The sequence below is a fragment of the Rana temporaria genome, chromosome 2 (assembly GCF_905171775.1).
Source record: "Rana temporaria chromosome 2, aRanTem1.1, whole genome shotgun sequence".
NCBI lineage: Eukaryota > Metazoa > Chordata > Amphibia > Anura > Ranidae > Rana > Rana temporaria.
The window spans coordinates 177,993,402-178,065,490 of record NC_053490.1 but is presented as its reverse complement, the minus strand read 5'-3'; the positions used below and the strand labels follow the sequence as shown (position 1 = coordinate 178,065,490).

General features: G+C 42.6%; 1 protein-coding gene across 2 annotated transcripts; it reads right to left on the bottom strand.

The window, feature by feature from the left end:
* Window positions 1-40,324: 40,324 nt before the first annotated feature.
* SLITRK5 (SLIT and NTRK like family member 5) lies at window positions 40,325-49,296 on the bottom strand. Of its 2 annotated transcripts, none has more exons than XM_040336091.1 (2): window positions 48,992-49,296; window positions 40,325-44,034 (listed from the first exon to the last, which is right to left on the bottom strand). In XM_040336091.1, exons 1-2 carry the CDS (start codon window positions 49,041-49,043, stop codon window positions 41,375-41,377), a joined length of 2,712 nt encoding a protein of 903 aa, XP_040192025.1. In that variant the 5' UTR covers window positions 49,044-49,296; the 3' UTR covers window positions 40,325-41,374. The 2 variants fall into 2 exon arrangements, with proteins under 2 accessions (XP_040192025.1, XP_040192026.1); XM_040336092.1 differs by lacking the exon at window positions 48,992-49,296 and adding an exon at window positions 48,522-48,943.
* Between the last annotated feature and the right edge of the window lie 22,793 nt (window positions 49,297-72,089).

The window sequence follows — 72,089 nt, the reverse complement described above, 5'->3', positions numbered from 1 at the left end:
GATTCCTAAAACCTCATGCAATATGCCAAAGAACTTTTTCACTCACTTGCACCTGAATTAAGACCTTTGGATCTAACAATTGATCATATACACCATATACTCAAACCCTCTTTTCTACCCAATTAAGTTCCCAGGTATGTGCTTATGAGGTTGTACTTCTTCTCTACCAAAGAAAAAATACTGAAGAAGTCACGCTCCTTGGGGAAACTCTCTGATCCGTACGCAAACATACAAATATATGATGACCTTTCCAAATATACCCTGGACTTACGCAAGCAGCTAAATACAGTTATCAAAACACTCCGCAACAACAACATTGCATATAAGTGGAAGCATCTCACCAAACTCATTGTGCAACGCAATGGCACGTTATTCAATATTGCATCTCTAGAGAAGGGCCTCTCACTGCTTGGAGAATGGGGCATCATCCCCACTCAAACCCCTCAATCTGGAGCTTGCATCCAGCCAGATAACATCCACCCTGGTTCTAAGCACAATTTGGGCCCCTGCACTAGAAATCGCAGACACTAGTGTAGCACTACCCCCGGATGAGCTGCTGGATTTTTTGGGCGGAACATTACCTCATGGCTCCTCCGAGAATGATGAGTATTGCATATAGTAGAAGTAAAGGAATGTCCACGACAGGTGCTCTTTAATGTGGTCTTTATTACCCAGCCGGGTAAAAACAGTAACTTGTGGTGAGGAAAGTAAAGTTGAAGAAGAAAGGAGAATAGCAGATTCAGGCATAATAATAGGAAACAGTCCTTCTCCCAAGTGTAACACTTCTCTGCGCCACTCCACCTGGAGTGGGCCCAGCGCACCAGGACAGGCCCCTCTCACTGACCTGGCAGCTGGAGTATCACCCGGACAATTGTAGGACAAAATCTCTGCCACAGACCCTCCTTGGTGAACTTGAACTTGAGGAAATAGTCTCTGCCACAGACCTCCCTCAGTGAGCCTCAGAAAGACACCTCTGCCACAGGCCCTCTCTGGATTGAATTCTTGTAGATATCCCTCCTTGGATAAGTTACGCCCGGATCTCCTTCAACTTGTCACCCAGGTGCCGACTGACAGGTGATCAATCCCTCCCTACCTTGATCCCCAGTGGTTTGTCCAGGCCCTTTTGGACCGCCAGCCTCTCAATGACGCTCCTCAGACTGACTCCCCACCGAACAGCAGTACAGCTTGGGATCTTCAGAAGTGGGAACCCAGTCATTCACTGGGTCCCCGTCGCTGTTCAGATGCTCCGGGCCAGCACGGTCCCGGAACACCGCATGGAACACACGCCCCAGCCAGGTAGGCCATATGGCCGTGGCGCCGTTATGTGGTCACCCTAAAGGTGCCACACTGGATGAAGAAGACCCAGAACCAATGGCGTATGCCTCATAAATACCCCTCCCCAGCATGCACAGTGAGGAAAAACCCTCCTGATTGGCTGCTGGGAAAGAGCACCCAAACCTTGACTCCACTGCTGCCACTTGCAGGACCGGGGCTGGAAGAACACCCCAGTACAATGGAATAAGCCCACAGCACAGCCAAGCTGAGACAGAGACCCTGTTTTGCACTTAACAATCTGGATCAGAGTTTAACTACACTCTGATCTACCCTTAAATTTAACTAGCACCAGTACCATAAAGTACACAGGCGCTACACTAGCTACTGCTATTACTCCCAACTACCTAAAGTCTCTATCTGTGGTCCCTTAACGGGCTTGCTAGTTACATTTGAATGGTTTCCTCCCCATTCTGGTTATAGCAGTCCATTTGGATCTATATAAAGCTGAACAGCTATGAATGTTTTATTCCTGACATCTGTTCATACCCTTTTCATTTCATTTTTTCATTCTTTCATTTTAATTTTCATTTTGCCCCACATGCATGAAACATCCGAAAAAGTGATCACCTTGTAGAACTACCTACCAATACACCCAGCAACCATCCTGCGATCCACCACTACCTACTGAGTTTCACTGATGGAATAACTACCTCCAGCTCCAATTTATATGTGTGTACAATGTCTTACTTATGACACCACACCCAAAACGACAATTAAAATCCTATTGCTAAATGTGAAAGGACTAAACCATCCTGTGAAAAGGACATCTCTATGGCAGACAGTGCAACAGTCGTACTGCGATATAATCTAATTTAAGAAACCCATTTTAGTGAATCCTATCACCACAAAAACTTTCCACATGCCTTTTTAGCATCCAACCAAGATTAAAAGAAAATAGGAATACTAGTGGCCATAAACAAAAATACAGACTTTCCTCTTCATGAGAAAATATTTGACTCCAATGGAAGATATTTAATCCTGATCTGCACCATTGCAGGGTCCAAATATACCCTAGCATGCATCTACGCTCCAAACTCAAATCTAACTATTAGCCATTTGCCTAGAATTAAGAGCTCTCCTCTTAAACTCTTTTGAAAAAGCCCACTGCAGGCTTAAGGCCACATCCTTCTCTACATCTAATAAAGCAGGGAAGGTCATGGCTCAGCGTATCCACAGTCAATCCATCAAGGCCTTAATCCCCCATATCTTTCACCCTTTTACCAAAGAAAAATCTATCAATCCACAAGACATAGCCAACGCCTTTAGTTGATATTATGATTCCCTCTACAACCTCAAAAATTACCAGACTACTCCCCAACCCACCCTGGACCTAATCCAGACATTTTTGTCACAGATAAATCTCCCTGCCCTTAGGACCAATTAAAAGATTTAAATTCCCCCTTTTCAGAAATTGCATTGAACAACTGTCAGAATGTATCTGAAGCTCCAAACTAATTTCTGGTTTCCAAATGGGTGACTACAACTACAGGATTAGCCTATTGTTCGATGACATCATATTAATGTTGACCAATCCACATTTGTCTCTACCAGCGGTCAAATCCTTACTACTTCACTTTGAAGCTATGTCTTACTATAAAGCCAAAGCTACTAAATCACACATCTTAGATATGGTTGTAGATGGCACAACTAGAAACCGCTTATTCTTAAAATTTCCATGTCAATGGGCAGAAACAGGCATAGACGACCTAGGAATTACCCTAACTAGAAACCCAAAAAACTTCTAGACTCCAGAAATACCTTCCTCAAACCATTATATACAGTCAGAGCATGGCACAAATTTACTGCCACAACTTGGAGTAGCACTATATCCATGAAATTACCCATATATGTACTCAATTTACTTATTCCTGACTTTCATATACACAAATGGCCAAATTATGACTCCTTATTCTTGTATGATCTAGTTCAAAAAGGTCAGATCAAACCTTTCCCTAACCTCAAAACAACCTTGAAACTTGGCCAAGATTCCTACTACCAGTACCTACAAATAGTCCACTATATTAAAAACAACCAGCAACTTTGGGTCTCTATTCTCATAAAGGCAATAACATACTATTTACCCCACTCTCGAGGGGGTAAAGGAATCTCCCTTTCACACTGAAGTGCTGCACTGGCAGGACGTCCAAAAAAGTCCTGCAAGCTGTTTCTTTGAGGTGTTTTAGAAGCGGTGTATACATCGGGCCAAATCCACAAAGCAGATGCGACGACTTAACTCGAGATTTCTAATTTTACTCCGCACGTATCTTTGCGCCCGATCCTCAAAACGAGTTACGCATTAAAATCCGGATTTTCCATCCTACCTAAAATGATTACACCGGCGCATCCTCGGACGCAAATTACGCTAGTCACGCCGCTGTTTTTGATAGGCAAAAAGATGCAAATGAGGGAGATAGGGCGATCAACATAATTAAGTGTGTGCGCCGTAGATTACGCCCTGTGCGCACCTGTTAGTTTCCCTGCGCAAATTTACACGTTATAAAAGCAGCCCTAATTTTACACATGCTGTGTAAAGGTCTGCTGAAGCAACAGCATTGAGGAAAAGCTGAGCACACATATTTGCTGGACTTCAAACTGTCTGCCAACATGCCCGGGCCATCCATGATCCTAACGGCACTCGCTACTTTAGAGGCGCAAAGAAGGAGGAGGGCACAGAGGAGGAGGAGGAGGGCACAGGAGAGGGTATACTGCCCATGCCGAGATCTCTTTGGCATGCCTGCTTCTGAGGTCTATGGCAACTTCCGTTTTAACCGGGAAGCCATCCTGGAATTAACCAGAATCCTGCAGGATGATCTCACCACCCCAACCCAACGATCCCATGCCCTGCCACCTCTCATCAAAGTAATGGCAACACTCCATCTCCTTGCCACTGGGTCTTTCCAACGCACATGTGGAGGTCTGTCTGGGATGGCACAATCCTCCATGAGCAGGTGTGTCCATCAAGTAGTCCCTGCAATACTGAGACGCATGGCCAATCAATTTAAAAAACCCACCCAGGAGGACCAGCGATTGCAAACCATGACGGACTTTTACAACATTGCCCGATTCCCACGGACCATCGGGGCCATTGATTGTACCCATGTGGCACTACAGCCCCCCCATGAGACAGAGCACCTGTTCCGGAATGGGAAGCACTGGCATTCCATAAATGTCCAGGTAATCGTAGATGCCCATGGCCTCATCTGGCACGTCTGTGCAAAATTCCCTGGATCCTGCCATAACAGCTATATATTCCGGCAGACCAAAATCTCCAGAGATTTGGAACTGAACATGTATGGAGACAGCTGGCTGATTGGTGAGTGACATGGGTGTCAGGTATGTCCCCCCCCATGATGCAGACATCACGAGGGGCACATGCATGACTAACATCCTCCTGTCTTTTCCCTTCCAGGTGACTCTGGATATGCCCTGGGACCACATATGATGACCCCATTCAGGAACCCCCAAACCCCAGGAGAGCAACGCTACAACGAGGCTCACATACGCACCCGGGCAGTTGTAGAACGCACATTTGGGCTGCTGAAGTTCCGCTTCAGATGCCTGGATAAGTATGGGGGTACATTGTTGTATTCCCCAGACTTTGTGTGCCAGATCATCGGTGCATGTTGCGTGCTGCACAACTTTGCCATGAGAAGGGGACTGGAGATTGACATACGTGCTGACCTGACCCCCCACCCAGGCAATCCCCCCCTAACCCACTCTACCCGGTCTGCTGAGGGCACAGCAGCCAGGAGACGCCTCGCAGAAGGCATATTTTCAGAGTAAACGCACATGAATAATGTCACAATGAGAATATTTTTTTTCACAGTAAACGCACATGAAAAATGTCACAATGAGAATTTTTTTATTCATAGTAAACGCAGATTAATTATGTCACAATGAGAATGCATGAATGCACACCACTGTGGTCCCTAGCACAGACACATCACATGCACATCGAATTGGATTAGATCCAAGTACCCCCCCCCCCCTTTGGTACTTGGGAGCAGTAACGCCACGCCACGGCTCCAATTATGTCACTGTGCATTCATACACCATTCAGGAACCTGGGATCACTTCTCCCTGGTCCTGGGGATCCCTTCTCCACCAAAACCCTTATTTTATCAGGAATGCCACCCCCCCACACATTCACACATCATTCACACACATAAAACAAATCATAAGTACAGTATAATAAACAAAAAAAAACAAAAAAAAAAAAAATACCCCTGCTAATTAATTCCTGCGGCGAGTGCTCCGTCTGGGCTGCCGAAGGGCACGGGCCCGGCCACGGCCAACTGGAGGATCTTCATGGGGGGGTGTGTGAGCAGGGGAGGGAGTATCTTTATGGGGGGGTGAGTGAGCAGGGGAAGAAGGAGCCTCCCCTGGTGTCTGTCCTCCTGCTGGCCTGCCCTCCAAGGCCACTGCTATCCTGTTCAGACAGCCAGTGATGGCAGCCGTATTGGCCTGGCCAGCCCGGGTATTGTCCTGCACAGCCCGGGTATTGTCCTGCACAGCCTGGGTCAGGGCAGTCACCTCCTGGGCCACGCCTGTTGTGGCGGTCTTCAGGTCCCACAAACATGTGATGACCCCCAAAGAGTTTGTGGCCACATCGCCGAGTGACTCCCTCATTGCACCCAGGCTGTGCTCCATCTTGGTAATCGTTTTTTGTATCTCACCCAGAGTGCGGGTCTGACGGGCATTGTCCTTCTGCAGACTGGCCGGCAGACGCTCAAACACCCCCCTGGTCTCCCGGGTCGCCATCCTGCCTCCCCTGAGGCTTGTGGCTCTGGAGGGGGGGAGAGAGTGACCCTTGTGGGTTGCAGCCTGTTGGGGGAGGAGTGGGAGGGGCTACCCCTGATGGTGGCCTGACTGCTGCCAGCCTCTGGGGTAGCCTCTGGGGTAGCCTCAAGGGTATCCTCAAATGTCATTAGCTCAGAGGCCAGAAGGATTTCCCTGCCAAGCTGCAGGTTTTCTTCTTCCTCCCCCTCATCCTCCTCCCCCTCCCCCTCATCCTCCTCCCCTCATCCTCCTCATGAGGGGAGGTTTGGCCACTCCCCTCCCCTGTGGAATCCTCAGCAGCCTCCTGTCCTTGGGGTGGTGCAGCAGCCTGGCCTGATGGCCCAGCATCCTCCTGGGCTGATGGGCCAGCATCCTCCTGGCCTGATGGGCCAGCAATCTCCTGGTCATCTGTGGAGGACACCAAACAATCACAGGTTTGAGTATCCACACACTTGGCACATCTTCCCTTCCCCCACCCACACATACTAATCACCAGATAGAAAAAACAAAACTCACCTGGCCCCACAGGAACATCAGAGTCAAAGCCACGCAGGCCCACCACCTGCTCTGGCTGGAAACACCGGGCCACTGCCCATTCCTCCTCAGTCAGCCGGATGGGGCATGGTCCCCCTCCTCCAGTGCCCCTCCTATGGGCAGTGAGCTTGGCCACCTTATTGCGGACCACGCTCCTCAGATCATTGATCTTTTTCTGGATGCCAGCGGGGGTCCTCGTCTCCCCCCCCCGCCGCATTTATCTGATCTGTAATTTTTTGATAGATCTTCTTCCTTTGGGCCGGGGAGGTGTTCCGGCTCTCAGGCCCATGTAAATAGCGCCCATATCGGACGATGGACCTGGCAAGGATTTGCTTCTCCACATGGGTAAAATTAAGCTTCCTGCGCTTGGGTGCCATCACAGACACCACTCAGCAACAAGAAAACTCACAGGACAAACAAACAAAAATTCACACACAACAAACAAAAAAAAATACACACACAACAAACAAACAAAAATCAAAACACACAAGCAGACAGCTACTACAAAGTCAAAAACAAACACCCAAAAAACAAACACAAAATCCAAGCAGAAAAAAAAAAAACACTTAGCAGAAACAATCAAACAAAAAATACACTTATCAGAAACAACTACAATCTAATACTCCTCCAAAACTTCTCTATCACACACAACTCACCATCAAACACTGACAAACGTTCAGAGCAGAAGCAACTTGCTCTAGGAAGGGAACACAGGGAAATACTTTTGCAAGGGAAGTGTGTTTGACTGGGGCTATTTACACACAGGGCGATCCTCAAATTAAGTATGCTTGGCCTTTTACCTATCTCACTGATTGCGCCGAGCAAAGTTCTGCACATGCCCAGTGAGAAGCAGATTAGTGAGCGCATGCGCAGTACGGCCGGCCCTTCATTTGCATGGGGTCACGGCTCATTACAATGAAGCACGCCCACTTCCTTCCCACTTGCAATAACCCCGCCTTACGCCTCGGAATTTAAGTTACGTAAGCGCTATTTTGTGCTCAAATGCGCTGTGGATACGGCACTTACGAGACCAACTTAGGGCGCCGTAACTTAAATGACATAAGTTTTGAAAAACTTAATTTCCGCCGCTGGCTGTGGATTTGGCCCATCGCTCCTAAAGTGCCCCTGCCCATTAGAGCAGAGGCTGCATCCAGGCCTTCTTGCCCACATCAGTGCCTGCTCTATCAAATGCACTTCTGGAAGAATGGTCAAACATTCCCATAGACACACTCCTAAACCCTGTGGACTGCCTTTCCAAAAGAGTTGAAGCTGTTATAATTGCAAAGCGTGGGCCAATTCAATATTGAACCCTGCAGACTAAGATTGAGATACCATTAACGTTCATGTGCGTGTAAAGGCAAGCGTCCCAATACTTTGGTAATATCTATCTATCTATCTATCTATCTATCTATCTATCTATCTATCTATCTATCTATCTATCTATCTATCTATCTATCTATCTATCTATCTATCTATACACATATATATATATATATATATATATATACACACACACACATATATATATATATATATATATATATATATATATATATATATATATATATACTGTATATATATATATATATATATATATATATATACATACACAGTATATAGCACCCTCCTAGTTTAGGTGCTAGGATGTAAATAATTAGATTAGCGTGATTTTCTCCGGTGGGGATAGAGGCAAATCTATCTTCAGCCTAATAGAATGCTTGCTATAATTCACTAGGACTGCTCATGATGTTCTGGTGCTGGGAGCTAGAAAAATAGACAGCATGAATATATATGCAGCTCTGGCCAATGACAGGGGAGGTGCCCCTAAGCATGCTGGAACTGGCTTATATATTCAGAGAACACCTGAGCTCTGGATCCTTCCCAGATAGCGAATTGCACCAGCAAGGGGTAAGACAGGCTTGCCTCCCCTGGCACCTGCTTGCTGTGCAGCCTCAGGTGGGTGACCTGAGAGCCTGAAGCTCAGATGCAAGAGTGGCCCTGGTTCTACTGAAAATCTGACTGAAGGGGAGCTGTGCCTTAGAGGAATTCCTTGAGACTCCTGTGAGTACAGACTATAGATCTAAGGGCCTGGTTCTTTAGGCTATCCCCTTGTGCTAGGAAAGTCAGCTAAATGGTCCAGGTAAAAAAATCAATGGCTAGTGATCTGAAGAGCTCTATCTACCGGTCACTTATTGCAAAAGACATTGCTCATTTTCTCCTCAAGTTGTGAATGGCTTTGTTCTGGAGTATCCTACTTCAAATTGCTCTACCATATCCAAGTTCCTCTAAAATAAAACTACAAAACCACACATCTAGACTGTTTTTTTGACTGCAGCAAGCTGAAGTGTGTGTGTGCCTGGCTGCGGAAAATATTTGATGACTTGTTTACTTGTATGTATGACTTTATTTGGTAAACCAAAAAAATATATAAACCAATGCCTAAAGAGCTTGTTACAGCCATTTTGGTCTTGGTTCTGAAATCAGGCAAGGGCCCAGATGATGCATCTTCATCCTCATCCTACCATCCCATTTCATTATTAAATGTTAATTTTAAAATTATGATCATTGTTATGGCAAAACATTTGAAGTATGTGATCGGAGGTCTGATTCATGAAAGCCAGTCAAGATTAATGCCAAGACATTTATCATTAAGAAATATAAGACAGCTTTTGGCAGTAACAGATTATTATTCTAGTATATAAAAAAAAAATAGAAATACATGCAATATGGATATACTAGTTATATATTTATACACACAAAGTATATATATATATATATATATATATATATATATATATATATATATATATATGTATATACTGTGTATATATATATATATATATATATATATATATATATAAAAGCAAGAGAGGTGTGTGCACCTTCACATGTAACTTTAACCTAGCAGTGGAAGCTTTAGCAGTTTAACCTTTTACAACTGTAGATCATCTTTTGGGAGTATCAGTGAAAGCAAAAACAGAATATCTGATTTTATGCAGATGATTTATTACTGTATGTTTCTGTGTGTACGTGTGTATTTACCCAAAACTATGGAAATAATTGACAAATTTGGGGCCAGATTCTCGTACCTTTGCGGCGGCGCAACGTAACCCGTTTACGTTACACCGCCGCAAGTTTTCAGTGTAAGTGCCTGATCCACAAAGCACTTACGGTGTATCGTAAACACGTCCGGCGCAAGCCTGCCCAATTCAAATGGGGCGTGTACCATTTAAATTAGGCGCGCTCCCACGCCGGACGTACTGTGCATGCTCAGTTTGGAAATTCCCACCGTGCTTTGCGCGATGTGACGTATTTTTTTAGAACGGCGATGTGCGTAGCGTCCATTCATATTCCCGGACGTCTTACGACAAAACGAAAACCGTCGTGGATCGCCGTAAATGCTCATTAGCATTCCCGACGCAGGAAAACTACACGAACTCAACCCAGCAGAGGCCAAGGTACTGCATCCTAAGATCCGACGGTGTAAGTCAATTACACCTGTCAGATCTTAGGGCTATCTATGCGGAACTGATTCTATGAATCAGCCGCATAGATACTCTCAGATATATGACGGCATATCTCTTATGTGAATCTGGCCCTTGGTTTCTAGGCTTAACCCAGGTAAATCAAAATGCCGGTAGTGATTATTTCTGCCTGGACAGGGAATGTACTTATGGGTTCTGATATTTAGGTCTGTGCTTTGCTTAAGACTAGAAAAAAATGAATATTTGTAAGCCTAGAATAAAGTAAGTTCTTAAAATATTGGAGTAGAATTGCAATAAACTTGTGCTATATAATGTGTGATCTTAAAAAAAAAAAAAAAAAAAACTGTATGTCAAAACCATAATGTATAACTAGAGACAAAACTTTTTTAGTTTTGTACAAAGTGGAGATAGATTAGAACACCTGTCAGTTTTTATTGCTTTAGGTTCTCCTGTTAGGAAGATTCACCCTCTCTATTTGTCATGTTTACCATTATTATTAAAAGTGAAAGTAAAAGAAAATCCCAAAATTTGGGTTGTCCCCAGAAAAGTAATAGAGGGGAAATCTTCCAATGTGGATAGATACTAGTTCTGGTGACTTTGCGGGCCACAATGGAATCTATTAATTTGCAGGGATTTCCTTTCATGTTGTATTTTACCTATGGAACAGTAATTAAAGGTACTTTTTCCCAATGGGACACAGATGGCAAAAAAAAAAATGACAGGGGTTATAACCCTCGCTTACTCCCTCCAAAATTAGTAAAAAAAAGTTGTGACTATATTTTTACTTTAAGCTCTCCTATATTCACTCTGTGTAAAACTTCTGTGACATTATGTGCAATATAAATATACATAAATCAATAATTATTATGTGGTCTTTCATAATCCCACATGCGCAATACAGTGCAAAAACTCAATTTAAAATTCCTAATTCATCAAAACATGAAAGTGTTGCATGCTACTACTGAAAAAATCCACCTCTGTTTGCAAACCAATATTCAAATTGAACCCTCAAAATACATGTATGACACTTTAATACTAAGCCGGTACTTTAATAGAGTAAAACCTTGGTTTGAGAGTAACTTGGTTTGAGAGCGTTTTGCAAGACAAGCAAAATGTTTTAATACATTTTGCCTTGATATACAAGCGATGTCTTGATATAAGAGTAGCGTCATGTCACAACTGAGTATAAAAAAGAAGAGAGGAGCCTCTAAGTGTAGCAATGTGGTTACATTTAATGATGGTATAACATTTAGCAACATATTTCTACACTAATGCTGCGTATACACGGTCATTTTTCAGCATGAAAAAAAACGTTGTTTTTCAGTATGTCCAAAAAACAAACAAAAAAACAACTTTATCATTAAAACGACGTTGCCTACACACCATCGTTTTTAAAAAATGATCTAGCAAAGCGCGGTGACGTACAACACGTACGACAGCACTATAAAGGGGAAGTTCCATTCGCCTTTGGGCTGCTTTAGCTGATTCCGTGTTAGTAAAAGACGATTTGCGCTTTTCTGTCTGTTACAGCGTGATGAATGTGCTTACTCCATTATAAATGGTAGTTTTACCAGAACGAGCGCTCCCGTCTCATAACTTGCTTCTGAGCATGCCCGGGTTTTTTACATTGTTTTAGCCCACACACGATCATTTTTTACAACCCGAAAAACGACATAGTTTAAAAAGACGTTTAAAATGATTAGGCATATCAATATGTTTATCATATATTTAGAAGAAGGCAAAACTTGGTGGTAATTACAACCAGTGCAACTTGATCACATCATAAAACACAGCTTTATAGCAACACTAATAGTGGGAAAGTCAAACATAAGAATGATATTAAAGCGGGAGTTCACCCATACAATTTTTTTTCCCCCTAGATTGATGCTCATTTTGTCTAGGGGAATCGGCTAGTTGTTTTAAAATCTGAGCAGTACTTACCGTTGTAGAGAGCGATCTTCTCCGTCGCTTCCCGGGTATGGGTCTTCGGGACTGGGCGTTCCTTCTTGATTGACAGTCTTCCGTCAGGCTTCCGAAAGGCTTCCGATGGTCGCATCCATCGCGTCACGAGTAGCCGTATGAAGTGCGCACCGACGTTCGGCTACTTTTGGAAAATCGTGACGCGATGGATGCGACCATCGGAAGCCTTTCGGAAGACTGTCAATCAAAATAGGAACGCCCAGTCCCGCAGCCCATACCCGGAAGCGGCGGAGAAGATCGCTCTCTAAAAAGGTAAGTACAGCTTTGATTTTAAAAAAACTAGCCGATTCCCCTAGACTAAATGAGCATCAATCTAAGGTTAAAAATTGTCATTTCCAGGTGAACCTCCACTTTAAGTAAAATGGACTGACAAGGTAAAAGCCCAACTCCAGTCAGATTTTTTTTGAAAGGAGAACACTTATGCCCTGTACACACGATCGGTCAATCCGATGAGAATGGTCTGATGGATTTTTCCATCAGTTAACCGATGAAGCTGACTGCTGGTCAGTCGTGCCTACACACCATCAGTTAAAAAAACCATTATGTCAGAACGTGGTGATGTAAAACACAACGATGTGTTGAAAAAAACAAAGTTCAATGCTTCCAAGCATGCGTCGACTTGATTCTGAGCATGCGTGGATTTTTAACCGATTAACGTGCCTACAAACGATCGTTTTTTTTTTCGGTTAGGTATCCATCGGTTAATTTTAAAACAAGTTTCAATTTTTTTAACCGATGGATAAATAACCGATGGGGCCCACACGCGATCGGTTTGGTCTCATGAAAACGGTCCATCAGACCGCTCTCATCGGATTGACCGATCGTGTGTACGCGGCATTAGAACCTCTGTTGGATTGTAATTCTTCTCCATCTCTATCATATGTTTTTTTTCCAGACTTTCTGCTCTCTCCAGCACCAATCAAACTGTCAGGAAACAAGAAGTCAAATTATTCTCTGCACACACCTGATAGTAGAACTTGACCTCTGTTCATCTGTTGCTGCCCACACAGCTGTCTGTTTCCCCCAGCAATATAAAATAAATAAAATATGAAAAGTGTCGCACAACTCCCCTGTGTCTCCTAGTGTATCTTCTTACAAAATAAACTATTGTTCAACCTCAATATTTCAGTACAATTATACAAAGTTTAACTCTCAATTAAATATCACTACAATTAACAAAAAAAAAAAAACAATCAAACAAAAAATTCATTGGTTGCATACATGAACACACACTTTTTGTGTAATAGGTAACAATAACTCTTATTATCCTCAAAACCAAAAATGTATTCTGCAAATCAAATATAAATGTCTATCAAATGAGTAATATCAGAGTGTCTTCTCCAAAGTGGTGAAAGAAGAAATCTCAGGCCCTGTACACACGACTGAGTTTCTCGGCAGAATTCAGCCAGAAACTCGATCGGAGCCGTATTCTGCCGAGAAACCGTGTGTACACTTTCGGCCGAGCAAACCGACGAGGATCTCGTCGGGCCAAATAGAGAACATGTTCTCTATTACCTCGTTAGTCAATGGGGAACTTGGCTCGCCGAGATCCTCGGCGGCTTCACAAGGAACTCGACGAGCAAAACGATGTGTTTTGCTCGTCGAGTATCTCGGACGTGTGTACGGGGCCATCGTTTTGCTCGTCGAGTTCCTTGTGAAGCCGTCGAGAAACTTGACAAGCCAATTTTCTCCATTCCCGTCAAGGAAATAGAGAACATGCTCTCTTTTTGGCTCGTCGAGTTTCTCGACAGTTTCCTCAACGAAAGTGTACACACGACTGGTTTCCTCGGCAAAAAATATCTCCCAGCAAGTTTCTTGCTGTTTTTTGCCGAGGAACTCGGTCGTGTGTACGAGGCCTAACTCAATCCTTCACATGCTTAACCATCATAAGTGAGTCCCACCACCATGCCTCATGTGCTCTCACCGAAACATGTCGACTAGGGATAAGCTTTCGGCATGTTCACACACACCACGTGCAGAGCCCGCCAGGAAGTCGGCACTGCGCTGCGCTAATCACAGGCAGGGAGACATTTCCTGATGCTCGGCTGCAGAGATCGGGAAATGTCTCCATGCCTTGTTATTAGCGTAGCGCTGTGCTGACTTCCTGGCGGGCTCTGCATGTGGAATGTCCGAACACGCCGGAGTTCATCCCTAATGTCGACCTATAATTGCAAACAATAGGTCAACTGCACCTTCCCCTTAAACGGGCTACCCCATGGATTCTTTATTCTCTCCCTCTTAGGAATCTCTCCACTGGTTTCTGTATAAATCACTTCAATCGCAAACTCGACTGGTTCCATTGTTCAAAAATGAAGAACTTGCATAGCGCTTTACTGTAATAACACAAATCCCTTTATTAAAAACTTGTACACAAGATAATCGCACTCAAACAACAGTGCACTAGTTTTTACAGTATCTGGGTACAATGGGCCAGATCCACAGCCAGCCGCCGTAACTTAAATATTCCCATTTAAGTTACACTGCCGCAAAATTTCTACCTAAGTGCCCGATCCACAAAGCACTTACCTAGAAATTTTCGGCTGTGTAACTTAAATCCGGCCGGCGCAAGGCGTTCCTATTCAAATGGGGCGAGTCCCATCTAAATTAGGCGCGCTCCCGCGCCGGACGTACTGCGCATGCTCACGACGTCATTTTCCCGACGTGCTTTGCGCGGTTTTACGTTGCGCTGGGTTTTGAGAATTGCGACGAGCGTAAAAAAAAAATACGAGTTGTGGCGGAAAAAAAAAAATTGGAAAAAAAAAAGACGGCGACGCGGGATAGAAGGGTCTACTTTTACAAGGCCTAAACAGTTTAGGCCTTGTAAAAGCAGCCAAAATTTTGCGTTTGCAAACTAATACTTACGGAGAAAAAACGAAGCGTAAAAGCTTTGTGGATCTCCGTAAGCGCTAATTTGCATACCCGAAGCGGCATTTCGACGAGAAATGCCCCCAGCGGCGGCCGAGGTACTGCATCCTAAGATCCGACAGTGTAAGTCCCTTACACATGTCGGATCTTCTCCCTATCTATTGGAAACTGATTCTGTGGATCAGTTCCAAAGATAGAAACAGGGATACGACGGTGTATCAGTAGATACGGCGTTGTATCCCTTTTGTGGATCTGGCCCATTGTTCCTTAAAATCTAAACCTCAGCATCACCTATTTCTAGCAATCCAATGGCATTTTCTGGTTGACGTAATAATGTCATAGGCCCCATTCTGATGCATTTCATAATGCCTGTGTGACTTTATCAAAAGGTTATTACAGAGCCCAGCATCCCTGAGTATTTATATAGATGCTATATATCCTATTTCCTTTGTGTTAGGTAGTGGTTGTCATATTGGAGACCAATAGGTGCCATTTTTGCTTAGCCCAATACTATACATGGCAAACTGGTGCCATTTCGGAGACCAAACAACCGACATTATCCCTTGGACCACCACTTTCAATGTCAGGAAACAATAAAAAGTCTTCCTAGCAGAAACACAGAAAGAAGTACAAATGTAACAGAGGTTTAAACAATGTTTTAGTTATCCAAAACAAAGGTATTACCTAGCTCTGAACTTTAAGCCACAAAGAGGCAGTCTCACATTCTAAAGAAGCAGTTTTAAAGGTCACTTCAAAAACTATTTAATGGCATCTAATAATTGATGTATCAGACACAAGACAAAATGATACAATCCATCTTGCTTTTTTTGTCACATTTCATGTCCTACTTTGATAAGCTGAATACACATAAACTGTCAAATCAATTTAAATCAAATTAGAGGAAAATGCACTACTGTTTTGAATTAATTTTATTGCTGGATAATATCTGAAATTGGTATTGCAAACTTTTCTTTTTGTATCTTGTTTCCTTTAAGCCCATCTCACCATAAGCTCATTGGCTGTTACACACAGTATAAAACATATAAAATTGTAGCGCTGGATGATGATTAGGGTTAAAAAACTGTGGACCAGATTCACAGAGAGTGGGCGTGAGCCATGCAAATGAGGCGTGACCCCATGCAAATGATGGGCTGAGTGCCAGACAGATACGTATCACGAACTACGCATGCACCAAGACGTGGACGCATCCCCATGCGCATGCTCACAACCACGTCGGAGCAAATGCCTAAACTACGCCGGATCACTGCATACGGCGTGAACGTAACCTACGCCCAGCCAGACACATCCAACGTAAAATACACCGGCTTGTGTTCCCTGGTGCAGACCTTTGCATGTCTGCTGCTGGGTTACACCTCCTGACTGCGTCGGGCGCACGTATGTTCGTGAATCGCCGTATTTCATTCATTTGCATATTTGAATGGCTAATCAATGGGAGCGCCACCATGCGTCCAGCCTAAATGTGCACCCACCCTACGCCGGTGTAGGCAAGTTACGTCGGCGGGATGAAGCCTGTTTTAGGCGCATCTTAGTTTGTGGGTCCGGCGCACAGATACGACGGCGCACATTTGCACTTACGTCGACGTATCTTGTTATACGTCGGCGTATCTTGTTATACGTCGGCGTAAGTGCTTTGTGAATCTGGGCCTATATGTCTAACAAAAAACAGATTAAAGATTATAAACCATATATAGATCACCAAGTGAATGATGTGTTGGCTAAATCAATGACAAAAGTCCAAACATATGTGAAGACTGGAAGAAACTTGGTTGCTGTGTACGACTAGGTTGATCATTCCTAGATTAGAAAAACATGCAATATTTTCACACTTGAACGTGATGCACACTTGTGAAGGAAACCGCCACCAATTGTACAGAGGCGTACCAAAAATGTTGAACCCAAATAAGCCTACGCTTAAAGGGTCAACAAGGCTGAATATGCTTGATGGGTATATCAATGCAGGACCAGATCTTCTCAAGGCACACAATAGCAAATCCACCAATGAAATGGAGAAGACTGCTTGAAGGTAATGACCCACAGACGGTCAAACCGTAAACCCGATGAGATGAAAAAGAGTGGAACAAAAGAAGCACATAGCGTAATACTGTAGGCAATGAGCGTTTAATAATGTTTGGAAACACTTACATGAAAGTGGAAAGAAAACACTTTGATCAAATGTGCATGGCAGCAGTGGAGTCTCCCGAAGCGTTTCGCAAAATCTTGCTTCGTCTAGGGTCGAAGCCAGACGAAGCAAGATTTTGCAAAACGCGTCGGGAGACTCCACTGCTGCCATGCACATTTGATCAAAGTGTTTTCTTTCCACTTTCATGTAAGTGTTTCCAACCGAATTTACCTTGTTTTGTATGTTACACACAGTATGGTTTAAAGCCCTGAACTGGGGAAACAAGTGCTCTGTATCCTTACTTATTTGCGTAATGAGTTATAAACAGATGTATGCAAGTTTTATATACATATGTGGCTTTATCTATGCCGTAACCTTCATATTTGAAACTCACTGTATACCCAACCACAGTGGCTTAAAGAAAAACTGTGGTCAGACTATGGGCATTTAAGCATTTACAATAAGTATATGTCCCACTCTGATGGCTGCTGTGGTTCACCCTGCAAACCCTTATGCCACGTACACACAACCGTTATTCATGTCATGCAAAAAAACAAAGTTTTTCTCGACGTGATTTGTCGTGATTCCTCTGAAGCCTGCCTTGCATACAGACATTCATGAAAAAAATGCTTGCGCAAAGCGCGGTGAGGTACAACACGTACGACAACACGTACAACTGAACTATAAAGGGGAGGTTCCATTTCGAATGGTGCCACACTTTGGGCTGCTTTTGCTAATTTCCCCATCTCATAACTTGCTTCTGAGCATGTGTTTTTTTTTCCCCTCGTAAAAGTGTACTGTACACACAACTGTTTTTCACGACATGAAAAAGAACGACGTGAAAAACGACGAGAAAAAATAGAGCAGGTTCTAAATTTTTTAAGGACATTTTTCTCGTTGAGAATAATGCTCTGAAGCCTACACACAACCGTTTTTCATAACCAATTTAAGAAAATGGCATTTTTCTCATCATGAAAAACGGTCATGTGTACACGGCATAAGTCACTGAAGGACACAGAAGTGATCTAGGGGCAATGCTATTTGACACACATAGACGTTCAAAATAGAATCAGTGCTGAGAGCTCTTCTAGACAGTGAAGTTTAGCAATGGGTTGCCAAGCAGGTAAGCATAATGTTGCTTTCTTGTTAACAGGATACTGCCATAATAATATTTAAACCCCTGACAAGGTCATTTTAATACAAACCCACATTGACAGGCACTGTGTGGTAATTCAAACTTTCCAATCAAGAGGGACAGGTAACTTTACTTCAGGATTTGGGGGTGGGGGAGCAGATTGTAGCCAATGGGACTAGAAAATCAGGTAAATATGTTTTAATTAGATGCCCCATTGAAGGTGTTAGTAGGGAAATAGTGCCCCATCATTGGTGTCCGTTGGTGGAATAGTAAAAATTCTGGGTGGAGCCTCTGCACACTGCTACACCCTTCCAAGCAAACTATGCAATGAAAAAACATGGATATTTAGTTCACATATATTGAAATACATGTTTAAAGGAGTTGTAAAGGAAAAAGTTTTTCACCTTAATGCATTCTATGGAGTAGCCCCGATCCACATCTTCTGGGGTCCCTCGGCAGCTGTCTCTGGTCCTCCCCGCAAGAACTCCACACATTCATGCGAGAGAGCTTGCATTGTGTGTAGTCCTTGTGGGCGCGCGCCCAGAAGACGTGGATCAGGGCTACTCCATGCAAAATGAGCTGCACAGTGAAGGTAAGTATAACATGCTTGTTATTTATTTTTTAAAACATTTTTTTGTTTACAACTCCTTTAAGCTGACCAACTGCACCAATCTTTTCTCAGTTTGTGGAATAGGGCTCCAAGGGGCAGATAAGGGCAAGTAAAGAGCCACAGTTTGGAAACCACTGTCTCCAAAACATTCACTCATGGGAAAAGCAAATTCCCGATTGTTTATTTAGTTTAAAGTGGCACTATAGATTCATATAAAAAAAAAAAAATCATACTTACCTTCACTGTGCAGTTCGTTTTGCACAGAGTGGCCCCGATCGTCCTCTTCTGGGGTCCCACGGCGGCTCTCACGGCTCCTCCTCACAATAGCTAACCCCCTCTGGGAAGCTCTCTCCCGAGGGCTTTACCTTGCGGGGCATGCTCCTGTCTCATCCGCTCGATGTACATAGCCGTGAGTTTGACTCGGCCCCGCCCCTCTGGCCGCATCAATACATTTGATTGACAGCAGAGGGAGCCAATTGCTGCGCTGCTATCAATCTAACCAATGAATAGCCGACAAGCCGCGGGGAAAGCGACGCGGGATCGTGCCTGTGGAAATTTGGGGCTCAGGTAAGTAAACGGGGGCTCGAGGTGGACAGTGCAAGGTGTTTTTTCCCCCTAATGCATCCTATGCATTAAGGGGAAAAAACACGAAGGTGTACAACCCTTCTAACTGTTCATGACTGGGTATTCAAATTAAACACAGCTATACTTTATTGAGTGACGATAAACCAAACTTTTTTTGTAAATCAGACTCATGTTCCCAGGCTGCTCAGCTCACTCTGCTTACCTATCCAGAGCTCCTGCTATGTGTTTACAATGAAGATTAATGTGGGATGGTGCAGGAGGAGCTGAACTGCCTTAGAAAATGTTCTTCAATAAGTATGCCTTGAAAATTGAGTATGAAATACTGCACAGTGTCTGCAGCTACAGAGATTAGTGAGGGTTTTTAAAGCTTAATTAATACTTGTTAGGAATATATAGATATTTAAATGTCCAAAACTTGGCCACAGTTATGTAAATGACACATATCGTTTATCCACACACAAATCTTGAAGTGAACAGAGACACATGTAAAGATTTTTTTTTTCAAATACTTAAAAACATTTATTCGAGCCAAATGATTTTGTTAGTCTAGCAAAATAATGTCAAAGCAGTCAATTGTGCTACTATAACTATGCCACAACACAATGTTATGTTAAAACATGTCATCTGTCACTATGTTGGGACGCAACACAAGTCAGTAGATCTTGTCTGTCAGTCAGAGCCCATCCCCCTCTACACTAGTACTATAACAAACTGATAGTACGTTTGATGTATTGTGGGCTGACTTCACCCTTCTGTTGAGTAATTTATTTACTCATTGTTGTTGGCTCACTTGGATGTGTTCACTACCATGTAAAACATCAATGACAAAAAGTCGTTAAGGAGTTAATTTCTTCTACACAGCTGCCTGCAGTGACAACTTTTCAGGATAGTTTTAACTTTGTTGGAGAAGGAATGACACATTAATTATAAGCAACAGTGGTTAGCCAGCAGAGCATCCAGAGGGCAAGGCGCTCATCACAATTCCTCAGTGCCTTCATCTGGACTAACACAATTAGAATGTAGAACATTTTAGACTTGATGGACTTTGTATTTTAGTGTTTGTATTTTCACTCTTGTCAGTTCAGTCTCTTTGGAGTTACTGAACCAAACATCACCTACACATGCTTTTTTTTTCAGCATGTAACAATTCTGGTTTAAATGTTAACTTTCTGATAGCCATAGGCTGTGGCGTGCAATATGACAAAAAAATTCAGATAATAATTATAGCATTCACAGTATAAAATACTCCAAAAATCTCATTTGCATACTGTAATCTCAGTATTTAATTATATGTGCTATTTGTTTTCTTAATTGTAACGGAATTTTAAACTTTAAAACTGGAGAAATAAATGAGAAATAAAGTAAAGCTGTTGCCCTTATTGAACCATCAGGATTGAAAGGTAATATAAAGCGAAGACGGTGTAGCCTTTTGTTCTCATTTTCTTTTCTCCATATTTAATTAGTATTAGCTCCTTAAAGAAAAAGTATAGTGGTTTTGTAAACATTTTCTTTATGTATTATAGTAAGGACTAAAAAACATATATACTGTGTGTATATACACAGTACAGACCACAAGTTTGGACACACCTTCTCATTCAAAGAGTTTTCTTTATTTTCATGACTATGAAAATTGTAGATTCACACTGAAGGCATCAAAACTATGAATTAACACATGTGGAATTATACATAACAAAAAAGTGTGAAACAACTGAAAATATATTTCATATTCTAGGTTCTTCAAATTAGCCACCTTTTGCTTTGATTACTGCTTGGCACACTCTTGGCATTCTCTTGATGAGCTTCAAGAGGTAGTCACCTGGCACAGCACCCCATCACTCTCCTTCTTGGTCAAATAGCCCTTACACAGCCTGGAGGTGTGTTTGGGGTCATTGTCCTGTTGAAAAATAAATGATGGTCCAACTAAACGCAAACCGGATGGAATAGCATGCCGCTGCAAGATGCTGTGGTAGCCATGCTGGTTCAGTATGCCTTCAATTTTGATTAAATCCCCAACAGTGTCACCAGCAAAGCACCCCCACACCATCACACCTCCTCCTCCATGCTTCACGGTGGGAACCAGGCATGTAGAGTCCATCCGTTCACCTTTTCTGCGTCGCACAAAGACACGGGGGTTGGAACCAAAGATCTCAAGTTTGGACTCATCAGACCAAAGCACAGATTTCCACTGGTCTAATGTCCATTACTTGTGTTCTTTAGCCCAAACAAGTCTCTTCTGCTTGTTGCCTTTCTTTAGCAGTGGTTTCTCAGCAGATATTCTACCATGAAGGCCTGATTCACACAGTCTCCTCTTAACAGCTCTAGAGATGTGTCTGCTGCAAAAGGTGGCTACTTTGAAGAACCTAGAATATGAAATATATTTTCAGTTGTTTCACACTTTTTTGTTATGTATAATTCCATATAATTCCATGTATAATGTGTTAATTCATAGTTTTGATGCCTTCAGTGTGAATCTACAATTTTCATAGTCATGAAAATAAAGAAAACTCTTTGAATGAGAAGGTGTGTCCAAACTTTTGGTCTGTACTGTATATATATATATATATATAAAGATATATATATATATATATATATATATATATATATATATATATATATATATATATATATATATATACACACACATCTATCTATCTATCTATCTATCTATCTGTCTGTCTGTCTGTCTATATATATATGTCATTTAGTCAGGTATAAATAAAATATTCCATGTAAATTTTTAGCTAAGAGGTAGAGCATTAAGCTGTTTTCACATGTTTTCCTGGTCATCCTTATTTGCGATTTACTGAAAATAAAAACTGTTGTATGTGCAGCACTGTCTGAAGCCTGCATACACAGTTGAATGAGTTTAAGCAGTGACTCATCCTTCTCTCCACTGTTGGCCACCTGTATAGAAAATTCTGGCCAACATTTCAATAAAATAGAGGAAGTCTAAAGATAAACAGGCCCTACTTTGTTATCTATTAGGATATCTATTGTGATTTATTAGTATTTTGTAGCTCCCAACTGTCCCTGATTTCGAGGGACTGTCCCTGATTTGGAATAAAGTCCCTCTTTCCTTATCATTTGTCCCTCATTTTGGTCTTATCTATATAGCTGTATATAAAATGCATTACTTATCTTTTAAAAAGTGTTTCCTAGAGCTAAACTTTTCATCAAATTTCTAAATGGTTGCATTTCTAAATTTCAAAATCCAGGATAAATGAATAGTAGTAAATAAAGAAAAAAAAAAAGACTCAAGGTGTTAACTAATCTTTTTTTTTGTATAATTCTCCTTTAACCACTTAAGAACTGAATGGATTTGCACCCTTAAAGCGGAGTTCCACCCTAAAAACAAACTTTTTATTAACAGCTTGCCTTTAATGTAAAAAAATTAAAAATAATTCTTAAAAAACTATTTGTACTCACTTGTATATGGCTGTTACTAGGCAGATTTTGTAATCTGCCTAGTGCCTAGACCGCGGTGGTTCAACTTCCTGTCCGAAGACCCCATTTCCCAAGAGTCTCTGGGCATTACTGTGCCTAAAAATCCCAGCATGCACCTTTCTAGGGAATTCCAGGAAGACACAGGAACTGGGCTTCTCATACCCACAGCTAACATGGAAACGGCCACAAGATCGCTGAGCAGATGTCAGTTAAATGTTTACACTGTTTTATGTACCGATCATGTTTTTTTGATAATTGTAAAAGAAAATTGAATGTAATGTATTGTGGATTCCAAAAAAAAAACTATGCCCGGAATCCCACTTTAATGACCAGGCCATTTTTTTTGCGATACAGCACTGCATCGCTTTAACTGACAATTGTGCGGTCCTGCAACGTTGTACCCAAACAAAATGTATGTCCTTTTTTTCCCACAAATACTGTATTTATTGGCGTATAACACTCACTTTTTTACCCTGAAAATTGAGGGTAAACTGTGCCTGCGTGTTATACGCAGGGGACGGTGGAACGTTTTTTTCCTGAAACTTCCCTCTTAAAGTTAGGGTGCGTGTTATACGCCTGTGCGTGTTATACGCCGATAAATACGGTAGATCTTTCTTTTGGTAATATTTGATCACCTATGCAGGTTTTATTTTTTGCGCTATACACAAAAAAAGACTGACAATCTTGAAAAAAAAATTTTTTTTTCTTTTTAGTATAATAAGTATCCCCTATTTAAAAAAAAAAAATGTCTTCATCAGTTTAGGCCAATATGTATTCTTCTACATATTTTTGGTAAAAAAAAAATCACAATTAGCTTAAATTGGTTTGCGCAAAAGTTATAGGGCCAGATCCAGAGAGAATTGGATCCGCGCAGCGTATCAGAGATACACTACGCCGCCGTACCTTACCTGGCGGAATTTCGAATCCTCAACGAATTTGAGCCGTAAGTTACTGCGGCGTAGTGTATTTCTGGCGGCGGAATTCAAATCGGCGATCAGGGGACGGGTTTCATTTAAATGAAGCGCGTCCCCGCGCCGAATGAACTGCTCATGCGTCGTCCAGAAATTTCCCGCCGTGCTTTGCGCGAAATGACGTCGCAACGACGTCATTTTTTTAACTTAGACGTGAGTTACGTCCATCCCTATTCACGGACGACTTACGCAAAAAATAAAAATTAAAAATTTCGACGCAGGAACGACGGCCATACTTAACATGGCAAGTCTATCTATACGCCGCAAAATACCAGCTTTAACTATACGCCGGAAAAAGCCGACTACAGTTGATGTTAGAAAATGCGACGGCACGCGCGTACGTTCGTGGATCGTCGTAAATCGCTAATTTGCATACCCGATGCAGAAAATGACGCAAACTCCACCCATCGGGCGCCAAAGTATTGCATCTAAGATCCGAAGGCGTACGAAGCCGTAGGCCTGTCGGATCTTACCCAAATGCCGTCGTATCTTGGTTTGAGGATTCAAACTAAAGATACGACGCAGGAAATTTGAAAGTACGCCGGCGTATCAATAGATACGCCGGCGTACTTGCTCTGTGAATCTGGCCCATAGTGTCTACAAAATAGGGGATACATTTATGGAATTTTTATTATTATAATCGTTTTACTGCTAATGGCGGTGGTCAGCGATTTTTAGCGGGACTGCAACTTTGCGGCAGACAGCTCGGACACTTTTGACACTTTTTTGGGACCATTGACATTTATTTATTTATTTTTATTTGGTGGTATTTGATCACCACTGAGGTTTTTATTTTTTGCTAAACAAATTAAAAAACTGTTTTTTTTTTATGTTTTTTTTAGTTTCTGTTATAAAATTTAGTTTTCTTCTTCAATGACAGGCACTGATCAGGCTGCACTGATGGGCACTGACGAAGTGGCACTGATGGACACTGATGAGGTGGCATTGATAAGGTGGCACTGATGAGGAGGCACTAATATGTAGAATTGATGGGCACTGATATGCAGCATTGCTGGGCACCAATAGCCAGCATTGATATGCAGCACTGATGGGCACTGATATGTGGCACTGATAGGCACTGATGGGTTTCACTGATGGTCACTAATAGGCGGCACTGATGGGCACTAATAGATAGCACTGAAGAGCAGCACTGATGATGAGGTACTGACAGTCATTACTGATGGGCACTGATTGGCAGCTGTGAAGGACACTGACAGGTGTTACTGATGGGCACTGATTAGCACTTTGGTGGGCACTGACTGGCAGCTGATGGGCAGTGATTGGCAGATGTGGTGGGCACCTCTGATGGGGGCTGAGCTGATAATCAATGCGCTTATAATCATCAGCGCAGACCCCCCCCCTCTGACAGAAGAGCTGCCGATCGGCTCTCCTGTCAGCGCAAACTGAGGAAAGCCATTTATCAGTTCTTCCTGGTTGCGATTAGCTGTGATTGGTCACAGCTGATCACATGGTAAAGAGCCTACGTCATAAGCTGTTTACCATGAACAGAGTTGCGGTGTGACAGATTGACACACCGCACCACCAATCGCCACGTGCCCCCCACGGGCGGGCAAATGTGGCGTATCCTGCTGGACATCATACGATGTCCAGTCAAGATAACTTAACCACTTTGGCAACGTCATTCGGTTATATGGCGGGCAGGAAGTGGTTAAAAATTAAGAGACGCAAGCGAATTAACACATTAACCCCTGCCTTTATATTTGCTGTGTTTTGAAAACCATCACAGTGCCTATGTAAATGCTCTAGAGAGAAATATATGATTATGTGTATCCTATACCTGTTTAAAGGAGTGTCCTTAAAGCCTTGAACTATGAATTATGATTCTATACTACACTCATGTAATCACTGAAGAAACATAATTAATTCTGAATAAAAGACAGCTCCTTAATGAGTTTAGCTAAGCCATGCTGCTGTCACCCTCCACCTCCCGCATACTCCATTCTCCATTTAATATGACTCCACACAGAGATGTTGAATAATGCACATTTGGAGGGATCAGTATGCAGATACAGTGAGTTTCACTGTGCAACATACCATGCAAACATCAGAAAGGTTGAATGCAAAAGAATCAATTTTTCCAGTGGTCTGGCCTGTAATGATAACTCTCAAAGTACATGGAACAAAAAGCAAAAAGAATAAATGTTTGGAAAGTTTTGTGTTACTCCTTAAATGGTGTCACTGTCTGCTTTATCCCTGAAAGTCCACACGACAATGTCTTGTATTACACTTGGTTGTTTGGCAGACTGTTGCTTGATTGGGTCTAAGGCCCCCGTACACACGACGCAGAATTCAGCCAGAAACTCGATCGGAGCTGAATTCTGCCGAGAAACCCGGCGTGTGTACACTTTCGGCCGAGGAAGCCGACGAGTTCCTCGTCGAGCCAAATAGAGAACATGTTCTCTATTTCCTCGTTGTTCAATGAGGAAAGTTGGCTCGCCGAGATCCTCGGCGGCTTCACACAGAACTTGACGAGCAAAACGATGAGTTTTGCCCGTCGAGTTCCTCGGATGTGTGTACGGGGCCAAAGGCTCATACACACGCTTGGTTTTCTCGGCAAGAATCAGCGAAAAAACTGCTGGCAGAGCTTTTTTGGCAAGTAAACCATGCGTGTGTACGAGGGTTTGAGGTTTCTCGTCAAGAAAACTGCCCAGAATCCCGACGAGGAAAATAGAGAACCTGCTCTCTATTTTCTCATCGTGAGATTCTCGGCAGCGTTTTCCTGCTGAGAAACCCAAGCATGTGTATACTTACCTCTCCATGGAAACCTGCGCAGGCTCGAAATGACTTTGACGCATGCGCGGCAGCTTCCAAGGCATAGGTAGGGTGAAGCAAGATGTCGGCGATGGCATCGAATGTGACGAGCGCATGCTCGTCGTAGTCGATGAAGTCACCACGTTCGTGCCATTCAAAAGAACGACGGTTCTTTTGAATAGTGTGTCTGTACACTCGGCCTATGTTTTTTTTCCTGACGAGAATCCGGGCCGTGTGTACAGGGCTTCAAAGGGTATAATTTATGCCATGGCCTTGAAGCATTGCATCATGGCCATGGTATACATATGGCTGTGAGCAGGGCTGCATGTTCTCCTTCAGGTGGGCAGATGGGGTAATAAATCCACATCTTAACCACCTATTTGTACTACCCCCCCCCCCCTCCCCCCAGGCTGCCTTTGTGACTGAGGCATAACTGTGAACTAGAGAGAGATAATCTTCATTGTTTCAGAAAATCTCATAAAATGTTGACAGTCCCAAGGTTTAGATGGTACTTCTTTAGGAAGGTCAAAGACAGACTATTCTGCCGGATTAAAGCAGAAAAGGAGAGCTCTAAACATGATTATCCGACATGAATACTTCATGGTGAAACCTATCTGTAGGGCTAAATTACACAGGAGATTTTTAATTGCACAGTTCCTTGAAATTAACCTTTGGTTTGCAACCACCTAATTTTCAGCATATTCACTTCACTATTCTGCACATGAGACTTTGTCATAAAGATATTAATCTAAAACTACTGAGGGATTAAACATCTGCATGCAGTTTAGCTCTTAAAACAATTACTGAGATTTCACAACATACTGGAACATTTCTTTGAGAGATACTAAGCACCTTCATAACTTGTTAATCCTTACATTGTTAGGCTATCAGAAATTAATGATTGAGAATACCAGCTCATGAATTATCAACCCTACTATGGAAATATCAAATGTACCTTAAGACATTAGAAGGTTATTAAAGAAGAACTTCTCTCTGCGTAAGGCTGGCCATCCTTAGATGCTTTTTTTTTTCCTTGATCAGCCAGAGGGCTAACAGAAAAAAAAATAACAGATTGCCCCATCCACTTAAGCAAAGTGGGTGGAGGAATCATTTTTGCTGTGCCAGTGCCAACGCATTCTGACAGCGCAACTAGTCCTCTGTCAGAATACACTGATCAGCAGCTGATTGCAATTGATTTACAAAAGTTTTCCAATAGTCTGGTTTAACAGAAGTCAATTGTTATATCATGTATAATAGGACACAGTGGCGGTGCGTCCACAGAGGGCGCAGAAGCACCGCCCCCTCTCTCCTGCACCCATCAATCAACAATAGATAGATTCATGCATTGCATGAATCTATCTATTGTCGCGGCTGCTGCCCTCTATTCAGGTGTCTGGCCCCTTGTCGAGCGTCGGCCATCTGAATTACAGCGGTGGGGGTGTTTTGGAAGTGCCTGATTAGGGAAAACTGGCTGCGTTTGATGGGGCAAACTGGCAACATTTGATGGGGGTAAACTGGCAACATTTGATGGGGCAAACTGGCAACATTTGATGGGGCAAACTGGCAACATTTGATGGGGCAAACTGGCAGCTATTGATGGGGCAAACTGTGATCATTATATATGTTTATGGATAATGTGCTAGAAGGGAAAGAGGAGGTGGTACCAGTACTGTCAAATGTAACATAAATACCAGGATAAGCTAAAAAAAAAAAAAAAAAAAGAAACTGCCTGTCATAGTACCACCAGAAGTAAAGGAAAGAACAATATCCTCCTGGTATCATAGATAAGCACAACAAATAAAAAATAAAAAACATATTTGAAGAGTTCCATTAGGCAAAGTTTTACTAAACTACCTTGCTAACCATGCTCCAGCAAGCAAATCAAATCAGATCAGAGCTTGTTCTAGCTAATCCAAATCTATTTCTTCCACTTGAGTACAACAATGGTAACAGAAGGGAAAGTTTAATAAAAACATATCCTCTTACGTCATGGATCAGTATTGCTTTTAGAGAGAAATTCCCTTTAATACTAATGGGATTGAACAAAAGACTAGATAGAACACAAATTCTAGACCTGTTCATAGGATTTTGTCAAGGAAACACAGCAGTACAGATGACAAGCACTTATAAAAAAATCTTTCTATTATCAAAGCTAAAATGTTTCCATACACATTACTATGTTAGAAATTAAAACATTTACACTTTTGAAGTTCATATTAATATTGCAAATTTATGGCATGCCTATTTAGTAAACAAAGTGATGATAAAAGCACAAATGAAAAGTGACAGTGGGCCATAGTAAAAAATCTGAATTCACTTCAAGTGGAACTAAACCCAAACGAACTGTTTCCCAAAGCCGTTACATTTATGGCATACTGTGAATGATAACTGTCACAAGTGATTTTGCTCTCTACCAAACCGTCAAGCCATCAAATGGCTGGTGCCATAACTGATCACATGTGCGGCACTCACTATTTCGAAGCGTGCCAGAAATATTAGACAAATCAAATATTGCTTTCCTACCCTTTCATATACCAAGCTGATGCAGAAAAAAAAAACATTTAAGGTACAACATTATTCAACCAATAATATAAATCCACAATACTAGTTAGACAATAATTTTCCTAAGTAGTGCAGTAATACAAATAAAAAATGACAATGAACATATATTAGAGTCCAACACAATAAGTGCTTAGTGGTGCATGCTAATCATATTCAGTTCCAAATAGTCGCAACATGTGTTATTCAACAACCTCCTTGTGATATATTCACAAGCAAGTTTGCTTTTGAAGTTGTCCACTTTTTTTGACGAAACACATTGGGCAAGAGTTCCAGGCAATGTTCTTTTCACTCTTTGGAGTGCACATTGGGTTACAGACCAAGCTGCACTTTCTGGTTTATTGGCAGTCCATGTCAAGTATGTGAGTGCAGTGGCTTGTACATTTTGTATTTAATAAACTGTATTTTACTATGGAAGGTTTCCCCTTCTTTTTTATGCATCTGCTATATTACTCTCTGCTTCAGATATAAGTAACTGATGTCATTTATCAGATAGCGTTGGAACATATTTTGAATACCAATTCAAACCAAAGTAAGAAACATCCTAAGGGGGGGAAGAATAATGCAGAATGTTATGGAAAGCTTTATTAGGCTGGATTTATTTAGAAGGAGCAGAGCTTTTTTTCTCAGAAAATAGGTGCAGGAACTCAACCACGACCCCGTTCAGATTTCACAAACAGTAGAAGGGTCTTAAAGGGGCAGTAAATACCAGGACTGCTTTACATACAGAGTGTAGAGTTCAGGGGGTTACACACAGAGTGCAGAGCTGTGACTTGTACACACAGAAACCAGACTTCTGTGTTTACAAGTGATTGTGGTGAGCAGGCACCGAAGGGTCTGAGCCAGAAGTGGTGGAACTCAGTTCCTCCAAGTTCCCCCTGAAAAAAAGCCCTGAGAAGGAGTATTTGAGGGGCTGTGTTTACTTCCTTTTCAAGGCTTTGCAAACCTTTGTTTTGATGTACCTGGAATAGCTGGTGAGCTGATTTAAAAAAGTTCTATAGGGCTTTAAAGTAAATAAAGTGAAGTCGGCTTGGGTTTGTTTAAAATAACCAGTAGGTTGCTTTTTTTTTTTTATAAACCCTGTACAGGCTGGTTTCACGTTACTTTAATTTTAGGAAAATGTCTTCCTTTCTTATCATCTCTACATTTTTTCTTCTACTAATGAGAAGTAAAGACACATCCAAACAATGAGATATTGAAGGTCAGCACAGGCTCTCTGAACCCGCATTAACTATAAAGTGAACCCAAACGTTACCTTGTATGGGCAATGTAACAGGTTCACTTTACTGCAGGTACTTTTTACAATCCAACTGTCCCTGATGCCAGACTGTGAAACATGTGTGTGTAAGTTTCACATTGCTCATCAAATTAAAATTTACACAGGGCTCAAATCAATTTTTACACAGGATTGTGCACATTCCATTTCATGGAACAGCTCTCAGACACCACTCACGCACAAAGACAGTGGGAACATCATATGTTCCCCATAGCTGGAATTTAAGGTAGTTACATAGTTATTTAGGTTGAAACAAAATACACAAGTCTATCTAGTTCAACCAAAAATAAAAATAAAAAAAACATACAATCCCATATGCACAATCCTATACCCACAGTTGATCCAGAGGAAGGCAAAGAAAAAAAAAAGAAAAACATGATCAAATTTGCTCCATCAGGGGACAAAAGACCTTCCTGATCCCCTGAGAGGCAATTAGATATTCCCTGAATAAACTTCATCTGTTAGTACCCATTTATATTATGTACACCTCTGAAAGAATCCAGGCCTTTTTAAAGCAATCTACTGAGCTGGCCAGAACCACATCTTAAATGAGTCTATTTCACATTTTCACAGCTCTTAAGCCTCGTACACACGACCGAGTTTCTCGGCAAAAACCGTCAAGAAACTTGCTGGGAGATATTTTTTTTTGCGGAGGAAACCGGTCGTGTGTACATTTTCGTCGAGGAAACTGACAAGAAACTTGACGAGCCAAAAAGAGAGCAAGTTCTCTATTTCCTCAACAGGAATGGAGAAATTTGCCTTGTCGAGTTCCTCGACAGCCTAACAAGGAACTCGACGAGGAAAACTATGTGTTTCGCCCGTCGAGTTCCTCAGTCGTGTGTACGAGGCTTTACTGTGAAGAATCCTTTCTGTATTAATAGTAGTAGTAAAGTGTTCAAAAGGGTCATTAGTGTGTGCAAAGTACAGGTCCATTTTTAGTGTTAGATAGAGAGCTAATCTTCCCTTCCCTTTTGCAAGTGTAGCAGCAAACCCCATTAAAGTCAACATGGGTTTGAATCATGTTATTTAGTTCTGGTCATTTAGAGGGCTAATAAGCAAACCATTGTCAAACAAAAAGCATGGAAACAACTATGTACTGCATTAAAGTTTTTTTCTGTATTTCTGAGGAAAACCTGCACAGTTTTTGGGCAAGGTTTTGCAATCCATGAACTTTGCAAATCCTGGAGACTTGCTGCAGACCCATGGCAGCGAAGAACCTTAACCCACCCCCATGCGTGTGTAAGGCTGGCTATAGACAGAGTGAATATTTTTCCTGCAACCAGCACTTGCAGGAAAAAAATGCTTGATTTCCCCATAAACACAGTCAGTGCTGACAGGGGAATCCTTCCGTTAAGCTATTGTGTTCTCCCAACAGGGGGGTGGTGAAAGCCACCCCTGCTGGGAGAGCACAGTGATTATTGTTAGTGGCTATAACAGCTGCAAGCAATAATTGCATGTAAAATACGACAAGCGGGTTGTACCCATACATTGTTCAAATCTTGGCCGGTTTTTGCTGAAAACATCTATGGCTGGCTATAAACACTAAACATTTATTTCAGCATTGGAGAGAACTTTAGCATTGGATAGAAGCTGAGAAACTGACATTTTTGGCAGAAAATGCATCTTTGTGTTTTTGTCTGATGTGATTTCCATTTAACTCAATGAAAATGCATTAAAACACATTTAAACCCAATTTGAAATGGGCGTTAAAATACACATCAACACACTGAGATTCAGTGCAAAATGTGTTAAAATTCATGGCAATGTGATTTCACATGCTTTGACATATGTTTTGATGTGTTTTAATTCATTTAAATGGATAACACATCAGGGAAATAAAGGTGTACTTATGCACCTAAAGCAGGGGTGTCAATCTCAATTTCATTGTGGGCTGCATCAGCATTATGGTTGCCCTCAAAGGGCAGATTGTATCTGTAAGACTATATCATATTAAATAATTGCCCCTGCATGGAGCCTATTCACACTTCTGTAGCAGATGTGGCAAGTCTGAAAAGGAGGGTCGCACATCGCTCAGACAGAACATGGTTCTGCCATGGTGTTCTGTCTGAGCAGTCTCAAATAAAGCTTCTTGTCAATGATACCAGCAGTGTGTGACCCTCCTTTTCAACTGAATTGGCTTGGCAGGCCAGGTTCAGCCCAAGGACCTTGTGTTTGTCACATGTGACCTAAAGTTTTAAGTCTGTTCATATTTTTATTTATTTTTTAGTGTGGAAAATACAAATACAATTACAATACAGGGAGAGTAAAATTTGACTTAAAGGGGTTGTAAAGGTTTGTTTTATATTTTCTAAATAGGTTCCTTCCCGCCCGGCCTATAGCCGATTTACGTCCGGGAAGTGGTTTTGAAATCCTGACTGGACGCCCATGGACGTGGGGGCGTGCAGCGCGGCGATCAGTGATGCGGGGTGTCAGTCTGACACCCTGCATCTCCGATCTCGGTAAAGAGCCTCTGGCGGAGGCTCTTTACCACGTGATCGGCCGTGTCCAGTCACGGCTGATCACGATCTGACAGACGCAAGTAGAGGAGAGCCGATCGGCGGCTCTCCTGACAGGGGGGGTTCGCGCTGATTGTTTATCAGCGCAGCCCCCCCTTGGATCGCCACACTGGACCACCAGGGAAGCCCACCCTGGACCACGGGAAGGGCAAATAAAAAAAAAAGTATTGCAAAAAAAACCAAAGCTTTAAAAAATAAAAAAGATGGGCACAGATAAGGTGGCACTGATTGGTGGCGCTGGTATGCGGCACTGATGGGCACACATAGGCGGCATTGATGGGCACACATAGGCGGCACTGATGGGCACACAAGGGCAGCACTGATGGGCACTCATGGGCGGCACTGATGGGCACTCATGGGCGGCACTGGCCACCAAAAGAAAGCTCTATTTGTGGGGAAAAAAGGACGCCAATTTTGTTTGGGAGCCATGTCGCACGACCGCGCAATTGCCATTCAAAGTGCGACAGTGCTGAAAGCTGGAAATTGGCTTGGGCGGGAAAGTGCGTAAGTGCCTGGTATGGAAGTGGTTAAGCTAGTGCATTGTTGGTTCACTTACCTTTTCCTTCGATTTCCCTTCTAAATGTTTTTTTTTCTTTGTCTGAATTTCTCACTTCCTGTTTCTGCTCAGTAAGTTTGCCAACATCATCTGAGCCGTTCTGGCTGGGGGTTAGCCAGCATGCTCTCCCCCTCCCTTCGGACTACATGCCTGCGAGGAGATGCTGTGAACGTTCAGGGATGTAGTCCCAAGGTAGGGGGCGAGCACGCTGACTAATCCCCAGCCAGAACGGCTCGGATGATGGGGGCAAGCTTACTGAGGAGGAACAGGAAGTGAGAAATTCAGACAAAGAAAAAAAACATTTAGAAGAGAAATCAAAGGAAAAGGTTAGTGAACCAACAATGCACTAGCTTAAAGTAACCTATTTAGAAAACAAAAAAACAAACCTTTACAACCCCTTTAATTTAGTAGGCGGGAAACAATATATTAGAGAGGTAAAGTTAACACTGGGAGATCGTGTCAATGGTGTCCCAAAGTAGATGATTCAGCCCACAAATATTCATACTTATAATTTTGGTATATATCATGTTAAAATTTGCTGTCCATGCCAAGTTTCCATATACTGCATAACACTATGCATTAATGAAAGCTAGCCTAATTTATCCAATAATATGCTTATCGGTGAATACTTCTTGTTATAATATTTTGCCTCCAGTTAGAGACAACCAAAGTAAATATGTGCTATAAAAATGTGTAGAAAAAAGTAGAAAGTTCATCCCTTAGGAAGTACTGCTATAAAAAAATAAAAAATAAAACAGTTTCTGGACCCACTGGCATAAACTGTCAATAAAAAAGGCAGACAAGTGATAACACCTAGGTAACATAATAGTTAGTAGGGATGATGATTCAAACTAGACTTGGAATGGCTTGATTTACATTTAGCAGATATCAAGAAACATCTGCCAATCGGTTTTATTATTTTGTGATTTCCAGTAATGGTTGTCAAGATAAATAAAATGCCCATTACCACAAAAAAAATAACAATCCAGTGCACCAGGCATATAGACTGATATTACCATAGCAAGAATGCCACAAGTGCACGTGCTTACTGTTATTAGGGATGAGCTTCGCGTTCGAGTCGAACATTGCGTGTTCGCCCGTTTGCCGTACAGCGAACAATTTGGGGTGAACAAATTAAGCTATCAGGGCATAGGCACGGTAGTGAGGAAATCCTCCAGAATCTCATTCTTTAATAATGCAATAAATCTCTATGACATCGAATTTGTCTGCAGCATAAAAAATAGAGATAAGAAAATGTTGCTCAGCAAATTTACCCCAATGGTAAGGGAAAATGCAAGAATAGTTTTGTGTTATCATTTGTTCATGTCTATCCAGAACTTTGTGGAGAGGGATTCGATCACCAATTAGGTTTTTATTGCTGTCTCTGTCCCTGTTAGTGTGATTTGCCCTTTCTATTTGTTCTGTTTAGCGTTACCTTTGAAAGTGAAAGTAAAAGTAAATCCCTAATTTTGGGCTTCTCCCAGAACAGCAATATGGGGGAAATCTTCCAATGGGATACTAGCTCTGTTTACCTGGGGGGGGGGGGGGTTCCCTTAGTTTCGAGGGATTTCCTATCGCTTCCTGTTTTGGCTATGGGACAGAAAGTAATGGGAAATCTCCGACAATGGGACACATATGGCAAAACAAAAACAACTGACAGGGGTTAAAACCCTCCCATACCCTACCCAAAATGAAAACAAAGTTAAACATATAGTTCTACCTTAAAAGGTACATTAAGCAAAAAAATGTTCCTTTAGTTTTCAATGGAATATGGCATTGGAGCCTTTGTCAGGTTTTTATTACTGTCTGTGCCTATGCTAGGGAGAGTGACCCTCTTGGTTTGTCCTGGTGATCACTGTCTTCAGTACAGAAAGAGATGGGAACCCCAAAAATGTTTAGTTGCCACAGAAACAGGCAACAAGGAGACATCTTCCAATGGGTAAAGCTCTTACGTTAACAACTATCAAAGAGGAGCTATCACCTTGCTTTGGCCAGAAGTCCTCTTACTTTCTGTTGTGTCTGTGGGACAGAAAATAAAAGGTGATCCCTTCAATGGAACACAGACTAAAAAAAACCTGACAGGCCTCTTAACCATTCTCTAATATTTTTAAAACTACAAAAAAGGTTTTTAGTTTAATATAGATTGTAATACAGAGGAAGCCGTCACTGCATCCTATATCTATATGCATATCTGTTCTACACAGCTTATAGGAGTCTATTTTCAACTTGAGAAAACAGGTTGCTCATGACAGATTAATTAAAGTGGTTGTAAACCCGTTACAACCACTTTTACCTCCAGGTAAGCCTAGATTAAGGACTACCTGTAGGTGCTCGAAATATCTCCCAAACCTCCACGGTTTAGGAGATATTTGCCTTAGAAGCCGGCGCAAACATGATCGGCGCATGCACACTAAAGAAAGGGTGCGATCCGTGCCGTTTCTATAGTGCTCGTGCCGTGACCGTCGGCTCCCGCGCACATGCGCAGGAGTGACGTCACGCGACTCCGGCCAATAGCAGATCCGGAGTCCACTGCCCCGGAAGGAAGAGGGGTTGAAGATGAACGTGATGAGTGAGAGGGGACATCGCTGACATTGTGGGCTTCTTCTGCAGGTAAGTGGCACATAATAGGCTACTACGCGATGTATAGTAGCCCATTATGCCTTTACTTTTCAGGGAACAAAGAGGAAGAAAAACTCATCAGGGTTTACTTCCTCTTTAATGAAACCATATTTGTCAAAATTACCCAATTATTACAGTATGTAGGTGTAAAGTTGGCCACAAAAGTAAAATTAGGTAAAATGATGGTACAACAATTATTAGAGATAGAACCACAACAAAAACATTCCTTTTGACAAGAAGCACATTGGTATCCATTCATATATCCATTCCTGGTAACTTGGTTTTACACAAACAATAGAGGGCTACTCAAAGCTTTCATGCAGTACCAGGTTTGATATTTCACAATCACCCCAGAGGGAATAAGTACCAATGCTGTATCTCTCTTTAAACTACCAAGCTACCCAGCTACCAAGATTAAATCAAAGTCAATTATAATACAAATTATCAGAGATGTTGACCAAATTGGTTCAAAGCTTGAACAGTCTAGACTCCAAAACTGCAACCCAAACACTAAGCCATGTAAATGCATTTAAGTTCCCCAATGGAAATACTGGAAAAGTTCAGAACAGGGTATATGATCAATGGCTGTGTTTAAAAAAGCTTTTGGTTGCTATATACAGCCATATCAATTCATCTGTGAAAGACATATTACGATTTATTCAGCAAGGCATGCACATTATCGCTTCCCCTCCACAGTACACCTGAGGACAATACTATAATTGCTATATGTTAAACACTTAAACACCCATTCACACACCAATGTACATGTTATGTTAGAACACATTAGCAATCCATTTAAGTCACTGATATTCAATTAGTGGATCACATCTGGTCTGAAACCACCAGAGTCTGCGCAGCTTACAACTTTGGAAACCTTGCACAAAAAAAGTACATGGAATCTCATTAAGATCAGCAGTTTTCAGTCAATTACTTTTGCGCATTTTTGATGTGAGATTTGACAACCGAAAAAAAACAATTTGCCATTTATACCTTCTCTTCAATGCCTTTTTTAACAAATGAGTACTTCTTCTATGCAGAACCAACCATAGAGGCTGAATTTCTCAGGGACTCTTTGCTTCGCTCACCTTAGGTTCAAGAGAAAGGTCATGCTCTTTTAATTTAAGTCACTGATATTCAATTAGTGGATCACATCTGGTCTGAAACCACCAGAGTCTGCACAACTTTGAAAACCTTGCACAAAAAAGTACATGAAAATCCCATTAAGATCTTCAATTTTCAGTCAATTACTTTTGCGCATTTTTGATGTGAGATTTGACAACCGCAAAATAATTTTGCCATTTATACCTTTTCTCCAATGCCTTTTTTTAAACAAATATGTACTGAACTTTTTTTATGCAGGCCCAACCATAGAGGCTGAATTTCTCAGGGACTCTTTGCTCGCTCACCTTAGGTACAAGAGAAAGGTCTTGTTCTTTTTTTTATATTTCTTTGAAATTATAAGTGGAAACAAGCTAAGGAGCAAATTACCCCTGAGTAAATCAGACTCAGTATTTAGCCACTTTGATTCTCAGGGAACTCTATGAACAAAAGTGTAAGTGCTAAAATACAGATTGGTATAATCAATTTTAATTTTAATAGAATTATTTACTTTCTTAAAATATAATTTTACATTGAATTCCCAAAAGTTTGTAGATTAAATAAAGTACATATCACTGAACAAAATATATGAATGTAAATAAAATAACATCCTTCATACATTACAAAGCTGCCTTATAGTATCCTGTCTCTACTTTCTCATGAATCAGCTAAATATCATCAGCAAATGTTTGGTATAGTCACATGATCAATGTGTTCTCTTTGCTATTCCAGTAAAATACACACAATTCTCTGATAATGGTTGTAGATTTGACATCATTTATATTTAATGATATGTTACTGTGTTGAGCACTATTTATTTCTTTATTTTAGATTATTTCATTTGGCTATGTCCCTATATTGTAAGCAGAAATACCATATAGCATTAAGACCTTTTACTTTCCAGAATATGCAATATTGTAAATATCCTCATTAGACTAAAGTATAGACTGTACAAATGTTGATTAAAATCATAATAATAAGCGTGCATAAAAAAATAGATATTTATTTATGATGTACACATTTTAGGATTTGATTGCATGTGGGATGGTATTAGAAGACAAAAAGCATAACAGTGATATTTTCAAAATAATTCAAAATTAACTGGCCTTATATTAGCATTTTTTTTATATATATATATAATAAATTCATTATTTTAAAAAGAATATGCCGGTGATTTAAAAATAAATCAATGAGCAGATGCATATAAAAGCATTTTTTTGTTTTTGTTTTTCGTTTTTAAAAAAACACAACAGAAACATGAATAAAATGAAAAATGCATTAGAAAAAAAAATGTCTTCTGTGAAATGTCATTATTCATCACTGTAATTATTTTATATATACATCTAATAAAATGTTTAAAATGTAATAATGTGCAAGAGCACTGCATAAAACATCAAGATAAATATAATTTCTCTAATGAATAATTTATGTTGCAGGTTAATCCGATGTTTGTTACAATATAGTTCATAAAAATAGTGTAACTTTGAGGGCAGTTGTTGGAAAAGTTGCATATCCCTGTTTTTAACATTATTTGAAATTCAGGAATACAAAGTACTTTATGTCAACAAATAGATCTTCATGGAAGAATTTAGAAAAGTGTATTTATTAAAGTATACCTGTCACTAGAAAATGTAATATAAATTGCCATAGTGGGAGAAAGAAGGCACAGGTACTAGTATGTATACTATTTATTTATCAAAATACTACCTATAATCCCAGAAGGCCTTCAAAACTGGGGTATGCAGTATGCAAGTGTTCACTAATCATTAGTGTTCAGGCATGCCCTACCTGCATCCCATAATGCCAAAGGATACCTCCACAACCTAATAAAAGGCATCCATGTTGCACTGTAATGTCGCGTCTGATGGACCGTTTTCATCAGACCAAACCGATCGTGTGTAGGCCCCATCGGTTATTTATCCATTGGTTAAAAAGTTTGAAACTTGTTTTAAAATTAACCGATGGATACCTAATCGATAGAAAAAATTATCATTTGTAGGCACGTCCATCGGTTAAAAATCCACGCATGCTCAGAATCAAGTAGACAGCATGCTCGGAAGCATTGAACTTTATTTTTTTCAGCACGTCGTTGTGTCTTACGTCACCGCGTTCTGACACGATCGTTTTTTTTTAACTGATGGTGTGTGGGCACGACTGATCATCAGTCAGCTTCATCGGTTAACTGATGGAAAAATCCATCAGACCGTTCTCATCGGATTGACCGATCGTGTGTACAGGGCATAAGATGCAGAAAGAGGCAAAAATGCCCAGGCTATCTTGCATACCCCAATTTAGGCTGCAAAGAAATGGACTATTACATACGGACACCTGTTATGCATTGGTACCTTCTGTCACCCAGATAAGGCATTCTCTACTGTATTCCCCAGTGACAGGTTTACTTTAAGTAATTGCATGTGAGAAATAAGTCTCAGAATGCAAAATATAAAATGTTTTAGGAAGCTACAAACAATTTTTTACATCATAAAGATATCAATACATAAATACTAGAGAAATGCTCTCATGGGTTCCCCATGAACAAAGGAGAAGGAATCCTGATTAGGAACTTTGCACTCAGTGCCATTTCAGATGGATGTTCGTGTGTGTGTGTGCGTGTGTGTGTGTGTGTGTGTGTGTGTGTGTGTGTGGCATATGTGTAGTGTCACAGCTTACCCTGTTTTTCAAATATTGCATGAGGAAAAAAAAATAAAAAATAATATGATCATTACATAAAATGAAACAATCATGGAATTTTAATAGCAATTAAAACAATGAATGTAATGTGCTCTAAACAATGAAAATATCCCTAATTATTTAATGTCTCAGCTTCAAATTGGGCGTTAAGGATTAAGGAATACAGCAGGGTCTGAGTAGCCAATTCATACTGTATTCATTAACAATTATATTCTTTAAAACTTGAATTTGTGCCATTTCAATCCAGTGGCAGAAACCAAATAAAAGGATTAGAAATCCTTAGTCTCAGGAATGCATGCTGAATGGCTATGGCAGCTCATATGTTAATCTTTTATGTTGATTACATGCATCAGCACACTGCTTGCTTTGAAAAAAAAAAAAAAAAAAAAGAATACATAAATGTAGAAAATAAAACAAGCTTCAAAATCTCTGTATGTCAAACCTACCAGGTGACAGGACACACGCCAGTCTGTACAGTGCATTTGAATTTGGCTACAACAGTAGTCGAGAAAATTACATTTGGTTCACTAATGAAATGAAATCATTTTTTTTCCCCTTCTCAAAAACGGGTATCCCTGTATATCCCTCACTATTCAGTTCTATGAAGTGCCCAATTATAGATTTAGCTTAGCGTACCTTTCATAGAACCACCATATGACCATATACTATTCAACACACATGCCATAAAACACTCTTTAACATGTTAAATTGTCATAGCCAAATTTCCATATACCAGCACAGGATCTCAGCATCTTTTATGTAGTGCAACACATTTGAGCAAATCAAAGACAAGAATAGTGAAGAAGAAGAAAAAAAGAAGAAGAAAAAATGCTAATGTGCATATAAAAATAGGTGCTACATTAAAATATTTCATATTTCAACAATAAATTATTTTTGACTACCCAAGTTATAGATTTCTATGTCTTTGCACTTCAGAATTTTGTTCACACCATTTATGGTGATGCATAAAGATCGTAAATAGCTTACATATTTCGCTTAAACTTCAAAAGTCTGGAGAGCATACAAATACATCCTGTAAAAATGGACCTTTATATTAAACATGGGGGGGAGGGGGCTTCTAAAACACCAGAAAAGTCATTTAGACCCACCCTTGCCTTGAAGGGTTAATAATCTTCATAGAATAGATACCTCCTAGCACCAGGAGTGATTCCAACTCTTTCATTCTCAGAAATGTTGCAGAAATAGGAGGAACGCTTTCGAACAGTAAGTGTTGTGCCCAGTTTGTACAATTAATGGTTGTCCTAGAAAAAAAAAAAAAGAGAAGAAAATTGCACACCCTTTCAGTAGAATTTGCTGCAGCTGAAAATCTTGTGCCAAGGCACTTCATCCGTAGGTTGAAGCAACAAAATCATCGAGTAGTCCTTTGTTTCAGAGATAATAATAATAGTGTAAGATGTAGGAGTCTAGAACTGGCTAAATGTTGTCTGTTTTTCCAGCACTTCGAGGTAGTCCGGCTCAACATTGAGTTTAGCTTTTAATTCCAAATAGTCGTTCCTATTAGGTTCCACATACACAGTACTGGGAGTGCTGTAGAGCACAGCTTCTCTTAATCTGTCTGGATGCAGAAACTGACGTTTTGCTTCATATTTTGGGGTGTAGGTGAACGGTGGTGGGGGGTTGCTATACTTGTATTCAATGTTAGTCCCTGGGCTAGGTCCTTTGTCGGGTTCAAGGATCCCTCTGTAGACACGATCTGTATCCTGCACAGGAGAAAGCTCAAGCCTAGGCTCAATGGTGCTGACACTGTAACTTGGGCTCCTAATGTTGCTTTCTCTTTCTCCTTCCAGGTGGTTCCTGTAGGTGACTTTTAGTTCATGGAGATCCTTGTAATCCTCTACAGAGTTGCCCTCTCTGGATCTATAGATGGGGTTTTTACACATGTGACCCAGTGGGTGAGGGATGTACTCATAGACATGGCCGGCTGGGGTCTTGACTTTGGGTAGAGGTCTATTGCTGTACACACTGTACTGCATGTTGAACGAGCTGACGTCTGAGTTATTGGTGCTGGCTGGCTCGTTCTCATTCTTTTTCCTTCTCTTCATGACAAGGACAAAGAGGCCGGCAGCCACGAAGACAGACATGATAAAAACCAAGAGCAGGCTCAGGATCAGCACGGACAGGGGCACCGAGCTGGGCACTTTGTTGTCCACTTTAATGGGATAAATGAAGGTGGTGGTGCCCTCTGGAGGCTGCTGCTCCTCGGAAGGTGTAGAAGTGGCAACAACGATATCAGAGTAATCAGGGCAAAGCTGATCGGCTTTAATCACTCGCATTTCCTTCATTGAGAACTTCTTAGGGGTCTTACAGATGACATCGTCCACCAGGACCCCCACACTGAGCTGCTCCAGCCACAGCTTCATGCCCACCACATCGCAGCTACAATCCCAAGGGTTCTCATGGAGATCGATCTGTACCAGGGACTTGAGCTGGTCTAGCACCCCACTCACCATCAGGTGGGAAAAATGATTAGATCGGAGGTTCAGCCTGGACAGACTCAATCCAGAAAAGATGTTGCTAGGCAGATATTTCAGGAGGTTGTTATTGAGAAATAAAAGGTGTAGGTTGGGGACAGCGTCAAAGGTGCCAGCTTCTATGACCTTAATAGCGTTATACTGGAGGAACAGGTATTGGAGGCTGTGAAGACCATACAATAAGCCCGGGCTTAGCTTCTCTATAGAATTGCCATTTAGGTAGAGCCGCCGTAAATTAGTCAGATCCCCAAAGGCTCGGTCCTGGATGACTGAGATGCGGTTATTCCCAAGGTGGAGGAGGTCCAAGCCGGTGGAGTCGAGAAAGTCGGACCTGCGGACCAGTGTAATGGCGTTGCCTGTCAGGTACATCTTCTTGGGGTTGTAAGGTTTGGGGTGTAGATCGGAGATGCTCTGGATCTTTCTCTCCTGACAGTTGACGTTTAGTCCCAGGTTGGAGATCTGTAGGTTGCAGGTACAGTTTGTAGGACACTCCAAAGGCACGGGGGATTTGGTCTGATAAGCGATGTAACCATTCTCTTTGGGTGGGTGGTGGGAAGTGGCCCGCACTCTGGGTCTGGCAGGCTGCCGTGTGCTTTTGGGTTTGTTGGGGTTTTTGTAAACAGAAGAGGAGATGGTGGCCCCCGAATTAACAGAGGCAGGGGTGGTGTGGAAGTACTCGTTGGTACTCCTAGGGATGGGGGGCCTCATTTCATAGGTAGGGATGAGTTTCCTAGGGCATAGCTCCTGTTTGGAGATCTCATCTAGATCTCTGCCATATAATCTAAAAGGTGTTTCACAAACCACGTCACCGACTAGGGCAGAGTAAGAGATGCTATAGAGCCAATCCTTCAGGGCAATTAACTCACACGAGCAGTTCCATGGGTTCTCCTCTAGTTGTAGCTCCACCACTTTGTCCATGTGTTCCAATAAGCCCATAAAGGGAAGCACCTTCAGCCTGTTGCCTCTTAGGTCTAAGTGGGTCAAGGGGACATACCTAAAGAGGTTATTGGGCAAGCTGGACAGGAGGTTGTCATTGAGAATTAAGACCTGGAGCGTGTGAAGCCTGCTGAAGGTGTTGGCTTCGATGGAGATGATATAATTATAATCGACCTGGAGATACTCCAGGCTCTCTAGCCCCAGGAAGGTGTCATTCTTCAGCAGCTCCAGCTTGTTGTTATTGAGATGCAACCTCTTTAGAGCTTGCAGCCCGTTAAAGGAACCCGTGTCCATCTCCTGGATGTCGTTATTCCCCAGGTGTAATATAGAAGCCCCGCTGTAATTCACAAACTCGTTCACATACAGGCGATTCAACAGATTCCCAAACAAGAAGAGATGGTAGATGGCAAAACGTGGAGGAGTGATCTCCGACAGGCTAATGATCCCCCTGTTTTCACAATTCACCGACAATATACCATCTCGCTCCTCACAAGGGCAATTGTCACACACCTCTCCATAGGACTCGATCGTTTCTGCCCAAGAGAGAACCAACGATGTCAAAGCAAATGCAATCGTCTGGAGGATCCACATCTGCATTTTCTTGTTCAAGTCCTGGTCGAACGTGACTGCAGAGCAGCAATGGTACATCTTAGCTCCTGCATAGGAAAACACATAACACGTATAAGTACGGCGGCAGCAACAGCCACCCCAGGCATGTACATAGCATGTTCTTGGAGGCGAATCCCCACTAACATATGTGTCCCCCCCACACACACAGCGCCATGATCACACACGTTTGCAGTGCCAAAGCTTCCTAATGATCTAGAAATATGCAGAAAATGGCTGTCACTTGTCAGATCTTTCTTCACTTTACCTAGATCGTCCTATTTTATTTTATTTCAGCACCTCTCCATAGAACAGCGCCTTTCACCCTGATCTCCCTATGAACAGATCCTGCAACTTCCATAGCACATCCATAGTACATCCATAGCACATCAAGGCTGTTCTACCGCAATGCGTTGCATCATACAGTACATTCCTATGATCATTCCTATGATCGGCCTTATCACTAGATTTCAGGACAAATAAACACACCGTCATTGATAGGAGGCATAAGGAAGAATCAAGGGCGTCATGCACTGTCTGCCAAGCAAAATGGCACTTTGTCTGGGGGGTATAGATGCATGATCTGTGCCTGGGAGGGGGGTATAGATGCATGATCTGTGCCTGGGGGGGGGGGGGTATAGATGCATGATCTGTGCCTAGGGGGGGGGGGGGTCGAGGCTATTGTTACCCCTCTTCCATTGGAAATAATAGACGATCAAACTGCAAGACATCATCTATAATAATCCATGAGCTCTGCAGCCCCCCCTGAAGGGGTTAATCATTGCATTCTCTGCCAAGGCTTATCGGAAATGCAGATAATGCACATACGTGGGGGCTCTGGGGAGCCGAGGCTTTACTCAAATACCATTTACTTTGGACAGGCTTGGAAAACTAGCTAAGCGAAGAGGATGGCATAGATCATCTCTATTTTCACCATTGTCAATAGCCTGAGCATTAAAGCGGCTCATTATAGGAGAGGATGGGTACTAATGGTACTCCTCCGGGAAGAGGAGGGAGGGGGTCAAATAAAAACTAAAAAATAAAGGCCAAGAGACTGTCACATAATAGAAATAGCCTCCAACGTACGCATAATCTACGTGTGATTGCCATTTCGTGGCAGAAGCTCTAATAAGGGAGACAGCATGGCTGGGCTGCTGTCAGAGCAATAGCTATGCATGGAATATAGGCTTCCTCCCTGCAATATACACAATCACCATCAGCAACCACAAAGGCCATGCCAATGTAGACAGGCATGGCAAACCACATAGGTATCTGTGGCAATGGTCGGAGCCTATGGATCTATAACAAACATGATAATGGTCAGAGCCTATGGATCTATAACAGGCATGATAATGGTCAGAGCCTATAGATCTATAACAGGCATGGTAATGGTCAGAGCCTATGGATCTATAGCAGGCATTATGATGGTCAGAGCCCATGGATCTATAACAGGCATGATAATGATCAGAGCCTATGGATCTATAACAGGCATAATAATGGTCAGAGCCTATGGATCTATAATAGGCATGATAATGGTCAGAGCCTATGGATCTATAACAGGCATGATAATGGCCATCTATAGCATGTATTATGATGTCCAGAGCCCTCGGATCTATAGCAGGAGTTACAAAACCCAGAGCCATGGTGTTATAACAGACACAATTTTGACCAGAGCCAAGGGATCTATGGCAGGTATTTTATTGCCCAACGACCATGCATCCACAGCAGGCATGACAATGGCCAGAACCCATGCATTCATAGCAGGCATCATAATGCATCTATAGAAGACATACCAATGGTCAGAGCCCAAGTATCTATAAATAGTAGGTATGCCACTGGTCAGAGCTCATGCATGTATGGAAGGCATGCCAATGTCTAGTGCCCATGGATCTAGGATAGGCATCCAATTGGCCAGAGTCTATACATCTGTGGGAGGAAAAGCACATAAAGCTCATACAGATATAACAGACAAGGCACAAAGCACTCATACATCTATACCAGGGAAGGCACAGACAGCTCATACATCTATACCAGGGAAGGCACAGACAGCTCATACATCTATACCAGGGAAGGCACAGACAGCTCATACATCTATACCAGAGTCATGCATCTATACCAGCCAAGGGACACAGAGCTCAAACATCTATACCAGCCAAGGAACACACAGCTCGAACATCTATACCAGCCAAGGCACACACAGCTCATACATATATACCAGGGAAGGCACACACAGCTCATACATATATACCAGGGAAGGCACAGACAGCTCATACATATATACCAGGGAAGGCACAGACAGCTCATACATCTATACCAAAGTCATGCATATATACCAGCCAAGGAACACAGAGCTCAAACATCTATACCAGCCAAGGCACACACAGCTCAAACATCTATACCAGCCAAGGAACACAGAGCTCATACATTCATAACAGCCAAGGCACACACAGCTCATACACCTATGCCAGGCTCATGCATATATACCAGGCAAGGGATGGGGATTTTATACATCTATACCAGGCTCATACATCCATACCAGGCTCATGCATCAATACCAGGCTCAGCCACCTATAGTAGGCTCAGTCATCTATACCTGGCTCATACATCTGTACCAGGCTTGATCATCTTCATCTATTCTGTACCAGGCTCATTCATCTGTACCAGGCTTGATCATCTGTACCAGGCTCAGCCATCTCTACCAGGCTCAGCCATCTATACCAGGCTCATATTTCTATAGGTGGTTCATACGTCTATAGTAGGCACATACATATGTACCAGGCTCAGCCATCTATACCAGGCCTATACATCTGTACCAGACTCTTACATCTGCACTAGGCCCAGCCATCTTTACCAGTCTCATACATCTATACCAGGCTCATACATCTATACCAGGCTCATACATGTATATCAGACTCATACATCTATACCAGGCTCATACATCTAGAGCAGGCTTATACGTCTATACAAAGCCCATACATCTGTACCAGGCTCATACATTTATATCATGCTCTTTCATCTATACCAGGCTCATATACCTCTACCATGCTCATACATCTATACCAGGCTCATACATCTGTACCAGGCTCATACATCTATACCAGGCTCATACATCTATACCAGGCTCATACACCTCTACCAGGCTCATACACCTCTACCAGGCTCATACATCTGTACAAGGCTAATACATCTATACCAGGCTCATACATCTATGCCAGGCTCATACACCTATACCAGGCTCATACATCTATACCAGGCTCATACACCTCTACCAGGCTCATACATCTATACCAGGCTCATACACCTCTACCAGGCTCATACATCTATACCAGGCTCATACATCTATACCAGGCTCATACACCTCTACCAGGCTCATACATCTATACCAGGCTCATACACCTCTACCAGGCTCATACATCTATACCAGGCTCATACATCTATACCAGGCTCATGCACCTCTACCAGGCTCATACATCTATACCAGGCTCATACACCTCTACCAGGCTCATACATCTATACCAGGCTCATACATCTGTACCAGGCTCATACATCTGTACCAGGCTCATACATCTATACCAGGCTCATACACCTCTACCAGGCTCATACACCTCTACCAGGCTCATACATCTATACCAGGCTCATACATCTATACCAGGCTCATACACCTCTGCCAGGCTCATACATCTCTACCAGGCTCATACATCTATACCAGGCTCATACATCTATACCAGGCTCATACATCTATACAAGACTCATACATCTATGCCAGGCTCATACATCTATACCAGGCTCATATATCTGTAACAGTCTCACATAAGTACCAGGCTCATACATCCGTTCCAATCTCATAAATCCATACCAGGCTCATACATTTATGCCAGGTTCATACATCCATACCAAGCTCAGCCATCTATACCAGGCTCACACATCTATACCAGGCTCACACATCTATACCAGGCGCATACATGTCTAGCAGGCACAGATCATGCATCTATACCAGGCTCATACATCTGTACCAGGCTCATACATCTATACCAGGCTCATACATCTATACCAGGCGCATACATGTCTAGCAGGCACAGATCATGCATCTATACCAGGCTCATACATCTATACCAGGCTCACATATCTATACCAGGCTCATACACATGTACCAGGCTCATACATCTGTACCAGGCTCATACATCTGTACCAGGCTCATACATTTGTACCAGGCTCATACATCTATACCAGGCTCATACATCTGTACCAGGCTCATACATCTGTACCAGGCTCATACATCTGTACCAGGCTCATACATTTGTACCAGGCTCATACATCTATACCAGGCTCATACATCTGTACCAGGCTCATATATCTATACCAGGCTCATACATCTGTACCAGGCTCATACATCTGTACCAGGCTCATACATCTATACCAGGCTCATACATCTGTACCAGGCTCATACATCTGTACCAGGCTCATACATCTATACCAGGCTCATACATCTATACCAAGGCAGAGAGGCGAGTCAATGTCAAGCTAAGTCGTATCATACCTTTCTGCTTGCTGTCCACATCTAGTCATCCTTGGCGGTGGTATGAAGAACACAAATCATGGCTGTGTATGTCCACTGATCATTCATTGGCAGTCCCAGTCGGGTTGCAACTTTAATTGAATTACAATTGCTTAGCAGAAAAGGGAGACCGGGGGAACAGAAGGCTTCCGCTTAAAAAGCGAGTTAACTCTCCAGATGCCAGGATGCTGAAGGAGAAGAGGATGCTTATTTGGAGCAAGGATGCTGTCCTCCCCACCCCCAGCGAGCTGGAGCCCTAGATTTCTGCATCCAGCCCATCCAGCACCATTACAGCCCATCCAGCACCATTACAGCCCATCCAGCACCATTACAGCCCATCCAGCACCATTACAGCCCATCCAGCAGCATTAGAGCAGCTCTCCAGGCTCCTAGCAATGAAGGATGGAGGGCAGACAATACAGGCACATCGCTGCTCCGATGGAAATACTCACTCAGACTTAAGTCTCCGGGGCCCAACCATCGCGGCAAGGCAGACAAATGCATGTAGTGTATAGAGGGCGGCAGGAGAAGAGGCGGCTCTTCCACAGCTGGGCTGCCAAATGTACACAGACAGGCAGCAGTACAGCAGTTCTCACACACAGACTGAGCCCCGGCCCGCACTGCCCACTCTCCAGCAGCACGCAGCACTCAGCTTTAGGCGTCCCATTGTGAGCGGAGAAGCGATGGGATTGCGGGGAGCTAGAGACACAACAGACAGGGAGAGAGAGAGGAGAGAGGGGGAGAGGAGAGAGAGAGAGCGAGAGAGACAGGAGAGGAGAGCGGGAGAAAGGAACGGGGGATGGGGGGACAGGAGGCGGAGCCTGACACTAGGTAGGGGGATGGATGGAGAGAAGGATGGGGGACAACACTCAGCACACTCAGCCTTTCTACTTATCAGCCTGACAACCTGCTACATTCTCTCATCTATTACATATCAATCCAACACACACTCACACACCAATCCACATACACACACACACACACATACACAAACACCAACCTACCCACATACACACACCAATCCACATACACACACCAACATACACCAACCTACCCACATACATACACACACACCAACCCACATACACACACCAACCTACCCACATACTCAAACATACACACCAACCTACCCACATACATACACACACACACCAACCCACATACATAAACACACAAACCTACCCAATTTACACAAACATACACACACACACACACACACACCAACCTACCCACATAAATACACACACACCAACCCACATACATAAACACACAAACCTACCCAATTTACACAAACATACACACACACACACACCAACCTACCCACATAAATACACACACACCAACCCACATACATAAATACACAAACCTACCCAATTTACACAAACATACACACACACCAACCCACATACACACACCAACCTACCCACATACTCAAACATACACACAAACCTACCCACATACATACACACACACCAACCCACATACATAAACACACAAACCTACCCAATTTACACAAACATACACACACACACCAACCTACCCACATAAATACGCACACACCAACCCACATACATAAACACATAAACCTACCCAATTTACACAAACATACACACACACACACCAACCTACCCACATACATACACACACACCAACCCACATACATAAACACACAAACCTACCCAATTTACACAAACATACACACACACCAACCTAACCACATACACAAACATACACACACACCATCCTACCCATAATCACACACACACACACCAACCTATCCATAACCCCACACACACACACACACCAAACTCCCCATAACCATACACACATACACCAACCTACCCATAACCACACACACACAAACTTATCCATACACAGACACACACACCAACCTATCCATAAACACACACACCAACCTACCCATAAACACACACACACACACAACCAATCTACCCATAACCACACACACACACACACACACCAACCTATCCATATACAAACACACACACCAACCTACCCATAACCACACACACATACACCAACCTACCCATAACCACACACACCAACCTACCCATAACCACCCACACGCACACCAACCTACCCATAACCACACACACATACACCAACCTATCCATAACCACACACAGACATACAGACCAACCTACCCATAACCACCCACACACACACCAACCTACCCATAACCTCAGACACATAATCAAACTACCCATAAACACACACACACACACACCAACTGACGCACACACATATTATTGATATCCACCTAGCCATAACCACACACACAGATCAACCTACCCACAACCACACACACATACATCAACCTACCCATAACCACACACACACACACCAACCTACCTATAACCACACACACACATACCAACCTACCCACATCCACACACATATACAGTTGTGCTTATAAGTTTACATACCCTGGCAGAATTCATGATTTCTTGGCCATTTTTTCTGAGAATAGGAATAATAGCAAAAAACGTTTCTTTCACTCATGGTTAGTGTTTGGCTGAAGCCATTTATTATCAATCAATGTTTACTCTTTTTATATCATAATCACAACAGAAACTACCCAAATGACCCTGATCAAAAGTTTACAAACCCTGATGATTTTGGCCTGATAACATGCACACAAGTTGGCACAAAGGGGTTTGAATGGCTATTTAAGGTAACTAGTGTGTGTATAAAAGGTCAAAAGGTCAATGAGTTTCTTGACTCCTGACAGACCCTTGCATCTTTCATCCAGTGCTGCACTGACGTTTCTGGATTCTGGAGTCATGGGGAAAGCAAAATAATTATCAAAGGATCTGTGGGAAAAGGTAGTTGAACTGTATAAAACAGGAAAGGGATATAAAAAGATATCCATGGAATTGAGAATGTCATTCAGCAGTGTTCAAACTCTTATGACTCTTACAGACGATCAGACATTCCGACAACAAAACCGTGGAACTTTTTCTGACGGATGTTGGCTCAAACTTGTCTTGCATACACACGGTCGCACAAATGTTGTCGGAAATTAAGAACGCGATTACGAACAAAACACATACGACGGCACTGCTAAAGGGAAGTTCAATACCAGTCGTGTTAGTAGAAGTTTGGTGAGAGACGATTTGCGCTTTTCAGCTTTGTGCTTTTCAGTCCGTTACAGCTTGAGCAATGTGCTATCTCCATTACGAACTCCAGTTTTACCAGACAGATCGCTTTCATCTCGTACTTGATTCAGAGCATGCGTGGAATTTTGTGCGACTGAATTGTCCGCACACAATCGGAATTTACAAGAATGAATTTTGTTGTCGGAAAATTTGAGAACCAGCTCTCAATTGTTTTTGTCGGAAATTCGGACAGAAAATGTCTGATGGAGCCTACACATGGTCGAAATTTCCGACAACAAGCTCCCATCGAACATTTATTGTCGGAAATTGAGCGCGTGTGTACGTGGCATTAATCAAGATGTGGAAAATGAGGGGTTCTGTTTAACCCAAACCATGGTCAGGTAGACCAAACTAAAATTTCAGCCCCAACTGCCAGGAAAATTGTTGGGGATGCAAAAAAAAACACAAATAACCTCAGGTGAAATGCAGGACATGTAAACCCTTTTGGAATGATATGGATTTCTGCACAAATTGGTCATAAAATGTGATCTGATCTTCATCTAAGTCACAACAATAGACAATCACAGTCTGTATAAACTAATAACACACAAAGAATTAAATGTCACCATGTTTTTATTGAACACACAATGTAAACATTCACAGTGCAGGTGGAAAAAGTATGTGAACCCCTAGACTAATGACATCTCCAAGAGCTAATTGGAGAGAGGTGTCAGCCAACTGGAGTCCAATCAATGAGATGAGATTGAAGGTGTTGGTTACAGCTGCCCTGCCCTATAAAAAAACACACACCAGTTCTGGGTTTGCTTTTCACAAGAAGCATTGCCTGATGTGAATGATGCCTCGCACAAAGGAGCTCTTAGAAGACCTACGATTAAGAATTCTTGACTTGCATAAAGCTGGAAAGGGTTATAAAAGTATCTCCAAAAGCCTTGCTGTTCATCAGTCCACAGTAAAACAAATTGTCTATAAATAGAGAAAGTTCAGCACTGCTGCTACTCTCCATAGGAGTGGCCGTCCTGTAAAGATGACTGCAAGAGCACAGCGCAGACTGCTCAATGAGGTGAAGAAGAATCCTAGAGTGTCAGCTAAAGACTTACAAAAGTCTCTGGCATATGCTAACATCCCAGTTAGCGAATCTACGATACGCAAAACACTAAACAAGAATGGATTTCTTGGGAGGATACCACAGAGGAAGCCACTGCTGTCCAAAAAAAAACATTGCTGCACGTTTACAGTTTGCACCTAGATGTTCCACAGCAGTCCCTCAAAATATTCTGTGGACAGATAAAACCAAAGTTGAGTTGTTTGGAAGAAACACACACCACTATGTGTGCACACCAACATCAAAACCGTATCCCAACTGTGAAGTATGGTGGCGGGGGCATCATGGTTTGGGGCTGCTTTGCTGCATCAGGACCTGGATGGATTGCTATCATCGAAGGAAACATGAATTCCCAAGTTTATCAAGACATGGTCCGGACGCGCGTGCCCGGCGGGCCTGATCACCGCCGGGCACCCGCGATCGCTTGTTACCGAGCGAGAACCGGGAGCTATGTGTGTAAACACACAGCTCCCGGTCCTGTCAGGGGGAGAAATGCCTGATCGTCTGTTCATACAATGTCAGTCCCACCCCCCTTCAGTTAGAACACAGGGAACATAATTAACCCCTTCCTCGCCCCCTGGTGTTAACCCCTTCCCTGCCAGTGGCATTTTTATAGTAATCAATGCATTTTATAGCACTGATCGCTATAAAAATGCCAATGGTCCCAAAAATGTGTCAAAAGTCTCCGAAGTGTCCGCCAGAAGGTCACCGTACCAATCACTGATCACCGGCATTACTAGTAAAAAAAAAAACATTGTTAAAAATGCCATAAAACTATGCCCTATTTTGTAGACGCTATAACTTTTGCGCAAACCAATCAATAAACTCTCATTGTGATTTTTTTTTGAAAAATATGTAGAAGAATACGTATCGGCCTAAACTGAGGAAAAAAATAGTTTTTTTATATATTTTTGGGGATATTTATTACAGCAAAAAGTAAAAAATATTCTTTTTTTTTAAATTGTCACTTTATTTTTGTTTAAAAGCAAAAAATAAAAACCCACAGAGGTGATCAAATACCACCAAAAGAAAGCTCTATTTGTGGGAAAAAAAGGACGCCAATTTTTTTGGGAGCCACGTCGCAGTACTGCGCAATTGTCAGTTAAAGCGACGCAGTGCCGAATCGCAAAAAGTGGCCCGGTCATTGACCAGCAATATGGTTCGGGGCTGAAGTGGTTAAGGCAGGGAAAAAGCGGCAGCTGCCTTGGGCCCCATCATTGGTGTGGAGCCCAAAGAAGTTGCCTTATTTTTGTAACTACGCCAGTTTAATTTCCCATGTCCCTTGAAGTTTTAGTCACGTGCTGTGTCCCAATATCTCAGTGTGAAGTATTGTTACTAATGCTGCCCAGCTCTGCCCTATTGCCTTGTACAGATGATTCACCTGCAGTCCCTGTGCTTACATGTAAATAAATGGCATTGATATGTAATTAGCGGTGGCATTAATATGTAAATAGCTTCTGACCAGCGACATTGCCTCTGCTGAATGCTTCCCACTGGGGAGGTAAAGGGGCATGCTTGAAAGTCCTGCCTACTACTGTGTTCATTAAGCCTAACATCAGCCTGTTATGCATAGGTAAGCAAATTGGAGGTGAAACCCTATTTCAAAACAACATAGTGCTACAGCACCGTGAATTTTGGTGCATGTGAATTTGCACATCTCAGCAGATGCGTGAAGGTATCATTAATGGCACTGCTGTGTATCTGCTAAAGTGTAGCATGTTTTTGTGGTGCCAGGAAAGCAATTTTGTATGTGTTCCCAACACACACAAATGTCTCGGTTATATTGGTGGTCAGTGTAAATCTTCTCATTACATTGAGGCTTGGTGTAGAATCCTTTTATTCACACTAGTGGCCAGTGTGAAGGTCCCCCTTACAATTGTGGTTACTTTGAATGCTCCTATTACATTAGTGGTCAGAGTTAAACCCCATTACATTAGTGGTCAGTGTAAATTCCCATTACATTGGTGGTCAGTGCAAATCTCCATTACATAAGTGGTCAGTGTAAATCTCCATTACATTAGTGGTCAGTTTAAATCTCCATTACATTAGTGGTCAGTGTAAATTCCCATTACATTGGTGGTCAGTGTAAATCTCCATTACATTAGTGGTCAGTTTAAATCTCTATTACATTAGTGGTCAGTGTAAATTCCCATTACATTGGTGGTCAGTGTAAATCTCCATTACATTAGTGGTCAGTTTAAAAACTCCATTACATTAGTGGTCAGTGTAAATCCCCATTACATTGGTGGCCAGTGTAGAAACTCTTTATATTGGTAATCAGTAAAACAAATTCAAACTTGCATTTGTGGTCAGTTTCAAATCCTCCCTTACATTTGTGGTTCATGTAGAAACCCCCTTTAAATTGGTGGTGAGTGTAAATCCCCCCTTACATTGGTGGTCAGTGTAGCAATCCCCCTTTATTGGTTGTTGATGTAAAATCCCCCTAACATTGGTGGTCGCGGTAGAAAGAAATTTCACCTTACATTGGTGGTCAGAACAAATCTCCTTAACAATGGTTGTCAGTGTAAATTCCTCCTAACATGGAGGTCTTTGTATATTCCACCTTACACTGATGGTTGGTGTAAATGCACATTTCCACAGACCCCCCCCCCCCCCCCCAGCATTGTCACTGATCCCAGGAGTCCTAGGATCCCTAATGTTTTCTGTCTATTAATGGGTCCCCTCGCCTCCCCAGTCCATGGCGTGCAGGCAGTAAAAAGATGATGTGCTGTAACCCTTAGCAACCAATAAGTGGGCAGTAATGATGTGCACTAACCTCTTGCAACCAATCATTGAGCAGTAAGACTATGCAGTAACCTCTAGCAAAAAAAAAAGACAGACAATTTTGAAAAAATAAAACAAGTTTTTTCTGTCTGTAACTTTTGTAAATAAGTAATTTTTCTCCTTCACTGACGTGCACTGATGAGGCTGCACTGATTGGCACTGATAGGCTGCACAGATGGGCACTGATGAGGTGGCACTTATGGGCACTGATGAGGCGACACAGTTGCTGATTAGGTGGCACCAATATGCTGCACTGATGGGCACTAATAGGTGGCACTGATATGCAGCACTGATGAGCACTGATAGGGCGGCACTGATGAGCACTGATATGCAGCACTGATGGGCACTTAGGGGCACTGATAGGTGGCACTGGTGGCCAATGATAGGCAGCATGGATAGATGGCACTGATGGGCGGCACTAATGGGCGGCACTGATGGGCGGCACTGATAGGCAATGATGGACAGCACTGATGGGCATTGATGGGCATCACTGATGGGCACTGAAAGGCAGCACTGACTGGCATCACTAATGGGCACTGATTGGCACTGATTGGTCTCACTGATGGGCACTGCTGGGGTGTTACTACAAACACATGCATATTAATTCAGAACCCACAACTACATATACCTATCATTCTAGAGCCAACAACTACATTGTACATACACATGCATATTAATATAGAGCCCACAATTACACATACATACACATCAATCTAGACAGGGTCGGTGCAAGGATTTATGGGTACACAAGCGAAAATACCTTAACTATTTATATTTACAACTATTTTTAAAATATTTATTTTTAAAGTTTTTAGAATTGTATTTATTGACATTCTAAACAGCCCTGTTGGGGGGGGGGGCTTTGGTGAAATATCAAGGGTCTAAACAGACCATTGATGTCTTACATTTGAGACAGAGAAAGGGACTGAGGAAAGAGATTCCTCAGCCCCCTTCTCTGCAGCCTCAGCTAGACTGGACAGTGAATGAATATTAAGTGTTCTGTGCTGAGTGGCTTCCTGTTCATACACAAATTGAAGCATAGTTGACACAGTTTACTATACTTCAGTTGTGAATGGACACAGGAGTGATCAGTACTGAGTCGTGACCAGTATGTGAGAGTTTGCAGCTGCTTCTTCGAGCATTCTTGGCACTGCCTGCCTCTGCCTTGCTCCCTCCTTCCTCCCTGCACATCACTAGGCCACACTGGGAGAAGGAGTGCAGCTACTAGTCAACTCCATTGGGAACTACATCTGTTAAAAAGTACAGCTCCCCCACCCCCTTTCCATCCTGGTGACCTAAGGCAGCTAGCTAAGCAACCTATATCTGGTGCAGGTGATCTGCCGATATGGCTCCTCCTATCGATATGGTTCCTCTCTTGACTGCGCAAGCTCAATCCGAGCCGAAGGAAATCACCGAACCAGAGCAGCTGTAGCAAGAGGTCCAGGGCGACGTGGAATTTTCTGTAAGTGGCCAGTTGGCCTCACGTCCTCGCTTTGCTTGGACGGCTCGCTGCGCTCGCTCGGCCTCCTGGATCTTTTTTTAACATCCTCCAATCCACGGGGATGTTAAGGAATGAGCCTGGATGCCGCCTGAGGTTCGGAGATTTCCGTGGGCTATGTCTGTGCCTGCGCAGTCAAGCAGGGAACCATCTCGATAGGGGAACTAGATCGACAAGACACCGATCCTAAATCTAGAGCCCACAACTACCCATATACATATCAATCTAGCCCACAACTATACACATACATATCATTTTAGCTCACAACTACTGTATACATACATACATATACACATCAATCTTGAGCCCTAAACTGCACATACTAGACATACATATCAATTTATAGCCCATAATTACACACATACATGGAACCCACAACTACACACACATCCATATCATTCTAGAACCCAAAACTACACACACATACATATCAATCTAGAGCCCACAACAACACACACATATCAATCTAGAACCCATACCTACACACACACAAAATTATCAATCTGGAGCCCACAACTACACACACACACACACATACAGTACATATCAATCTAGAGCCAACAACTGCGCACACACACACACATTAATCTAAAAGCCCACAATTACACATACATATCAATCTAGTTCACAATAAAACATACACATATATATTAATTGCTCACAACTACACATACATACATACATACCACAACTACACATACATACATACATACCACAACTACACACATAAATACATATCATTCTAGAGCCCACGGCTACATATAAATACATATTAATCTAGAGCCCACTACTTCACACAAACATATAAATCTAGAATCCATAACTACCTGCACACACATATACCGGTACATATTATTCTACCCTCATACATATTAATCGAGAGCCCACACCTAAACACACATACATATTAATCTAGAGCCAACAACTACACACATACACTCAATCTAAACACAACTCTACACACATACATATCAATCTATAGTGTGTAAAGGATTAGGAATGGTGGCGCTGCCTAAAGCGTATTGCTACACTTTAAAGTCCCGGTGTGGGTCTACCTGGACCAAAGTGGTAAAAGTGTACTCCACTTATTGACTGAACCGACTAAGGTCTATAATGGTAGGGGTCCCGCAGGGTCAGAGGACTGGGGGGACATGAGCTACATGACCTGCAGCTACACTTAGAGTACTAGGGAAGGGGAATAAGCCCTACTACTGTGCTCTGATAGTGTGCTGGTGGTCAGTAAGATGTCTGGGCTAGTATACCTCTGTAATGTGGACACTAACACAGTGTATGGACATCAATGAATAAACACACACAGATTACAATAGGTAAGCCCTATGTTTCTCCAACAAACATTATATGTGCAAATGATCGCTGTAAATGGCTAAATAAAGAAACCACAATGAACCATTAATTGGAAACAATTGCATAAACAACACATGCACAAATAAGGTGTGGTCAACCAACAACACCAGTCCACCCTGTGATATACACAGGACAATGTTGGATGGGAATATGAACGGCTGGCTAATAGCCTGTATAAGCCAGTAATATACAATGTCTATAAATATCCAAAAGGAGACAATATTGGGATATGGAAATTTTGTTGGAGTCCAGTGTAGAGGTCTGGATGGTGAAAAGAGGGGGGTGCTCCTATACCACACTCCGACGTGCTCCCGGTGCTCCCGGTGCTCCCCTCCAGGTTCCCCACTCACCAGAAAGAGGTCCCCTCTTGGGGTGACAGGCACGTAATTTAGGCGTTCCTCTGCTCCAACTTTTCTCCTTCCTTCCTATAGATTTCAAACTTCCAGTGTCTCCGCTCCTTAGCTGTGTTGATTCCTCAAAGGAAACAAGACCAGGGGCTCCAATAGTATAATAACGTATGGCCAAAAATTGTTTGTCAAAAGTTCAAAAAATATTTATTTAAAATAAACAATAAAACATAGCCTGCAATGTATCTGGCTGCTGCAGTGGGTGTAATAAGACCAGAGTCCACACGTGGCTCCGGTGCCAAAGTATGCAGAACAGACACTGAAGATATGTGCAGGCAACAAGATTAAAATGTATAAAAGAAAGAAAAACAAAAAACAAAAACAAAAAGGCGGGGGGCGTTGTCTGCAATGTAGCAGCTCAAAGGGCTGCTAATAGCCGGCGTTGGGTACCGTCACCTGGCTATGAAGCACGACAGCGTGTGCTGTCTGGGTGTTTGGCTTGCGTTCCAGCCGAACCACCCGACGTTACCCGGAAGTGACGTAGCACGTGACGCAGCCTGACGTACGTTTCGAATTATGATTCGTCCTCCGAGGACGAATCATAATTGCTACGTCACTTCCGGGTAACGTCGGGTGGTTCGGCTGGAACGCAAGCCAAACACCCAGACAGCACACGCTGTCGTGCTTCATAGCCAGGTGACGGTACCCAACGCCGGCTATTAGCAGCCCTTTGAGCTGCTACATTGCAGACAACGCCCCCCGCCTTTTTGGTTTTTGTTTTTGTTTTTTGTTTTTCTTTCTTTTATACATTTTAATCTTGTTGCCTGCACATATCTTCAGTGTCTGTTCTGCATACTTTGGCACCGGAGCCACGTGTGGACTCTGGTCTTATTACACCCACTGCAGCAGCCAGATACATTGCAGGCTATGTTTTATTGTTTATTTTAAATAAATATTTTTTGAACTTTTGACAAACAATTTTTGGCCATACGCTATTATACTATTGGAGCCCCTGGTCTTGTTTCCTTTGAGGAATCAACACAGCTAAGGAGCGGAGACACTGGAAGTTTGAAATCTATAGGAAGGAAGGAGAAAAGTTGGAGCAGAGGAACGCCTAAATTACGTGCCTGTCACCCCAAGAGGGGACCTCTTTCTGGTGAGTGGGGAACCTGGAGAGGAGCACCGGGAGCACGTCGGAGTGTGGTATAGGAGCACCCCCCTCTTTTCACCATCCAGACCTCTACACTGGACTCCAACAAGATTTCCATATCCCAATATTGTCTCCTTTTGGATATTTATAGACATTGTATATTACTGGCTTATACAGGCTATTAGCCAGCCGTTCATATTCCCATCCAACATTGTCCTGTGTATATCACAGGGTGGACTGGTGTTGTTGGTTGACCACACCTTATTTGTGCATGTGTTGTTTATGCAATTGTTTCCAATTAATGGTTCATTGTGGTTTCTTTATTTAGCCATTTACAGCGATCATTTGCACATATAATGTTTGTTGGAGAAACATAGGGCTTACCTATTGTAATCTGTGTGTGTTTATTCATTGATGTCCATACACTGTGTTAGTGTCCACATTACAGAGGTATACTAGCCCAGACATCTTACTGACCACCAGCACACTATCAGAGCACAGTAGTAGGGCTTATTCCCCTTCCCTAGTACTCTAAGTGTAGCTGCAGGTCATGTAGCTCATGTCCCCCCAGTCCTCTGACCCTGCGGGACCCCTACCATTATAGACCTTAGTCGGTTCAGTCAATAAGTGGAGTACACTTTTACCACTTTGGTCCAGGTAGACCCACACCGGGACTCTAAAGTGTAGCAATACGCTTTAGGCAGCGCCACCATTCCTAATCCTTTACACACTATACTCTTTCTGCCCCCTAGGGGACAGTTTTTCAGGAAGGCAGCAGCCTCTTAACCTCAGATATCCCAGCGCAGGTTTCTTTACACATACATATCAATCTACACACAACAATACAGACATATATATATTAAACTAAAGCCTAAAACTACACACATACATACATACATATCAGTCCAGCCCACAGCTGCACACATATACATATCAATCTAGAACCCACCACTACACACACAAACACACACATTCCCATCTATCAACAACTACACACATACATATCAATCTAGCCCACAACTGTACATACTGTACATATCAATCTAGAGCCATCAACAGCAAAAAAATACACCAATCTATCCACAACTACACACATACATTTCCATCTACCCACAACTACACATATATCTATCTTGATATGCATGTGTGAGTACAGATCAATATATCCCACAACTACACAACAATACATATCAATCTAGAACCCACAACTTCAAGCACATACATATTGATCTTGAACCTGCAACTATGCACATACATACATATCAATCTGGCCTACTACAACTACATACACAGGTATATATATATATCAATTACATCTCAATCTAGAGAACACAACTACACATGCAATACTTTACTATCAATCTAGTCTAGAGCTCGAAGCTCATCCCTAGCTATGAGATATTGTTATTTTGTTGTAGATTTGATTTAATTCAAATTGCAACTTTTGTTTATTATTTCTTGATTATCTCTTTTACACATTGTATCCCACAGTCCTCCCCTGTCCAGCTATCTACTATCACATATAGTCAACACAGTGTCCAACTTTAACACTTCCCACACACACTCACAGCAACTCATTCCACTTCATCCTTTTACTATTACATTTCCTCACATGTTAGATCTGTCTCCCTAGAGAGTTTTTTTTCTTTTTCTTTTACTTTTCCTTTTCTTTCTTTTTTTCTCTTTTTTTTGCACTTTGTACATTCATACCCTATCACATTTGTGTTATTTCACATTTATAATATCACATGCATTAGGCAACATTGTCATGCCTCATGTTTATATATTTTTTACACTAGCATATTTAATTCACTATATTTAGCAGATTCATAGATACCTTACCCATCATAATTCACTTCATAATTACATCCATTCGTTTATCATTTCACTTATTTTAAATAATTTGATTGTTTCTGACCCCCATGTATATATATACATTCTTATACATTTGGGAATACACTGCAGGTGCCTGTCCTTGTTTCTTCGCCTCCGGGAGCATCAGTGTGTGGCTCCTTGCAAGCCCACTTTTTTGCCGGGTTTCCTATTTCTCTGGGGAGTTGGGAATCACCACGGGACTCTCCGGATTGTGTACCTGGATTACTTTTCTGGCTATGAGATCATCCATCTCTTTCTTTAGTGGTAATTATCAGTGTTCCTATTTATAAATTCATTCAATGCATGTCTTGATATGTCTCAAGTTGCATACACTTTCTTTTCTATATATTTACAGCAAACATTCCCCCTGAAGATGACCATGAAGGTCGAAATGCGTCGGGATTAGTCATGCTATAACATTTTTGTATAACTGTTAATATTGGTGTTTTCACCCTGCACTATTGAACATCATGTTGTATGATATAGCCAGTATCCTTTGTTTTTTTTAATCATAACATGTTATCATTATCATATTAATAAATAACTATTTATTTCATCTTATACTGTTTAACTGATTACATTGCTGTTCAAAAGCCCCACGGGGGAAATTTCCCATTTTACAATAATACACATGTGCATACAGTGTATATCAACCTAGCCCACAATAGCACACACATACATGTCAATCTAGAACAGGGGTCTCAAACTGGCGGCCCTCCAGCTGTTGTGAAACTACAAGTCCCATGAGGCATTGCAAGGCTGACAGTTACAACCATGACTCCCACAGGCAGAGGCATGATGGGACTTGTAGTTTCACAACATCTGGAGGGCCACCAGTTTGAGACGCCTGATCTAGAACTTTCAACTACACACACATACAGTATACTGTATATCAATCTAGTCCACACCTACTCACACATGCATATCAAGATAGAGCCCACAACTTCACACATATTTATCAATCCAGCCCACAACCACATGCATACATACATATCAGTCTAGCTCACAACTATACAGTACACACATACATATAAATCTAGCCCAAACGACATACAGTACATACATATAGACATATTAATCTAGCCCACAACTGAACACATACATACATTTCAATCTATCCCCAACTCAGCACACATGTGTATCAATCTAGAGAACTCAACTGCACAAACATACATATAAATCTAGAACCCACAATTTTACACATGCTGTACATAAAAATCAATCTAGCTGGCAACTACACACATACATAGATATTAAACTATGAGCCCTCAACTACTATATATACACATTTCAACATAGAGCCCTCAACTACACACACATACACATGCACAAGCACACATACATATAAATTTAGAGCTCAAACTACACACATAGATACATACATATCAATTTAGAACCTACAACTATATATACACACACATTTACAGCTACACATATACATATCAATGTACCCACAAATACATATACATATTAATCTACCCAAAATTACACACACCCACACACATCAATCTAGAGCCCACAACAACTACTCCCAATTACACATGCACCAACAGCACACACCTACACACACATATCTATCAATCTATTCCACAAGTACACACATACATGCCAATCTACCTATAAATACATATATAGTAATCTACGCACAGGTACACACATACATGTTAATTTACCCACATGCATGTCAATCTACCCACAAGTGCACACATATGTGTTAATTTACCCACCTGCATGTTAATCTACCCACAAGTGCACACATATGTGTTAATTTACCCACAAGTACACACATACATGTACATCTATCGATCAGTACACACATACATGTTAATCTACCCACAAGCACACATTTTAATTTACCCACACGTAAACACATACATGTAAATCTAGCCACAAGTAAACACATACATGTTAATTTACCCACAAGTACACACATACATGTTAATCTAGCCACAAGCACACATACTGTACATGTAAATCTACCTATAAGTACACACACATGTAAATCTGGCCTCAAGTACACACAAAAATTACACTGGCAGTGAAGGGGTTAACCTGTAGGGGGCGCTGAAGGGGTTAAGTGTGACCTAGGGAGTGCTTCTAACTGTTAGGGGGCGTGGCTTGCCGTAACACGTCAACCTGTAAATCTACCCATAAGTACACACATGTAAATCTAGCCACAAGTACACACATGCATGTTAATCTATCCACAAGTAAACACATACATTTTAATTTACCCACACGTAAACACATACATGTAAATCTACCCACACGTAAACACATACATGTAAATCTACCCACAAGTAAACACATGCATTTAAATCTAGCCACAAGTACAAACATGCAAATCAATTTACCCACAGCTATACATTTATGCATATCAGTTTAGCCATAATTATACACTTACATATCAATCTATCCAAAAATACACATATACATATCAATCTAACCCAACAATGTGCCCCCATCTGAGTATGTCATTGTCCCCCACATGTAAAGTTTCAGTGAAGCTGTGTACGTTGTCGCACCAAGCACATGTCTAGCCTATCCCTAATACTCTCCCACCTCCACTTCTGGCTTTGGTCATGTACGATGTGATCGGTGTATGGCAGTAGACTTTCCCTTTATAGAGCTATATAACAAGCCTCCCGGGGACTCGTGTAGCAGACATCAGAGCAGAATTGATACATTGTTTCACCGGCCTCGAAAGTGGCAATAGATGATTTATGACAACAAGCTATCCATTTAAACGTTACATAGTTTGTCTGCGGATCTGGCCATGTAGAATGCTGTCAGTGTGTTATCTGGGGCAGGAGCACCCTGTTCTCAGCAGCAGCACATGGTGGGTGGATGGGTGGGATGGATGGATGGACGGGTGGGTGGGATGGATGGATGAATGGGTGGGTGGGTGGGTGGATGGATAAGTGGATGGATGGATGGGTGGGATGGATGGGTGGATGGATGGATGGGTGGGATGGGTAGATGGATGGGTGGATGGGGTGGATGGGTGGGTGGATGGATAAGTGGATGGATGGATGGGTGGGTGGATGGATGGATGGGTGGGATGGGTAGATGGATGGGTGGGGTGGATGGGTGGATGGATGGATGGGTGGGATGGATGGATGGGTGGGGGGATGGATGGGTGGGTGGGTGGGATGTGATGGGTGGATGGATGGGTGGGATGAATGTGTGGGGGGGATGGATGGATGGGTAATGAAATCCCTGCAATGTGTGGCTGCTCTTTTCCTGACTTCTCATGGCTTTGTCCTTTGCTAAGAGGCAGTCTGCTGTGTGATGAGGCGCAGAGCTAACACACTTGTTCAGGATGAATCCCTGCCATCCTTTCTTTCTTCCTACAGACAGTGCCAGCCAAATTTGAGGGTGAGAGAGGACAGTGAGAGCCGACAGATGGCGATACAAGGCGACACATCTCATTGTTTTCCCCTTCCCGAGGAATGCAGGAATGAGAGATGAAGCCATTGCTAGTAAAAGGAATATCTCTTTCCACCTGGATCGAGACATGGAATCATCCCATCTGTAATCTAGTCCTATTTAGGAGCTACCATCCTCCATCTTGCCTAGAAAAACAAGGAGGTCTTGTAATCTTAGGTTTTTACAACGTTGCCATCTGTAGCTTTATTACGTTGAAATCTCATTTTTCCTATAGATCATGCATCATCCATTGCACTACGCATATAGATGACATGCCAGGGCCTGATGCGCGTGTTTTATGACCCATCGGCATTAAAAGGATAATCTGTTTCGTGGCAAAGCAGACCAGTTTGACTGTCTTGTAAAGCGCCAGTGCCAGATGCAAGTTTAAATGTTGGACTGTCACAATGTTAACCGAGGGAGACAGATCCAACTGCTGCAAGCAGGCAAGGACATGCTGTCTACTGACAGTAGCAAATGGATTTGGCTCCAAACAATGCATGGAGAACGTTTCTGCATTACATTAATTAATTTTATGTGAGTGTGACTTCGTTACAATGACATCAATTTCGTATGGAGATTCATTTATTATTTCTAGTCCCAGTGATTTGTTTCCTTTAGTTCTATTTGCTAATTTGGCATTTATCATTGCTACTAGATCTCAAGTCATATATTTATGTCACAGTGTCTATTCTAAATGGGGGCTACCTTGTGTAATTGTTATGTGAAAAAGACAGCTCCAACTTTCCCTGACTTCTTATTTATAGAAAATAAGGGTAACCACACACAGAACAATTTAATATACAATGACAGGGTCATCTTTAATATCGATTGGAATCTGAGGAAATAAATTCTTGCCCCCCCTCACTCCCTCCCTTTGTACAATTTTGCTCTCCACCCCAAAATATTTACGAAAGGCAAATCCACTTTGCACTACAAGTGCAAACTACTAGTGCAAAGTGCACTTGAAAGTGCAGTCGCTGTAAATCTGAGGGGTAGATCTGAAATGAGGGGAAGCTCTGCTGATTTTATCATCCAATCATGTGCAAGCTAAAATGCGTTTTTTTATTCCCCTTGCATGTCCCCCTCGGATCTACAGCAACTGCACTTCCAAGTGCACTTTCAGTGCATTTTCAAGTGCACTTTGCTCTTGTAGTTTGCACTTGTAGTGCAAAGTGGATTTGCTTTTCGTAAATAACCCCCACAGACTTATCGCAAAAAACTTTAATATTGTAAACATAAAGAACCGATCCATCAGTGGCAGCCCGATCATTAGGAGCGCAAGGGCGCCACCCCCCTATTCTTGCGTCTGGCCCAATAAACTAGATTCCGCACGCATGGATTCCAATGGCTCTAATAGGCTTAAAAAAAGGATGTGTTCGAGGTGCAGAGCACTGCCCTCCTGAGCCCACCCGGTTGTGTGACAATGGCGAATGAAGAGTTGCTATTGTCAAACAGATTCTCCCCCCAGCCAATCAGGAAGTGTGTCGTGAGACCCGTTTCCTGAATGGCAAAAAGGAGAAGCAATCTAATTGGCCAAGGAGGAGGAGGGGGGAGACACACGGCTAGAGGAGATGGACTGACCCATCAGCAGCCACTGTGACTCCAGATTTATTAATTGTTAGAGGTTTCATGTCATTATTGCTCACTGATTGGTTGCTATAGGTTTCTGTGCATCATCGCCACTTACTTATTGGTTTCTAGAAGTTACAGCACATCATTACAGCTGAGGCCTCGTACACACGGACGGACTGTCCGATGAAAACGGTCCGCCGGACCGTTTTTATCGGACATGTCCGCTCGGAGATTTCTGTTGTTGTACACACCATCAAACAGAAATCCGCGCGGACACGATACGCGGTGACGTGGCTGCGCCATCGCCGCGTCAATGACGCGGCAACGTGCGCGGCCCTGGAAGGTCAATGCTTCCGTGCATGCGTCAAATCACTTTGACGCATGCGAGGGCTTTCGGCCGAGCGGACATGTCCGGTGAGTCTGTACAGACGACCGAACATGTCCGACGGACAGGCTTCCAGCGGACATGTTTCTTAGCATGCTAAGAAACATTTGTTCGCTGGAAACCTGTCCGATCCGCTGGAAAATTGTCCGGTCGGACGTACAGACGACCGAACATGTCCGCTGAAACTGGTCTGCGGACCAGTTTCAGCAGACATGTTTGGTCGTGTGTACGGGGCCTGACTGATTGGATGCTGAAGGTTACAGTCTTTTATCCATTTTTATAATTTTCCATCCATTTATTTATAACACATGCCTGCAAAGAAACAATACGTATCAAACATATTCACCAAAAACATGTCAGCAAACACAAAATAGGTACTCAACTTACACACCAAAAATATGCCCGCAAACACCAATTCAGACATAGAATACGGACACACTAGAAATGTATGCGCAGACATATAGGTAGATTCAGTAAGAGTTAGGCCGGCTTATCAGTAGCCGACCTAACTCAAAATCTACGCCGACTTATGTTTAAGCGTATGCTCAAACAGAGATACGCTTAAACATATCTAAGATAAGACGGCTTGCGCCGTCCTATCTTAGGTTGCAATTTTTTGGATGGCCGCTAGGTGGTGCTTCCATTGCGGTCGGTGTAGAATATGTAAATGAGTTGATACGCCGATTCACGAACGTACGCCCGGCCGCCGCAGTAGATTTACGCCATTTCCGTAAGGCATTAGCAGGCCTAAAGTTATTCTATCTATTAGGTGGAATAACAATGTTAAAGTATGGCCGCCGTTCCCGCCGCGAGATTCAAATTTTTTACATCTTTTGCGTAAGTCGTCCGCGAATCGGGATTTACGTCGTTTACGTCCACGTCTAAATCAATAGGCCCGTGCGGCGTACTTAGCCGCAATGCACACTGGGAAATGTAGGCGCCCGGCGCATGCGCAGTAAAAAAAAAACGTCAAAAACGTGAGGTCAAGCCTCATTACCATAAAACACGCCCCCCTCCATCACATTTGAATTAGGCTCCCTTACACCCGCCGCGTTTACGCTACGCCGCCCTAAGTAAGGAGGCAAGTACTTTGAGAATAGAGTACTTGCCTCTCTTACTTAAGGCGGCATAGTGTAAACATGATAGGCTACGCCACCTTAGATTTGCGCGCCCCTACCTGAATCTACCTAATAGAGTCAATACCATAATGACACACCAGAAACATGTCTGCAGACATAGAGTCAGTACCATACCGACACACACCAGAGGGGTCAGAATGGCACACACTGGGGGGTAGGGAAGGTACACACCAGGGGGTCAGAAGGGCACACACTAGGGGGCGTCAGAAGGGCATAGTAGAGGGGCTGGAAGGGAATACACCAGTGCGGGTCAGGAGAGTACACACTGGTTCAGGAGGGCTGGAAGGACACACACCAAGGAGGGTCAGGTGTGCACACACCAGGGGGGGGGGGCAGAGTAGGAGGGCTGGGTGGGCACACACCAGGGAGGGTCAGGTGTGCACACACTGGGGGGGGGGGATTGGAGGGCTGGAAGGACACACACCAGGGAGGGTCATGTGTGCACACACCAGGGGAGGGGGAGCAGAGTAGGAGGGCTGGAAGGGCACACACCAGGGAGGGTCAGGTGGGCACACACTTGGGGGTCAGGAGGGCACATGCCAGGGGGATCATGAGGGCACAGTACAAGGTCTTGGAGAGCACACACCAGTGAAGGTCAGGTGGGCACACACCAAGGCGGGCAAAAGGGCATATAACAGGGGGGGGGGCAGTGAAAACCTAAAGACAGTGACAATCATTAATGAGACCAATTTCTCAGGCAGCACTTCCATGCTAAACTGCGGTAACTCAGACTTAGCAAAGAGGTGCCTGCAAGCTAATCCATGAGGTATGGCAAGATGATTTTACCTCCAGAGGCACTGGTTTATCTCCCTCTGCTCAGCTCACTGTCACACCACCCCCTTCCAGGCGATCTTGAAGATCGGGCACATCCCCATCCCGCCCACTCAAACATCAGAAACCAGGGGGCTCCACCTTGGGAATGTCCCTTTATTCCTGCAGGATAGTGCCTGTTCCTGAAAAACTGGTGGGGGAGCAAGGTAGGGGGAGGTACAGGGGGGTGGAAATTTCCATCTCAATGTGAGCAGCAATCCCTTATACTGAGATACAGTACAGCGATGTGATTAGTGGTCCTGCTTTGCTAAGTGCATTGCCTGCACCTGAGTTATCTGCAACGGAGGATATTCATCTGGGTTCCCACCTGGAGCGGCTACTCCCTTTTCCCTAGCCCTAGTTCACACTAGTGCAATCTGCTTTCAACAAAAAAGTACAACCTGCTGCATTTTTTTTAGTCTGGAACACAATAAAACACTGGAATGCACATTGTCCAAATAAAAATAATTATTTTTCAAGTGCCATAACAACAGTATTTAGTGTCAAAGTACCGACGTGCGGGTACATAATTTTGCATGAAGTGGTTAAAGTGATATTAAAGCTTTCATTTTTTTAAATTAAAATAATAGACACGTTATATTTACCTGCTCTGTGCAATGGTATTGCACAGAAGGGGTTTGGTCCTCCTCTTCTCGGGTCCCCTCCACCAGCGTTCTTGGCTCCACCTCTTCAGTGAGTGCTCCTATAGAAAGCCACTTTCTATGGGGGTACTCTTGAGACTCTGCCACCCCTCCCGTCACATAATTTTATTAAAAGCAGCAGGAGCCCAAGGCTCACACTGCTATCAGTCGTCCCAGTAAGGGGGGGCAGAGCCGTGGGAGCTGTTGCTCTCATGCACATCGCTGAATCAAGGTCGGGTTCAAGTAATTATAAGAAGGGGAGGGGTGGCTGAGGTCGATGCTCTGGCACAGAAGGTTTTTTACCTAATGCATGGAACGCGTTAGAGTAAAAAAAAAAAAAAATCATCAGCTTTTACAACCACTTTAAATTGATGAATGACACAGTATAACTCACTGTACACTTTACAATCTGACCATACAATCTTTGTACAAGCAGCTTTAGAATTACCAAAACGATGTAATATGACAACCTCCTTTGCTTCTTCTGTTAATGATTAACTGTTTTAGCTGTTACTTCACCTCCATTCACCCCATGCACTCCAGAATAAAGAAATCAAGTTATAAAACACTATGTGGCAAGGTCAAAGAAAAGGCATACACGCAACAAGGTGGAGAATAAATAGCTTATTACCAACAGCTAGTGTAAATTGTGTAAATAAAAAACAAACAAAAAACAAAAAGGAAGAAATGTGTCCATTTATAAATAGTTCTCACAACATGACATATAGAGGCCTATTTGTAAAAGGTTAAAATTGATATTGACAATTTTTTTCCATGAACTATTGATTTCAATTGTTTTGACCATTTTAATTAGTTGTCCAGGGAATATGTTTTTTTTCTGAATTTTGAAAAATATATATGAGAACGACCCTGCAAAATCTATTTTGCAGAGTCATTTCACCAAGGTTAAAGTGAGCCTGTCACCACAGGGTCATTTACAAAAAAAAAAAAAAAGACACATTCTCTAAAAGGAGAGGAACTATGCTTACCTTTAAGGGGCTTATGTCTTGTAAAATTATTGCTTTACTACTCCATAGCCATTGCTTGTTTTCCAGACTTCTCGGTGTATGAATACCGGCTCCTCCCCCTATTTGCAATAGTTTTTCCCATTGGCCCGTAGTGTGAAACCATTGTGTGTGGTGAGGGAGCAGGTGTTTGACACTTGCTATTGGTTAAATACCTGCAGGTATGAGAGTTGGGAAGAGCTTGTGTGTTTGGGAGCTCTTCTGAATCCACAAGACCTAGGGCTAGATTCAGGTCAGGGCGCGCATTGTTACGGCGGCGCAGCGTATCGTATTTACGCTACGCCGCCTTAAGTTAGAGAGGCAAGTGCTGTATTCACAAAGCACTTGCCTCCTAAGTTAAGGCGGCGTAGCGTAAATGGGGCCGGCGTAAGCGCGCGTAATTTAAATGAGGGTGTGTGTTTTATGTTAATTCTTGGTGACCCGACGTGATTGAAGTTTTTCCCGAACGGCGCATGCGCCGTCCGTGGAATTTCCCAGTGTGCATTGCTACAACGTACACCGCAAGGACGTCATTGGTTTCGACGTGAACGTAAATTACGTCCAGCCCTATTCGCAAACGACTTACGCAAACGACGTAAAAAATTCAAAATTCGACGCGGGAACGAAGTCCATACTTAACATTGCATACGCCTCATAATAGCAGGAGCAACCTTACGCCGAAAAAGCCTAATGTAAACTACGTAAAAAAATAGCGCTGGCATAGGTAAATTTGTGAATCGGCGTATCTAGGTCATTTGCATATTCTACGCCAAAAAATATGGAAGCGCCACCTAGCGGCCAGCGTAAATATGCACCCTAAGATACGACGGTGTAAGAGACTTACACCAGTCGGATCTTAGGCTAATGTCGGTGTATCTTGCTTTCTGAATACAGAAAGAAGATACGCCGGCGCAGCTTTGAATTTACGCGGCGTATCTATAGATACGCCGGCGTAATTCAATGCTGAATCTAGCCCATAGTCTGCCAGGAAGCTCTGTCCTATATTGGCGTATTGATCCCCAGCAAGGGCATTCCCCGCCCTGAAGGCACTTGTATGCAAGAGGCATGTATAGGTATGGCTGTGGGGTAGGGTATACCTTGATACTTGGCTTAGCCACATGGGTTCGGAGGAGCACCCAAAAGCTAAATGCTAAGTATAATGCCTCTTCTTTTACAGGGTTGGTCTTTATTTGTGAGTGACCCTCTAGTGACTTCATTGCTTGAAAGACTAATGCCTTGTACACACGATCGTTTTTCATGATGAGAAAACTGCCATTTTTTAGATTGGTCGTGAAAACCGGTCGTG

Coding starts and splice junctions, on each gene's coding strand:
- SLITRK5 (XM_040336091.1), bottom strand. CDS start 49,043: ATGCATTTGTCTGCCTTGCCGCGATGGTTGGGCCCCGGAGACTTAAGT. Junction 44,035..48,991: donor CCCCGGAGACTTAAGTCTGA/GTGAGTATTTCC, acceptor TTTCCTATGCAG/GAGCTAAGATGTACCATTGC.